This window comes from Pocillopora verrucosa, chromosome 6 (assembly GCF_036669915.1).
Source record: "Pocillopora verrucosa isolate sample1 chromosome 6, ASM3666991v2, whole genome shotgun sequence".
Classification (NCBI taxonomy): Eukaryota; Metazoa; Cnidaria; class Anthozoa; order Scleractinia; family Pocilloporidae; genus Pocillopora; species Pocillopora verrucosa.
Window position 1 is genome coordinate 18,912,154 of NC_089317.1, and position 64,506 is coordinate 18,976,659.

Below are 64,506 nucleotides of genomic sequence, written 5' to 3' on the forward strand. Positions count from 1 at the left end.
AGACTTAGTCTTATTGTTACGTGACAACTGTTTCTATAGAGCATTAAAATCACGGGGCAGACACGCACTAGCTGGTATCGATCGATTATGTAAAGTTGTTGCTCGTGGAAAGAAAGTTTGCTTTAAACACAATTTCTTATGAACTGAGCTGTTGATGAAATGAAGCTGCCGCTCGATTCAGGAATGTTACTCCAAGTTTAAAGTTTAAAACACTTTATAGAGTTTCCCACTGATTGCCTCTTGTTGCCCATATCTTTTTAGTTTGTGTATTTTAGAACATAAACGCAGCGAAGTTGGAAAGTTAAAACTTCCGTTACTACTTCTGAAGAAATCACTGCTTTGACGCACAACTCCTCAACGTGCGCTAGATGATCATCTGGCGCACGTTAGTTAAAACTTTGAATTAACCGATCAACAAATGGATATAATTTTATTAAGGTGACAAAGGAGGTTTGCTGATGTGTCGTGACGTAACGTGACGCCACAACTAACTAACCAGCGGTTTTACATGGTGCATTTGGTTCAAGTCAACGATTTCGCTTTAATTGATGATAATTCGGGACAACGAAGAGGAATTTTCATTCTGAATGGTTAAGAAGAATGCAATTCTTAGGTTGCGCAATACAGAGCAAGAAGAGGCAATTAGTGCAAAAGAAAATAAAACACTTATAAGTTGGCTTTGAACGCTGTCAGCATGCAAACGACTTTAAAAGCGTTTTTAAAATTGTTGTTTGATTGAACGCGGTTGTTTTGACGAAACGCACGACGAAATCTATAGGCGCGCCCTTTGCAGCTGAATAATTATGAAAAGTTCTCTCAAATTTTCCTCATGCACATAATTATCAAGTAATCACACGACCTTTCGCGCAATTTGAAATAAAAAAGCACCCCTACATCTTTGTAAAGAGTGCAACTCACACTTACCCTATGGGCTCATGCAGTAGTATTTTTTTATCATATAAACCACGGTATTATATAAGGATTTCCAGCCCTGAGAAAAGCCGTAACAACACACGTGAAAAATTCGATACTTTTTCAAATGTGTTTGATATCGCCAATCAGCTGCTGACACGTCGCTCCCCTTTCGCGCCACTCGGTCAGGTTGATGAACGACAAAGCCTTCACCACTCTCAATTCATGTTTGCTTGTCGGATCTTTCTCGTATATGGCTGTTAATTAATGAAAAATCCGTCTAGCTTACATACAGTGACATTCAAACTTTCCTAGAAGGGAAAGAAAACCAAATTGTGAAAAAGTTACGTATTCAGTGGCTTTCGTAATGACATTTCTCGCGGCTGAGAACGAAAATCGACAAATAGAAGATTTGCCATGGGCAGACTTTAGCTATGTGGCTGAAAGATTTCTATAATATAATATAGTATAAACTTAATTAAACTTACATCTGTCATAGGTCTAATTTCACATAGTTATTTCATTCTAATGATTACATTCCATCGACTACAATCTGTTACTTCCTAATCCTATCCTTAACTATTTCCGAGTTCAACCTAGCTCAAGGGAAATATCATGGAAAATCTTATTTGAAGATAAAAAAACATCCATCTTATATATTAAAAAATCTAAAAATATTCTCAAAAAAAACAAAAAACAAAACAAAACTAAAACAAAACAAAACAAAAAAAAACAAGAAAAAAACAAAAACAAAAACTATTCTCTAAATCCTGCTGGTTCTTTTTCGATCTCAAAGTTGCAATGTTCAATGTTCAGAGGGACACGCCTAATGTCCCTCTGAATAGTGGTGCATGAACCTCTTAGGCAAAGTAAGGCGGACCTTAGTAGAGCGAAGGACACTTTTGAACGTATCCATGAAATCGTTGTTGTGTAGTTCTCCAAAAAATTAAGCAAAGTTGATAGACAATCTGATAAGGATAATTTTTGACGATTATAGCATTAGTTGTGAAAAGGATGATGACGATGGGAATGAGGAAAAAAAATATCAATCAGTTATGTACAGACTAGACCGTGACTAAAGATGAGTTCTTGTTATTTACGATGATACTTCGATTACAAATGGGTATGATTGTTTGTAAATTTTTTTTTATGTTTCTAAGGGAAAAGTTATCTAATAGCATAGTGATAAAGATTTGGTCTCTAAGTATTGCAAAAGTTTGTATTTGTTGTGTAAAATGTAGTTCTTTCGTTCACATAGGTAAAATGGTTACGGTTGGTATGTTGCGTTCAATGATGGACCATGGATGTTTGAATTTACTGAGCTATAAGATACATTTATGTCAATGAGTTAAATCTTCTATTAATAAACTGATACAATACTAGAGATTATTAGTAGTTATAGAGTAGTTATTGTCACTAATTTTAGACTGTACCAAATACATTGCAATTGTGGAGTAATTTTTTAACATTCAACAAGATTCACAAATTATGTGATAGAATTCGAAACAAACCATTTAACCCTATCACGCCAATTCCTTTTTTTCTGCAATCATATAAGTGCTTAGTTGTCTGTAAATAAGAAATTTCGGCTGATAAGAGGACTTCTTCCAAGAGATGCTATAGTCCGAAATAAATGCATATGCATCCGCATTTTGCAAGGAGCACACAACTGAAAAAGATTCTTAAAGATAATTAAGAACGCAGTTTTGCCAAGCAATGGCTAAATTTGTTTTAACCCTTAAACTCCCAAGATCTGATTGCTACTTCTCCCCTGTAGCTGTTACACATTTCCTTGTAAATTATGTGCAATAATTTGGTGTTAGATCAAGATAACAATCTCTACCTGATAAGTTTGAGTAGTCTCATTACCTGTTTGCTGGATAATGTATGGATATTATTGGGAGAAGTTACATCTGATCACTTCAGGTTGTTAAAGGGTCAATAATCGGCCAATACCTAGAACTTGAAGCAAAAGAGCTCCATCACCGAATTGAATTAAACTGGATTGAGTCAGCGATGGAAATTCATTTGAGGGAGAACATCAGATACATGAACATCACGATGAAGTACCTGAACCATTGCATTTTCAAGACATTGACCGTATGGTATATAGACTATATATACTAACGTAACGTTTAGCTAAGTTACGACGAGTTTCGTTGCTGTTTGTCTGTGGTTATTTGCGGATAAAAAATGGAAATCTTTGTTATTTTAGGAAATCAGTTTCAATAGGGAAAAGTCAGTATTTATCAGCTGTGGGGAAGGGGTCGAGGGATTTTTAATTTTGTGAGGGGGGAACACATGGTTTCCAGGGGCTAAAAGAGTTTAAAGTAGGACTATAGAAAATTGATTATTGATGAGAGGGAGGGGCGCAGTGACAAAATGAGAGCGCACGTTTTGCCACTCGAGTCATTTAAACGTTGAGGACCACGATTCTTCTTCTGCAACTGATAAGCTGACGTGATTTTTTTCCGCGAGAAAACAAATGTTTTCTCCGAGGGCTGGGGGGTTGCCTAAGGAGAAGGCGACAGCGAGAAGCACCACAGCGATAAAAGTGCTACGAGCTTCGTAGCCATCTTACGGCCGCTCAACTTAGTCACTGAATTCACACCTACTTGACGAAGAAGGTTTGACAGAAACTTTCCTGAAAAAGGCAACGTTATCTGTTTTGGTTTGGGCTAGTCGCCGCAAAATGAACACAAGCAAAGCGAATTTTAAAAATGCCGCAATTCTGCTTAGTGTAGTGTTACTATGGAGATATTTTCGTTCCCATTTCTTTGCACGCATAAAACTTAAAGCGAGTTACAAGCATTTCGGCACAGTTCGCCGCTGTGTCAGCACAAGTAGAAAGTGTTGGAAGATCGATAGAAGAAAAACCTGGATCAAGTCTTTATTTGAATTTCACAGTTTGCGATCTTAAGAAACGATTAAGTCTAACCATCTTTGTAAAAGCTTCGTTTACCAATTTTTAAGGGGTAATGATGGGAATTTGTTTCTTCTTCCCAAGTTTAATCACACAATTCCTTAATGAAAAAGTACGCTGCTCAGTACTAAAATTCCTTCCAAGGGAACTTCTGTTCACGTCGTTTGACCCTTTTTATGCTTAAAACTCCATCTCTGATATCTGACCTTCTTACATTATATTTAATCTAAATTCTTAAAAAACAGAATGCTCTTTACGAAATCTTCTAAGAGTAAACGATCACAAGTGTCTTATACCAGATGGTGAAACTAACTTTAAAATTCGGCAAAAAGCTTTCTTACAAGCTGAAAGAACAATATTTGCCTTTAGAATATTCTTGTTGTTCTTCGTTCAAAATAGTAACACGTCAACTATTTGACAAAAGCCCCAAAAAAGGTAAATTGGAAGGAGATTAAAACACATGATAACTTGCTCATATTAAAGGAAATCTATTAAATCATTGAAACTATTATATGTTTGTATACTTTACGATACTATGAGAATATGACTAGACTATGCCTTTTTAACATGAGAGTACGGTCGCCCACCCTCTCTCTTTCTTTCTTGATTAAGACTTTCTCGAGTCTCTTTTACGCTTGCAGGGTCTAAAGAATACCAGAACATAAGGATAGAGATCCTGCAAAGATTTAAAGACCGACTATGCACCAGTCCTACATTCTGTCAACTGCGTAAGAATCGATGTATATCATACACTTCTTGCTTTAACTTTCATGCCTGACGAAGCCACCTTTGGGTTTAGGGCAGGGTAACGGGCTGACAACCCTGTACCGTAACAAAAGATCCTCTGACAGAAAAAGCAACAGAGGAGCCAACTACACCTGTGCGCTTAATTAGGCCTCTCGGAATCATCCAAAATGACACTGGTCTCGATAGAAGTCCTTAGTATCAGCACTGAATAAGACTAAAATAGGTTTCTATAATGTACGAACTAAGTTTGAAACGAGAAAAATTGGCGCGGGTTAGGTCAATCTATTTGCTGCAACAGTCATAAGGGATATCTTAAAACACTCTAAATCACTGTTGCTCCAAAACAGTTTACACTTGAAAAGTAAACACGTTCAAGGTGGTTGCCTAATAACCAGTGTTTACGAAGATGGTGCGGCAGATTCCCGATAGAGATGAAGCAACTTCTCATAACACTCGCTCGCATCTGGTCGATTATCAGGTTTTTCGTCCCAGCAACGCTTCATCAGATCATGCAAACCAGCTGGAGGCTCCTTTGAGCCTTGGACATGCATAGGTCTTACACCCTCAGCCACTTTTTCAAAATACTCAGGCACATTTCCTTCCACATCAAGAAGAGGTCTGCTACCATACCACATCTCCCAGAGCATTATGCCGAAGCTGTAGATGTCTGCTTTGTAATCATACAAATGGGACTTGATCACTTCAGGAGCGAGATACAAAGGAGTTCCCGTCATGGTACCCGTGATCGCTTTGGCTTCTTTAGAAACACCGACATCGGCTAGTTTGGCAATATTTTCTTGCGACAGCTGTGGGAAAATTAGATAAATTCCATGGAAATTGATATATTTTAATACCAAATTAAAAAAATTTCGACTGTTAAAAAATTAAGTCATATTAGAAAAGGGTAGTCGTCAGGAAAGGCCGAATAGAGATGAATCAGACTCTGTTACTAGAAAATGTTTTAAATCTACCACCATTTTAAACTATCTTTGAAACGCATTATAAGCAGTTTTAACTCATAGTTTTAACCTCTCTAAGCTGAGTCAGTTTTGTTCATGTTAGTTTCCGATAAAACGTATAGTGTTGTGACCGCTTGTGATTTCCATTTAAAAAATGTCCTGTAGAAACCGAGGGATTACAATATTGAAGGTTTCTCCAAGTGGAACCCGAAACAGACGAGACCTCTTTAAAGAAGGTAAGACATAGTGAAAACGAGACGCCTGGAGGTGTTAAATTGAGATGCGTTAGTCGTTATCTACAGTCACACTGGTTTTTATATGGAAAATAATGAAGTTAATGTTGAACCTTCAAAGTGCAGGAATTAAATCGAAAACTAAAGACAGCACAGGATATCATGTGCGGTCGCCCATCCAACCTCAACTAATTTCATCGAGAAGCACAAACACGCGGCTAATTTCCATATCTGACTACAACGACACTCAAGCGAATTTATAGCGTGGTCTGCCACAGGTATCCCACGTAGAAAGCAGGAAAACCGGGTGAAAGCGAGCGAATTGGAATTCGATGAAGTGCGAGAGAGTCTCGAAGGACGAAGATGATTATAATTAAAAATTGTCACGATAACCAGTACTCCCAATTTTGAACTCACCAATATATTTTCCAGCTTGAGATCTCTGTGAACGATACCTTGTCTGTGAATGTATTTCAAAGCATTGGCGATGTCTTTTGCCCATCCGATCACATCTCTCGCAGCTGTATCAGTTGATGACCTACCAGGTATATTTCTTTCATGCCGGAAAATGTGCCTCATCAAGTTTTCCTTACAGAGCTCCATCACCAGTATTGCTTTCAGCTGCTCCCCTTCCTTATGCAGTGCTGCACCATAGAACTTTACAATAAAGGGACAATTAAGCTTCCTACAAAAAGAAAACGTAACGTAAACAACCTACACTTATAAAACAGTATTTTTATTACCTATACTTCCATCCAAACATTTTCTGATACTAACAGAAAAATCTTGATCAGTCAAGAGCTTCTTCTGTTGGCAACCATTTCCCTTATTCTCATGATCTTTATGCTTGATTCAGCGCGATAATGTAAGGAGCAATTAAACGCTAGTCCAACTTAAGAGCTCTTAGAGTTATGAATTGTTGAGAAAATGAATGGTGATATGTCTCCCTGTATAGGTTTTTCCTAATTAATATCCCGATGTGCCTTAAAATATACCTAGATCTGTGTGTTCTGAAAGCGTCGGAAAAATATCCTGTGGTTAAAAAATAAATCTTCTCATTACGATGAGCTCCTTGAACAGAAAGGAATTTTACGACTAAGAAAATATCTCATCAGCTACCGTCCAGAATATATTTAGTGCTTTCCTAAGGTTTTAACTAATGGGCTTTTTTTTGTCATAAAACAATACAACATTTCACGATTCCTAAAATAATAAACCAACCTGAGTATCTCTGTTTCCGAAATGAAGCCACCAGCGGTAACTTCATCGAGCTCTTCGTTCCACACTTTCACAGCAACATCTACGGGTTTATTCTCTCCTCGTATCCTCCGTTTTCCTCGATAAACACTAGCGAACGCTCCACTTCCAAGAGGTGCATCGTCTTGCCACTCCAGATCGTCGCAACTGATGTCCATGGTGCGAACTTCTTTGATGCCAAATAGGGCCATCCCATCCCTTATTTGTACACTCTTCTCGAGGAACGGTGTGTAGAAATCTTCTACTTCTTTCTTAGAACGGTTCTCATTACTCAATTGTTGACACAACATTTTGTCCTCTTCTATGAGCTGAGGGATCCGATCTAAAACCTGCTTTAGACAAACCCGAGCTTCTTTGAGCTGTTCCATCACAAACGGCCTCAGATGCTGTTCTTGAACTACTTCATTCAGATATTCTTGGGAAGCTTTCGACATAAAGGCACACTTGTCGTTGTTGTATTGTCTTGTTTTATTCCAGTTTTCTAACTTCCCTTTAACTGCTATGGCGCCAAGTACCGGGACACCGACCACTAGGACAACCAGACCAATTGGAAACCAAAGTGGACTTGTGACCCCGATTATGACTTTTTGGGCAACGCTAAAGTCATTTGATACCGATGGGCCACTTGTTGAGCGGGTAACACCTCCAGCTAGGACAGAACCCTCCAGCGTTCGAAGTTGACCCTCGACGTAGCGGAACCTCTCCTGAAACTTTTGAATCAAAGAGGCGCAAGCATCGGAAAAGACATGGTTCTTTTCTTCCCATTCCTTTATCTTTTCTCGAAGTCGCCTCCTCAGCGCATTTTGGATGTAATTCTGAGTTATTTCCCAGCTTTCTTTAGTCTTTGGAACTTCATCCAATGTCCACGAAGAAAACTGCTGCATAACTTCTGAGGACTTAAGGTATGTGGACAGTGCACTAACAGCTTCGTCTGTTATCTTTTTGAGGTGCAACTGCAGCTGTTTTCCTACCGTATCTTGCTCTCTCTCAATACTTTGAAGGCGGTCAGTGACAAACTTCATTCTATCTATCACTTTTTTACGATCTTCGGACGAATTACGAACGAACGCTGTCGTGTGAAGGGCCATACGTGCAAGAAGATAGTCAAGCCACCTAAGAATAAAGGACATTTTCACTTTTATACTTTGTCACTATATCTACTCATGCAAAGCCAGGCTGAAGAGTTTCTTGGGTTTTTTCGCACTGAGTTAACATTTTGTGCACTGGATTACCTTCGGCTTATGCTTTTTGTTTCCTGATAAATGCATTTCACGCAGCCAATCAGAATGGAGATATTTTTCATTCCTATTATCAGAACTAAAAATACATTTTCAACAGATGCAACTTCTTGAATAATCATTCGTCGCTAAAGATTCAAGACAATTTACCTCCACTGAATCTGAAGTCTTGCTTCAATACTTTTCAAAACCATGGACTTGATACCATTCATTAGTTCAGAAAACTCTTTCGTGACCACTCCAAGATTCTGAGCTTCGATGGCTTCTTTTGCTGACATATAAATGATCTGAGATTCTGGATCTAAAAAAGGCCAGCACTCTTTGAGTTTTGTCACGATATGGTTTTTCACGTCCTCAGTTTCCTTTGACGGCATATGGTCCCACTTGTTGCAGACGAATAGAGCACAGTTTGAGGAAGACTCCCTTTGTTCGTCAAGAGATACCCTTCTTGCGTGTTCGATAAGTTTTCCTAACTGAAGGCAAAGGGACACAATTAGCTATTTGCCGACTTTTTTTTTGGTTAGTTCAGTAGTCGCTTTTTTTGTAACGTTATGCCTTACGTTATCGCTCCTATCGCTTAACTTCCTTCTTCTAGCACATTTGACGAAAAGTTTTGAACAGTTACGTTACTCTAACTCATCTTTAAAATAGAGGTTTCAAAAAATAATACGATTTTTGTAGCACATTTTTCCTTTAATTATTTTTTCAATGAGAATGCATTTCGCGCTTTAAAGTGCCTTACCCTATCTGGTTGTATTCCTCCGGCGTTATCGCTGTTGATGACGTAAATAAATGCGAAAGCCTCTGGAAGGTACTCCTTTACTATGTCATCCATGATGGGAGATTCGCCAATTCCTGGACTGTCGACTATCACGATATTTTCCTAAAAGACACGCAAAATATGAGATGTAACAGGCAAGATATTGAATATAAAAGCGATCTTTGCTTTTATTTTCATTTCAATTTCATTTCTTAATCCGCAGATCGCATACATGATTTTCATATATTCACAGTCACTGAAGCAAAACTTTGACCTTGAGGATCGCTCTCTAGAGTGCGTTTCGATTGTTTGTCATCAGACCAAGCCCAAAGTAATCACAACAGTCAACCAGAACAAAGGAAAGCATCACACAATACAATGAGAACCCAAAGAAAAAATAAGCGAACTACGTCGAATAATTACTGAACTTGCTCATGTCTAACCTTCAACAGATCGTGTGGCCAAAACAACTCAATCTTTTCGTAATCTGAGCCCTTTTCTCTGTTCGTCTTTCGGTGGACGAATTGGGAAATCTGATCGAGGTAACTCTGCTCGGAGGCTTCGGTTGGCTTTTCTAAGTGGACAGTCCTTGAGGTATCCCCTGATCCTTTGTCTTTAAAGTGCACCACCAGCTCTGGTGTATCTCCATATCTTAATTCACAGATGGCGGATGTGGTACTCAGAACGGAGTGAGGAAGAAGCTGCTCTCCAAGGATAAGATTTAGCAAAGTGCTCTTTCCTGAACTTGCTTCACCTGGTAAGTATAAACAGGTGAAAATAGGGGGGGAAGAACGAAAAAAACATCGGTAAGAATGGGTCGATTCTACTTAAGTTACGTCGAACAAGAGAATCTGCTTCCCCGGTCCTTTCCTCCAGAAATCTCTTACAAATCAGCATTTCCCTTCTTCTTCTTATTCGTTTTCATAAAAAAAACTATTCCTTCTGCTGTCCGCCATTATATAGGTTTCACCTGGAGATCACTGAGTTCGAGGTTGGCCATATTATGTGCCACGCTCAAAAGACAGAACTTCGTTAGAGGGACTATCAATACATGTTCATAGTTGGTCTGAACCAGCAGATTCCCACTTTTTCCATTCATTTATTCATAAGAAGTGTATTGTATTTATTATTAACCAGGCTGGCCAAGTTCAGTTGCAACCTGGTTTGATTGTGGGTGGTTGGAATTTAGGTGGAGGGGGGGGGGGGGGGGCTGTGTAATTAAGAGTGGGATGTTTGGGAAAAGGTGTGAGATAAAAGGACTGGTCAGTGGAGCCCCTTGTGACATACAAGAACCAAGTAGCAAACTGGATAATTGAAAAATGGTGAATAAATGAATGAGTGATCTTTAGTCCATCAATAAAAGTTGTAAAATTTAAATGATGTGAGATTCACGATTTCTGTAGAATTCAAAAAGTAATCGTATGACAGTCGAGTTTGACTAGAAGATATTAGTGATAAAGTTCTCACTGTTAATATAGCTTAAGGGAGTATATTCAACGAAAGCATTATTAAGGGAGGATAAAACATACCGAGGGTGATTTGCCCTCAGAAATATGGTTTTATCGTACTTCATGGCTCGATCATTAGCCTATTAATTAGCTAGGGTAGGATTGGTATGATAACTGAATGAAGGCCTTCTTTCCTTTTCCAGGCTTGAATTTAACCCTTTAACTTTCATGATTGACCAAGACAGAATTTCTCCTTACAATATCAGTACAATATCAAGCAGACGAAGGATGAGAATAAATAAAAATATCATATAGAGGATTATAAGTTGATCCAATACCAAATTCTCCAAACTAACATCACAAGAACTGTATGGCTCACAGTAAGGGGAATTATTAAAGAGATCTTGGGAGTTGAAGGATTAAGTCTATTGGGTGAGGAAGTTGGCGAAACTAAAATTTCAAAGAAATGGCGGTCAAATTGTTTACTTATAACAAACCTGCAACAAGAACAATGTACTCTTTTTTCAGCAGATTTCGTTTGTGGGAAGCGATTTTTTCCTTGAGGTTCTTGATGTTCTGTTCCAAAAGGGCATGAACTTTTCCATCCATACTTTGCAAGCAATCATCTGTGCGTTCGTAGAAACCGAGCAAGGTTGCTCGTTTTCTCTCGTCTTCTTTCTTTGCCTCTGTCAACACTGAAAAGGCCTGATAAATGGCACAAAATGAAATAAATGCTAAGCATCAACATTCGTCTTTGTAAATGAAAGATTACTTTTCGGCCTAACTGGTTAATTTAACCTTTTTCACAGTCATTTAAAAAAGAAAAAACCTTGTTAATAATAACATCACTTCTACCGTTCACATTGCTGTTCTGCGCGCAACTTAATTTAAGGAGTAGATTGATCAGTAGCACGCTTGCCACGCGCATATGGAAAATTCACGGATTCGCTCAAATCTTTTAAGAATATCTCGGTGCACAATGATCACATCAGATTGAGACTTTCCAAAACTGTTACACATGTGTTAAAAATGGTTTTGGACTAAACAGAGGTAGAATAAAGTATCTTTGAAAACATTGAGTCGGAGCCGAACTGTGAAGTTAGCGACAAAAACATGGCGTCACGCGGAACACGCGTTGGCTTCACTATTCACTGTCTTTTGCCAACTTGAGTTTCGTTTATAACCGTAAGACTTAACAGATGGTGAAAATGGTTTCTTTCTAAGCAAAGTGGCAAACAAAAGCCTGGGAAAGACAGATCGTTTTCAATTCATTGTGCGAGTCATAATTCCTATGTTAGAAAACAATTTACCTCAAAATGTAATGCTCATAGGTTGTTTTTCATTTGCCTTCCGTTTTTTCGGTGTTTTTATTGGAACATTGTCAAGATTTTAAATTGATTCTGCGTTCTAAACAGTTGGCAAGCGTTGTGGTCTGCTACGTGATCACACTGGTGATTGAATTACCTAATCGTATTGTTTACGACGAGTGAAGCGGAGCGAACCAATGTGTTGACATAGGCAAAATGCACAAATGACAAGCTTTTGGAACGGGCAAGGTTGCTATGTATTGTTTTCATTTGATTTGACGTTGTTGTCAATTTCATTCTCACGATCGAAAATTGAGACTATTCCAATTTCTCATCGAAATAACGTTTTTAGTTATTGTCTGAAACTACTGAATATCTCATGAAAGGTGTTTGTCATCGTAGTTTAAAATGACAGCTGTGTTAATCGTTTGTCTCACGATTTAGTCACATGGACGTGGATCGCGACGTTTCGCCTGCTACACTGAATAACTGTAGAGAAACAACGAGTGCAATTTTCTCCTTTCGAACGGATGAACAGAACGGGCGTCAATCCGTTCGAACGGATGCCGCAGTTCTCCGAATGGACACTTTTAGTTGGCGAACGGATGTCGCAATACTTCGAACGGATGCTAATGTATTTCGAACGGATATGCAAACCGTTCGAACGGTTTGTCGAACGCTTTGAACGGATTTTTTTAGGCGTTCGAACGGATGACGAACGGATAACGAACGGTTTACCTGTTCGAACGGATAACCGTTTGTGTCCGTTTTGCCTTTCACGGTCACAAATATGCATGTATCATGCGAACAAAAGCAAATTTTGATGTTTAGCCATGGCAGGAAAGGTTGCCAACTCTTCGCTGACAATTACGAAGAGTAGAAAAAAAAATCTGTGGCTTCCTTTTACCGTAGAAGAGCATCAGGTCACTCCGGGCTAAGTCCGTGGTCGTTTATTTTACAGAAATTATGCAAGCATTTCTAAGAAAATAAAGAAATGTAAACCTGATACAATCGCCAGTATCTTCCCAAGTAGTAAAAATGTTTCCGAACTACAACCACAGAGCACAAGGAAAAGCCAGGAGTGAAGCAGATTTCACCAAAATTTATCAATCCTCGATGATCTAAGAGCTGTATTTCTCAATTTGAACCCTCGAGACCCGATCGTTGCTCAACCACGCTTGCTAAATTAAGAATATTAGTATGCATGATAACCTCTCACTGTGGAAGCAAAACTTTGCAATTTCTTATTTTGAATCATTTTGCTGACACCCAGTTGTAAGAATCGTTTATGGAAGTATCAATAAGTAATTAGCCGCCTTTTAGATTGCTCTACGTACTGTTAAGTTTGAACTTAGAGAAACATTTGGCGGGTGAACGTATGCTACTATTTCTGTTCATGGAAATAAGGTTTCTTATAGTACTATTCATTTCTGAGATGCCATCATTGAATAGATCGCCATGATGTAAAATCGCAAACGATAGCTAAACTAGAATCGGGAGATTTGTTAAACAACTCGCGACTGAATCTCACGATATGATCAGCCTTTACCATTTATTAAAAGTCACACCCAGATACTTCCGCCATTGTACTGAAAATGTCGTTTATGAATTGAGTTTGCTGGTAGTCCATATTTTAAAAAGATATTGTAGAGTTCTCACCTCCTTTGCCGTCCAACTTGACTTCTTCTCTGACGACTGAAGTGTCTCTTTCACTTTTGCTTTCATTTCGTCCAACGTTTTCAGCCCTTCGGACGGAATTTTTAGTGACACCATTGTGTTTGCCATCTCCACGATGTTTTCGATCTTGTCGATGTCTCGCAATGTACTCATGTTGCAAATCGATAACGTGAACGCATATGATCAAAATTTCACCAGTTTCAAGCTTGAAGAAGCTTTGAGAATTGCGAAAAAGGAAAAACCTAAACCTCTAACGGTCTTGTTTCATTTACCACAGTCTAATTCACGCAGGGGTTCTGATTACAATAGTGCATTGTTACGGATCCCTGCCACTGACGCCATCGTCTGAGCTTGTCTGGTATTCAAAACATGACTAATCCGCCATAAGTAAATTTCGAGAAGAATTGATCAAAAATAGGTCTTGGTACATAGAGAAAGTTACGGGAAATGGCGTTTTGTTGATTGCAATCGATGCTTGTCTTTTTATAATGTTTGTCAAAGAGGAGCAATGTATCCCGGAAATCGCAAGTCCTCAAAAAGAGAGGTTAGACAAATCGATATTTCAAGCCCAAACTCTGATAGGACTCAAACTTTGGATGTCTACTCTCTTTGTCGTTGCTGACTTGTTTTTTGTTTACTTTACTCATTTGTAGTGTCATTTCTTGTACTGATTAGAACCAGCAGAATATACACAGTCTATGTTCTCTTCTTGAAACCCTATACCACGTGGACCGTCAAAAAAGTTTCATGCTCGTGAAGCCCAATGCGTCATTTGGTTTGGTTGTGAGGGTAAGCAAGCCAACCTGAGATCTACCCAGAGTTCTCTGCTGCTCGAAGAATTTGGAGAGAAGAAAGGCAAAGACACATCCTCGTGCGTTTGGCTAGTGTTGGCTTCTCGCCCTCTGAGTGCGTACACTACGCCGGTATCACAGGTCAGGGTTATTTTGTAAGGGAATATTTCGGCAACAGAACCAGGAAGTTCTTTACTGTACTTTTCCTACCGATATTAATGATGACTCCTCAGGTTATCGAGAAGTCAGCTTTGGCAAAGGAAAAAAGAGAGAAAGATTCTGGAAAGAAGGCTTTCACTGATGATATTCCTTTTGAGCACTATTCTCGCAGTGGATTACGTCTTAGGAGTGGACCATACTTGGAGTTAGTCTTAGTATGCAAATAATAAAAATTGCGATATTTACACGTGACTTCAGCTTTAAAAAAAAGCGCGAGGGGTGAAGGGATTAGCAGGAGGCTTTTCGTGATATAATGATTAAATAATTGTTCTTCTCAAAGTAATCGCAACCAAGCTCAGTCATCGCAGAAAAAAGAGCCGAAAAAATATATCCAGTGGCATTGAATCGTTACTTCCAAATGAGCTACAATGCCGTAATTTTCATTGGACCCAGGAAATGTTTTTCTTTTTGCTTTCCTTCCATCACATAGCTTCTAAGCCTAATTGGTAATAGCGCTAAACTAGATTCTGTAAGGCACCAGTGCGGTTTGGTAACAATCGAAACAAGGATTTCTTCAAAATTCTTTCTCGGGGATTACCTTTCTTCTTGTTACGTTGTTAAGAACAATTCGTCTCCTATTGTCCACTTTTTAACACATAATTTATTTCATATAACTATTTACCTGATGGTGCTATATATTGGCGAAGTTTAATCGGCCGGACACGGAAACGGAGTTTGTTTGGATACCATGTAGCTATGGTTTGAACTGAAACTCTTGAAGTTGACATTGAAGGCATGACTCGAACCCATGCATCTTCAAATTGATATATACAAGGGCTCTGAACTCTTCATCTTCTGCTGTTGATCTTTTTTAAGCACACATGAGGTGAAGGCTTGTGATGGTCTACTTCTCCACGCGCGCCTCCTTATAAAACTATAAGACGACTGGCATGGCTTGGAACCAGTCAGGCCAAAACGTATGTAAACGGGTATTGGTCAAATTGAACACGGCATTTTCATATTGATTACAAAAGGGTTTTTATGTTACTGTCATGCAATTTTAAGGTTTCTTTCAAGTTATGATGAGAAGAAATGTATTTTTGGTCGTGCAAACGCCCTCTTAACACCACGACCTTTCAGTATGAAGCGATTTTAAATACGTTTTTACAGAGAAACGCAGGATATTACTCTGGTCTTTTCAACACCTTGAAAAAAATTTTGAAAGATTACTGCCACAACACTAAGTGAAATTTTCTGTCTCCTCCTTTAAGTTGGATACGAAATCACAAAATAAACTCCAATTCCCATGCCCTTAGAGATAAGACAACGCCGTATCTGAGCAAAAAATGGCATAATTATGTAAGGGGTAACTTTAACTTCTGAATGATTTTTAATTAAACTTGCCGAATGTCCTCTACATGCAAATAAGCTCATGATTTACCTTCATCCACAAAACATTTTCTTTAGCTTTTATGGGAAATCATTTTCTGTTTCCATATGGGTTCTTGCTTAGCATCAGTCTACCACGTACTGTACTCCATCATAATGCGCGTTTCCTTGTATTTCTCTCTCTTCTATTAACCATAGCAATCAGAAATAGTTATTATAAGCACCCCAATTACTATTTTTGCCTAACTAGTAATTCTACCTTTAAATCTGAAATACGTTTAAGATGATTGCCTAATAACCAGTGTTCATAGAGGTGGTACGTAAACTTCCTGGGAGAGCACAGCCAATAGCTTGTGACACTGCCGCATCTGGTCGATTGCAGGGTTTTCCATCCCAGCAAAGCAGCATTAGATCTTGCCAGTCAGTTGGAGGCTTGATAACGCCTTGTACATATGAAGGTCTTGCACCCTTAGATTCTTGGTCCGACACATGTTCCTCTTCTTCAAAGAGGACTTTCTTGCCAAACCACATCTCCCAAAGCATTATGCCAAAGCTGTAAATGTCGGCCCCGTGATCGTATTCTTTGCAACGGATCACTTTAAGGGCAAGGTAGGCATCGGTTCCCGTTATCTTGCCTGATGATCTGAACCTCTTCAGAAGAGCGAAAACAAGAGACCTTAACGACATTTGTTCGTGAAAGCTACGAAAAGAGGTTAATAATATGAGCAAAGATGCTATAACAAGAAAATATTTTTGGACGTTTTAGGAGCTTCAAGGCTTCTGCAAAATTGACTTGGCACCGTGAACTATTGATTAAAGAGTACTTGAGCGGATCTTAACAATTATGACATTAAATTTGTAACTCTTAATTATTTGACTAATGTATTAGATAATTAATGATGAACTAACCCTCCAGAGCAGACTGAGATCGAAGCAACTGTAGAAATTAAATTCAGACTTATTTGAAACACACCAAGATTTTCTCTAGCTTGAAGTTGCGATGAACAATACCCTGGTTGTGTATGAACTCTATTGCAGTAACTACGTCCTTTGCCCAGCACAGTACATTTTTCGTGGCGGAGGTTATTCCGGAAAATCTAAGTATATTTTCAGGATTCTGAAAAATATGATTCATCAAGTGTTCCACGCAAAATTCCAATACATGGATCACCCGCAATCGATCGCCGTCCATCAGCAATGCTGTCCCAAAGAACTTGACAATAAAGGGAAAGCCAAGCTTCCTGCATAAGATATAGCAGGTAATTTAGTGTTAACAACTGACTTGAAAACGTAAATTGGCCACTGTAAAGAGTAAAAAAGTTGACGTTTCGAGCCTTAGCCCTTTGTCAGAGCGACTGACGAGGGGCTAACACTCGAAACGTCAGCTTTTTTACTCTTTACGCCAATTTACGTTTTCAACTCAGTTGTTAACACTAAATTACCTGCTATACTCTTTCACCCGACGCAGCTCCACAGTTTCTTTAGAAACTTACCCGTTTATGCATATAATATAGTTCCGTCGAACTCAGGAAATTGTCTGTCTCACAAAACATGGAGCTACCTTCTCTTTGCTCAACATCTAGAGGCGTACTTAATGCTCGGGTTATAATGAACATGCTTGCGATGCGATAATTTTTGCCTAATGCTGGAAACTGAAGAATCAATCTCTAAAATTGATAGTCATCACATTTTGCAATAGGCGTCCGAGCTGTGATCGCGTAATTAAATGGGGTTCTGGTAATTTGAGCTCACAAGCACGCTGGTAAACACATGGTTAGTGTAACATGACGAGCTTTTCTCAAGAAAAAATTCTCAGCAGGGAGGCGTAAAATGATCCATAGGCTTGTTAACAATCAAAATGTAAACAGGCGCGAGGATTCGCACGGCTTGCGCGTTAGGAGTGCTACGTAAATTTAGGACTCTTTCGCACAATTTTCTTTTTGGAAATAACTACGCAATCATAGCATGAATGGCAATATTCATAATTGGAGAATGATTCAGCGACAAGAACGGCTTAGCTAAGCCGTAATGTGTCATAACATTTGAGGATAGCCTGTTTATACTGCGTGACATGACTATCAAGTAACAGTTGTTGTAGTCTGCATTTTCTGTCCGCAATCTACAGATTGATTGGTCTTTGACACAAAGAGCGATTATCTGTTCTGTCACGAAAACACCAAGATTAAGAGAGTGTCTCTGTAAGAGCGGTCCGGTCGATTTTGCTTGAGACACGGATTTCGCTCGTTTCTTGTGTGTTGTAAGACATTCATGTACCTATACTAAAACAACAATCAGTTTGATCGGATCTCTTTATTTTTCAGAGTTTTACGGAAATTAAATTTCACTCGAGCAAAGGCTTGTCGTGACACTTTTCAAGACTTTAATTTCATACAACTTTGGAGGACAATTTACAAAAAACTACGGAACTCAGAAAAAAACAAATATCACAGCCATGTATATTAACTCTATCTTATCTATCGAGGCGACTTTCGTAAACATCACGTTTCAATCAAGGAAACAGGAAGACTTGAATGACACCTTATCGGTTCGCCTAAATCACACACGCCAAAACCGATCAAATTCAAGGTAAATTTTTGAAAAAGTGAGGCGTTCTTAACTGATCCAACTAACATAGCTAGGAAGTAAGTGCCATAGAAAAGGTAACTGCAAAAAAAAAATTTGCGGCCCGACCTTTACAAGAACTTTATAACTCCGTGAACTTACCTAATTTTTGGCAATCTCCAAGTTTGGACGCCATTTTGAGGGACTTGTCAACATTAAGCGTAACCGATATAAATCAAGCAGGTAGATCTAAAACCGTCAAAAATACATACGAAAGCAATTCAAATGAACTTTACTTTCAATTCAAGCTGCAAAATTTGAAACTGTTCGTTAAACTTACCAACCCCATGCGACCATTTCTTCCAACAATTCAAACACTACAACTAGTCGGTTAAGAATATATGAAAGTCATATATTTGAACTGCGGATAAAGACGTGAATGAAAGTGATCCTCGTAGTGATGTGCACTACTTAGGCAGTAGTGAAAATAAGGCCTGAAAAAAATTCAGGCCTGTACGGGATTTGAACCCATGACCTCTGCGATACCGGTGCAGCGCTCTACCAACTGAGCTAACAAGCCAACTGGGGGCTGGTCATGATGGTGGTTCTAAAGAGGTCATGGGTTGAAATCTTCTTCTTGCGACAGCTGTGGGAAAATTCGATAAGTTCCATGGAAATTGATATATATTTTAATACCAAAGTCAAAAAATTTCGAGTGTTAAAAAAACTAGACGCATATTTGCGTTCACCCGGGCTTTCTGTTGGAAATAAACTTTGTGTTTTGTGCTTGCATTTGCCTAAGTTTTTTTTTTCATGCAATTATTGGTTTATCCTGTAATTGTTTTTTTTCTTGGTATGCTTGAGATGTAGGTTTCTCACATATGTATACCGAGCTGAAAATAGTATTTGTTATGTAGTGTGAAGAGACCCTTTTCTGGGGTGGGGTGGGGGAGGTAGTGTCATACATAATTGGCTACTATTTCAATACTTATTACTAGACACTATTTTTCCGAGTATTGACTTGATAATCGTGATGAACTTTAATAAAGCTGATTTCCAATATTCATTATTTGTATAAGATCATTTGCAGAGCTGATCCCCTGTGTCTTATTGCAACTCATTGCAACACATTGTTGTCCTGCATTCTGTCCAAAAACTAACTTGTTACCTTGACTTTATGGAGTTACTATTGTTTTGTTAGGGCCAACATATGTTAGAGGGCCAGGATTTTTTATGTCTCCACTTAATTTATAGTTGCAATAATTTGCTACACGAGCCTCATTATTGCAAGAACACACCAGTTTGTTACAAGAAAACAATTTTAAATATCGACTGGCACGCTATTTTACCTTTCTTATACTTTGACGAATTTTTTCACAACAGTTTAACCTAAACGTCCTTTTATTTGATAGTTTTTTATAGTATTGATATAACAGTGCAAAGTAGATGACATGGGGATACATGAGAGAATACGTGCATAGACAAATTTTTTAACCTTTCTGCTCTTGTCCCTTAACCTTTTCAAACTTCGTATTGGTATTCTGCTTTGTTCACGATCACATATACATAGACGATGAGATTTGCGTCTGTGCTTCTCTCGATCAACATTAGATAGCTCAGTTGAAGGCCGAATTGAGATGAATCAGGCTCTGTTATTAAATTTGTTTTTAAATCTGTCGCTATTTTCAAAATATACTTGAAACGCATTGTAAGAAGTTCTAATACAGAGTTTTAACCTCTCTAAGTTGAGTCAGTTTTGTTCATGTTAGTTTCCGATAAAACGTTAAGTATTGTAACCGCTTGTGATTTCCCTTAAAAATTGTCCTATAGAAACCGAGGGATTACAATATTAAAGGTTTCCCCAAGTGGAATCCGAAAAAGACGAGACCTCTTAAAAGAAGGTAAGACATAGTGAAAACGAGACGCCTGGAGGTGTTAACTTGAGATGCGTTAGTCTTTATCTACAGTCACACTGGTTTTACGTGGAAAATTATGAATTTAATGCTGAGCCTTCAAAGTACAGGAATTCAATCGAAAACTAAAGACAACATAGGTGCGTGAAAGCGAGCGAATGAGAACTCGATGAAGTGCGAGATGAGTTTGGAAGGACGAAGATGATAAGCAGGTGTTGGAGGTAAACCTTTGAATTGGCTGTCATAAACGTTTCATTTACCAGTGCCTAAACCGTTCCACTTTCGTATGCAAATGTGCGCGTCTCAGTTTTGAAACTCAGCTCCCTAGATCCCTGAGCGTTTTTCTACCCACATCATTTTTACCTTTAGAAACTTACGCTGTTTTACTCATATAGAAAGTTCTCGTACGCAAAAAAACTGTGGTAATGATGCAATCATTATATCTGTGGTCCAGAAAAAAACGTCACTAATAGCCGTAAATGTTGAGAACAATACTAATAATACTACTACTACTTTACATTGATAAGAAAAGTTGAAGTGCCAAAGAGAAAAGAAATTGTTGGTTTTTTTATGTTTTTCCTATTTTTTTTCCTGATTGTTATGACAGTCTTCAAACACAGATTCACCTTTATGCAGAGAACATTTTCGTTAGCTTTTATGCGAAATCATTTTCGGATGCCTTTACAAATGAGTTCTTGCCCGGCATCAGTCCACCAGGTACTATAGTGTATCATAATACATGTTTCCTTGTATGTCACTCTTTTCTACCTACTATAGCAATCAGAACGAGTTTGTTATCAGACTGGCAATTGCTATTGTTGCACAGTAATTCTATCTTTAAATAGGAAATACGTTTAAGATGATTACCTAATAACTAATGTTCATAGAGGTGGTGCGTAAACTTCCTGGGAGAAGGCAATCAGCAGCTTGTGACACTCTGCCGCATCTGGTCGATTGTGGGGTTTTCCATCCCAACAACGCTGCATTAGATCTTGCCAGCCAGTTGGAGGCTTGATAGCGCCTTTTTCATATGGAGGTCTTACACCCTTAGCCTCTTGGTCCGACACATGTTCCGCTTTTTCAATTGTGGCTCTCTTACCATACCACATCTCCCAAAGCATTATACCAAAGCTGTATATGTCAGTCTTGTTATCGTATTCTTTGCAACGAATCACTTCCGGGGCAAGGTAGGCATCGCTTCCCGTCATGGTGTCTGCGATGATCTTAGCCTCTTCAGAAAGGCGAAAACCAGAGACCTTAATGACATTTCTGTGTGAAAGCTTTGAAAAGAGGTGAATGATATAAGCGCAGTTGCTATGACCAAAAATATTTTCGGGTCTTTTAAGAGCTACAAGGCCCTTTCTGCAAAATTTACCAATAGCATTTACAGTTCGTCACTTGACACCGTGAACTATTGATTAAAAAGTATTTGAGCGGATCTTAACAATTATTACATTTAATTTGTAACTCTTAATTATTTGACTAACGTATTAGATAATTAATGACGAACTGACCCTCACAAGCAAACTGATATTGAAGCAAATGTAAAAATTCAGACATATTTGAAACTCACCAAGATTTTCTCCAGCTTGAAGTTGCGGTGAACAATACCCTGGTTGTGTATAAACTCTAGAGCAGCAGCTACGTCCTTTGCCCAGCACAGCACATTATTCTTGGCGGAGGTTTTTCCAGACGATTCAGGAATGTTTTCAGGATTCTGAAAAATGTGATTCATCAAGTTTTCCTTGCACAATTCCAAAACATGTATCACGCGCAATTGATCGCCTTCCTTCAGCAATGCTGTTCCATAGAACTTGACAATAAAGGGAAAGCAAAGCTTCCTGCAAAAGATATAGTTGCATCGACCTTTATTCAAGTTCGTTTGGGTTCAAAGTACCCGAATATTTCGGCGTTTTTCAACTGCTATGTTAACATACCGATCTAACTAAAGTATCTAATTTTCTATAATAGTCACATCACGTTAAATTCTTATTTAGACAGCCCTCTTTTATTTATTAAATTCAACTATATTTATCAATTGTCATTTGAAAAAAATTTTAAATGTAACTAACCTCAGTGTTTCTGTCTTAGAAAGGACGCCAATCGCGCTGTATTCGTTTAGTTCTTTACTCCACAATTTCACAGCCACCTGTAATGGTTCGCTCTGTCCTGGTAACCTGAATGTTCCTCGATAAACTAAAGCGGATGCTCCATTTCCAAGAAGTGAAGCTGGATCGTCTTGATCCCACTCCAAGTCATTACGACTTATTTCCATGCTCTGTAATTCTTTAATGGAAAAGAGGGCCATCTTTTCCTTTTCTCTCACACTCATCTCTCTTAAACGGCCATAGCATTTTTTAATTTCATCTCTAGAGCGGGTCTCATCTCTGAGCTGCTGACATAGTATTTTGTCGGCGGCTAAGAGCTCGTGCAAACGAGATGAAACTTTTGTAAGGTAAACATGAACATCTTTGAGCTGCTCTTTCACGATCAGCGAAAGCTGTTGCTCTTGAACCACTTTGCAAAGGTATTTATGGGAGGCTCCCACGATGAATCTACGTTTGTCTTTTCCATATTTTCTTGAACGTTTCAAATTTTTTACTTTCTCTTTAAGTGTCATGACACCAACAACTGGAACACTGCTAGCTAAAGCTGCTAGGACAAATGGAACCCAAATTGGACTTGTCAGCCCCATCATAACTATTTGGGCCGCCCCGAAGTCATTTGAAGACTTGCAAGTATTTGATCCACTAGCAGCAGCAGCGTCCGTAATGACGAGGTTCTCTAGATATCGGTACGGGAGTAGATTCTTACATTCATCAAATCGCTGGTCGGACAATTGGACCAGAGAGCTGCGAGTGTTGAATAAAATTTGGTTTTTTTCTTCCCACGCGGTAATCGTGTTCTCAAGTCGCGACCTAAATGCTTTTTGAATATGATCTTCGGTTACCTCCCAACTTTCTCCAGCGTGTGGAATATCTTCAAGCGTCCAAGAGGTAAATTTTTCCATAACTTCACAAGACTGGAGGTGTTTGGAAAGTTCCCTAACGGTATCGTCTGCCAGTTTGCTGAAATGCTCATTCAACTCGTCTTCAACTGAGCGCAGCCGCTTCTCAACGTAACGAAGGCGTTCAGAATGTAAATCAACGTAACGAAGGCGTTCAGAAAGTAAATCAGAGACGTCTGTACGATCGGTGAGCGGGCAAAGAAGATCCATGACCATTTTCATGTGGTGGGTCATACGTGAAATGGCCAGGTCAAGCCACCTGAGAGATGAAAATATGCAAATGTCAAGTTCATTTTTCACCAAAATGTTTATTGAATTTATTCTTTATCATTCCAAGTGGGTGAAACTTTAAGATATAAACTAGTCGAATTACAAACTAGGAAGAAATTCATTGTTATTTTGGCGAATTTGAGTGTATCTAGGCTATATGGGTTTTAGCAAAGTTTCTAAATAAGCACTTTGCAATAGCCATCTAATTTTCACTGTGCAAATGAATGAATCTCATTAGATCATGACACGAGGGCAACATAACCTGGTCTTCCTAAAAGGAGTCAATAATAAGATAGGAATTGGATGCAAAAGAGTACATCACTTAGCCAAGAAAAATGCTAACTCCAGCTAGGTTAAGATGTAAATTAGGACCATAATACCCTCACCGACTTTTTTAAGACCCTCTACAGAACCTACCTCCACTGCATTTGCAGCGTTGCTTTACTGTTTTGCAAGGCGGTGGATTTAATAGCATCCATCAGTGACGCAAACTCCGCGACAACTGTTTCATCGTTTGTGGCGTAAGGCGATGAAATGTAAATGATTTGAGAATCTGGGTCTATTTCAGGCCAGAATTCTCTGAATTCACCCTTGACGTGATTTTTGATGGAATCAGCTTCTTCTTGAGATACTTGATCCCAATTGTTACATAGGAAAAGAGGAAAAATTGACGAGGATTCTGGATGGTCAAGACATACTTTTCGGAATTGTTTGATTGGTTCCATCATCTATGAGGACGAACGTACACATGGAGTTAAAAGTTCCTTCGAGGGTAGTAATACTAATAATCATAATAATAATCATAAAAATGATAACAACAATAATAACAACATATTAAAAACACTCAAGCAAAAGCTGTTATAAATGATTGCTCTGGGCAATAATAATAATGATGACAAAAGTAATAAGTAATCAGCAGGTGCAGTGCAGGTAGAGCACTGCACCGGTATCACAGAGGTCATGCGTTCAACTCCCATACAGGCCTGAATTTTTTTTTAGGTCTTATTTTCACTACTGCTCAAGCAGTTTTCATTATTGCGAATATTGCTTTCATATTCACGTCTTTATGCGCAGTTCACGTATATAATTTTCATATATTTACAGTCATTTATTCATCACTTCACGGGTTTACATTGAACCAACATAACGATCAACTCCCAGTTGGCCTGTTAGCTCAATTGGTAGAGCACTGCACCGGTATCGCAAAGGTCATGAATTCAAGTCCCGTACAAGCCTGATTCTTTTTTTTTTTTTTTCAGGCCTTATTTTCAATACTGCTCAAGTAGTGTTCATTACTGCGAAGATCGCTTTCATATTCCCGTCTTTATCCGCAGTTCAATATGTGATTTTTATATATTCACAGTCAATTATACCGCAGAGTTAAATAAATATATGTTAAGTAAATAAATGCCCTGCCATGGCAAACGCTGCGGGTACATTAACTTCACCTGTCCATGCAGCTTACCCTTCGTTGCTGCGCTGAGCTGTCAATGACGCAGATAACTGCGAAAGCTTCAGAAAGGTACGCTTTCACTTTCTCGTCCATGATGGGTGATTTACCAAATCCTGGACTGTCAACCACAAAGATTCTTTCCTAGAGGAGAAAACGATGAGAGATGAGTGAATCTTAAAACAGGTCAAACGACTTTTTTTGAAATAAGTTTTTTTGTAAATGTTGTTGTTGAAACATCCCTGACTCTTTATCTGATCAAGAAATCAAGTTGCAACTGTGCTCCCGAAGGATTAGATTACGTACGAAAACGATGCATGTCAGGTGTCAAAGATAATCTGTCAATCAAAAATATATTGCAAGACCTAAATTTGCCAAGAATAATGCTAGCTTTTACAGTAAACTTAATGGTAGCTTTTAGCAATCCTCAAGTCACAATTTACAATTTATACCCTCAGCTTGCTAATCACCAACCTTAAGCAGGTTGTTTGGCCAAAAGATCTCAATCTTATCAAAAACTGAACCTTGCAGATCTTCATTTTGGAAAAACCAGGAGATTTTTTGAAGAAAGATTTGTTGAGAGTTCACAGCCATCTCCCCAGGCTGGATAGTCTTTGAAGGAAGGCCTGTTTCAGGATCTGCGTCTTTATAGTGCGCTACCAGCTTGTGGGTTTCTCCATATCTTAATTCGCGGACAACGGAAGAGATGCCAAAGAAGGAGTCAGGGAGGAGTTGCTCCCCAAGAATCAGACTCAACAACATGCTCTTTTTCGAATCTCTTTCACCTGTCAAGAACAAACACTAGTTTAAAGAAAAATGTGGAATTAATGGTGTTTAACTTTCCAGATCCATTCTCTTTGACGAGTCCTGCGGATTAGGTTTAAACTGCTAATTTCTCATAAACATGCAAAAAAAGGTCCTTATCAAAAATATAAGTCAGTCTCACGACCACGAATGACAGGAATCTAGCCGTTAAAAGGAAACTGAAACAAAAGAAACGTTATTAGGACAAAACAGTGAAAAATATATAGTTTGCTGAAGCGAATAGTCTTGAAAACCTGGCAGACACTTAGACTTATCTCCCGCATAGAGAAAGGGATGAAACATGCAATGAAAACTGTTCGTCGTGGGTCTTTATTAGTTTAAGAAATCGCAGTACATACATTTCTGAAAGAGAACACGTTTTGTGATCAAGATGAGTCAATTCAATTGAAACAAGAAAGCAACAAAAACCAAAACAACAACAAAAAATATGCAATGTTTCTGTCTTTCGAGTTTTTAGCGTCGGCGTTGCAACTATACGTCATCAGGACGTTTAAAGTTATGACCAGAGGCAAAGGATTTGACTTCTCAGTGAAAAAAGTCTGAAAGTTGTTCGCTCGGTCATGCGCGTTAAGCAAACCTCATGACAAAGGAGGGAACGAGTATGGAAAAGCTGCGTGACGTCTGTCAACATGAGCTGGTACGCGGTCCCTGTTAACTATTTACATGCAAAAAGTGAGCTTCACACGACTTACTGCAGGACGAGTATCGATTCGACGTAAGCCAAGGAAATTCATTCCAGAGATTAAACGTGATTAAGTTCAAAAGATTGGCCATGACGGACACGAAGGCATAGTTAAAACGGAGAATGTATTGCATAAAAAGTGAAGTCTGGTAGACATTGGCATGAAACTGTGCGAGACATGTAGTGTCTGTCAAGTATCTCGTGTAAGCAAGTGGCGTAGTCCTGCGGCGGAGAGTTTGCCTGAGCAAATGGAGCAGTTGGCAGTAAACTTAAGTTACGACACGCGCACATGCGTCAACTTACACGTAATTATGAACTTTCAAAACTTTTTCAGCAACCAACCTGACAAAAGCACGACGTATTCCACTCTCTCTAATCTCTGTATGTGATAGGCCAATTGGTTCTTGAGATTTTTGACTCCCAGCTCCAGAAGAGCGTAGTCCTTGTCACTCATCATATTTAGACAGGCCTCTGTGCTCACGCATAATTCTAGCAAGTGCTTTTGTCTTCTCTCGACTTCTTCCCTGGCCTCTGTCAACGCTAAAAAGGCCTGATAAGTGGAGCATGGATTGATTAAATTTCTTTGCAAAAATATCAGTATGACACTAAAACTTACTAGACTTGCTATACTATTTTACTGTGTCGGTCACTCAATATTAAATAAAAATTACTTCAATGAGGTGGTTTCTTTGGAAACAGCTCATTTCGGTGTGTTGACTGATTAAGCTGGCGTAGGCACGGGCACTTTTCCTTGCATGCACATTTCATTCTACAGTCGAACCTGTATTTAGAGGTCACTCATGAAGAATGGCGGGGTAACCGTTTAATACAGGCTGACCAGAAAATGACTTGCAAGATGCTCGTGCGTGATATTTTTCCTAAAAGTCCGAAGAAGAAAGATAATTTTAACGTTACAGTATTTAAGGAGAATTTACAACCGCTTAATACAGGATGATCATTTAATACGGTGCAGCTTAATGACCTTAATACAAGTTTGACTGTACTGACATACTTGAGCTTAGATTCGAGTTCGACTTTGATTTGGAATTAATTGTTATTCTGGCCGTAAACTTGCCAGAATTATTCTTATTCTTGGCCGTAAACAGGCTAGAATCAGAAATTCGGTTTGGGTTTTCCTCCGTAGGAAAATGCACAATAGGCGCTTCGTGGCATTTTTTTAATTGGCATAAACCAATGTGGTGGCCATAGCTTGGAAATGAGGTTAAGTTTTGGCATCGAGTGTACTCAGACTTGAAGTGCTGGGCCGCGCATAAACGTTAACCAAGCTTTCTTCAGTTTATACTTATCTTTCGAGTCTTTAAAATATCTATTTAAATTAACGCACAAACCATTACTGTGAATTGGTTGAATTGTTAACGCACTGATAAAAAATAGGCAGTAAAGACTGCATATGGCTACAGATATAGCACAATTTTTTGAAGCATCGAAAAGAACCAGGGGCTGTATGATGATAAGGTAGCGTTAAAGAAGATTTGTCACGTATGCTAAACGGAAACCTGCCACATTCCACATATTTATGAGAGCCCTGTTCCACAATAGAAAGTTGATTCACCAATGTAGTAAATAATTGACACTCAACTACAAATGAAATGGTAACAAGTTATCATATTATTAATAAAATAATAATTATTATAATCATGATGATAATGATAACAAAAGTTATAGTAATAATAATTTATAGGGGCTAGTTCAAGTACCTCACCTTTCCTCTGAGGGTCTATCCCTAAGCTCCTATTATGGCTAAACTAGCGTTCTTTTAATATTCAGATTTGCCTGTTGATTATAAATAATTTTCTCATTTCATTGCAATTCCATTTTTGTGAGATTTTTGTTTCACACAACAAGGCATTCCGCGTTGTAGAATATTCCGCCATTCCACCACTCCATCATTCCATTGAATGGCGCAACCCTGTTGAACTTAACGTATCGTATTTCGGACCTTGCTCGCTTCGCAAATTTAGGGCCTGTTTACATGGAGGTGGGGGACCCCAGGTAGGTGAGGTAACCCGCCTTTCCATATGATCTCTTATTAAATCTTGATCACGTTTACATGATAGGTGGGGTAACCCGCCAAGGCGGGTTGCCCGGTCTGCCAGGTAGGGTAAACCTGTCAGCCGGAGTGAGAATTTCCCATGTAAACGTCTCAAGGTGGGGTAACCCGCCTAACTGGGGTCGTATTCATGGCAAAAAGCTCAAAAGTTAAACACGTGTGTTTTAAAACTTTGTACATTTCCTAACCGTCTGGCGAAAATCACCAGAAACCGCAAGGGACATACAAGGGGTGTTCACATTTCGGAATATTTAGCGTTGTAAATCGACCATATTTCGTTTCACAAACTAATCCTTATAACGTATTAAGCCTACGATTCGCGTAACTTAACACCGCGTAACACAACGCGTGACGCTTTCATGAACAAACACAAATGTGTCCGAGAATTGATCTTTCGTCTTTCTCGAGATGTGAGCTTGGGACGCCTATGCTGAAACTCCCTAATTGCAAGCGCAACAACAACCTAAAGAAACCTCACCCCAGCACCCCGGGGTTGTAAGATTACATGTAAACGCGTTTTATTTTTCGACCACGGCAAGGCGGGTTACCTCACCCACCTGGAGTCCCCCACCTCCATGTAAACAGGCCCTGAGCCGCTCTTTTGAGCATTTGTCGCTGATTGAAAAGATAAAATGATCTCTTTTCGAATAAATCTTCTCCACATTATTATATTAGTTGCATGACAAGCGTGACACAAATTCAAAGATCAATCAACCTCCGAATTACGAAGAGATGGGTTTTTTTTCCTCTCTTTTCATATCTATAAAAACCTTTCAAGAATTGCTGTATTCAGAAAACTAAAATGTCCAGATCCATCAATGTTTCCTTTGCCGGCGGAAGTCAAAGAATGTTTACAAAAGTCAATTCGATTGACAAACTACACACCGTTTAACCAATTGAACCGTTGTATAAGCGTCTCATCTTACATGCTAACAAGGAGATTTGCTGTTCATTTAAGAGAGAATTTTTCTGGAGACCGCGTGAAATCAAAAAAATGTGGCACATGCCTAGAAAAAGCCCAACCTTCATACTTCGCTCAAAGATACCTTAGGGTAAGTCTATAAACGTGGTATAATTTTTTTGTTCAGAACTGTTTTTATTTTCTAGAAAATCACCAAACACTGTATCGAGCCCCAACCGCCATAACAGTGGCCGAAATGAAGCCGACGAGTAGGGCAACAAAAACGTTATTCTTCAAAAGCGCAAAAGAAAGCAAATCTTTCCGAATATTATCTATTTGTATATGAGGTATTAACAAATGATTTGAACCTAATAACGGGATTATTTATATAACTATGAATTATTGGCGAATATTTGAAAATCGCCAAAATTTGATTGATTAAAATTTCATTTTGGAGCAGTTTTTCAATAAAAATTCTTCCTACTCGGTATAACTCGGAATCACTTGAGATGAGCATTTCTGAAAATTGGAAACGATGTTCTTTTCAAGGATATAAAAATTAATTTGGGGCTCTTAAATACTGCGACGAAATAGCCCGATCTATTTCGTGCAAATCGCAACGCCGCCGTGTAAACAACCGCAGATAATCCAATTATTTTTTTATTATCGAAGCCATAATTTCTGCAAAATCTTACCGCTTTGAGCTGTGCTTTATCAGAAACTCAATATGTTACCCTTACCTTCTGAAACCAGTGATTAAGGAATGATGTTTCCATTATTTTTGTTTCAAATCGCCATGTTCACTTGAAAAGTGTTTACAACGTCCGGCTTGACCATTTACAATACTCGAAGCTGTTCATAAATCATCGCAGACCATCGCACCTCTTGACTTATTTCTGCTTCCATACAACTCCAGTATATACAAAAGTCTTTTTTGCACGATAAACCAAGATGCTTTGATTGCTTACAGTTTCAGTTAAGAAACGTTTGGCTCCCCAAATGGCACAACGATGTTCACCAACGAAGTCGTGTGTCATCACTCATGTTTGTCGCGCAATCACGCTAAACGTGCACAGGACACCCAGACAGGTATTCGTCTGCAGACATCGCTGTACCGAGCGCAGGGCCAACTAGTGTTATGCTTTAAACAAAAACCTGCGCGAATTCACTTAAAAAACGCTGTAGATCTCTTTTGAGTGCTTTGAATCAGTGCCATTCTGAAAAACTACTTTTTGACGTTTTCGTAAATTTAGTCACCCCCTGGTACTGACTATACATGCGTTGTTATCGACTCTATTTCCACGACTTCGCGCTTGCAAAGATTATATTTATCAAAAGGCACTTTAAGTATGACGTTTAACGGCAAACGGCAAACGCAAGCTTGCCTTTCATTTGGTTACCTATTTATGGAATTCTTAAAAAAATCCTGCACAAAAAATAAAATAAAATAAAATAACACATTCACGACAAACACAAACCTACTTAATTCTGTGTACACACGCCTAAAGACAGACGACAGAAATTGAATTTTTGACGTTCGCGGGAAAAACAAACGTCATGCGTAACCTCTCAAATGACGAACTTCCCAGTTAACTAAAACAACTGGAAGTTAATTATCTAGTGCTCCGTGATTATATACATCACCTACGTGTCCCTAGTGGATCGATAAGGTCTACCACGACTTTCAGTGGCAGGCAGACAGGTTCCACGGTGAGGCGTTCTTTTCTAATGACACTGGAAAAATTCTACCGACTATGTAAACAGAACAACAGACTAACAATTTCGTGCTTTATCTAAGCACTTTGAACGTTAAACTTCACTAAAAACGTAAATCTTCGAGTCACAAAGTCGGCCGCTTGTATCAGGCCGCGAGACAGTACGTGTTATTTGATATCGCCTGACTGTAGGTCATGACAATTACATTTTTTAAAGCTTTGGACTTACACAATCTCTGTTTTTTGTTTTTGTTGTTGTTGTTGTTTTTTTTAATTTTCCTTACGATAGCGTGCTCATCAATTTAAACCTTTCGATTTTGTACCTTGATTGCTACGATGATAATGGCCATCGCTAGAAACTTGACAGTTTTCTCAACTCGAACTCGGAAAAAGTTGTTTCCCGTCCCTTAATCAAACAATTAATCGGCCATTCTTTGAGATCCCGAATTCTCGACAAGACAGAGGTGGCGTACCCTCGGAGATTCAAGAAATCAGGAAGTTCCTCCATACCAGCTAACAAAATGGGTTTTATAAAGCAAAAAAAGAAAGAAAGAAAGAAAGAAAGGAAAAGAATACAGTGTCATATACTTTAGGTGTTTTCCTGGTCAATGAAACCAATATTCAAGCTACATGTAGTTCGTCACTGCTGACAGGTACAGCTAAAACAAAGGGCTTCGATCTTGCTCATGTAAGGCTGCTTACGATGAACGGAGATATCGCTGATATCAATGCTAAAAAATAAGCAAATATCCTTCGGCAATGAAATGGAAAAGCTCTTTAACTTGGACTTTGCTGCCATTTCACAAAGATTGTACGCATTATATGTGATAGGGCGTCTAAGCGCCAGTTCCTTTAAAGCCGCATTCGACAGCTCTTGGATTCTTGCTTCACTTGCAGCGGCCTCCAAGTCGTCATCAGACAGTTCCTCGTCATCCTGGAGGGTCTTTTTCGCAGCCAGTCGGGAAAAGAAGGCAGCTATTTGATTTGCTGTAAGGAAATCGTCGCTTGTAAACAGGCGGTTACCACTCGCATCTTTGGCGCTTACCATCGCACGTGCAACTGATGCAGGGTCTGCTTTCTGTCCTGATTGTTCCCCCAGTTTAAATTTGGCAGTAAGATAGGCCTTCTGGCTGGAAATAAATCTCTTTCGTGGGGCACCAGCCCTTAGTGCCCAGCCCATTGGTACTTTTCTGCACGAGTCTGGTATGATGTCAAGTCTACTGTTTGCAATAACCTCTGGTACTGAAGGGGTCTCTCCCTCCAGTTTCTCTCCATACACCTTAACAGCTCTGTCTGTTAAGGTCTCGCGCTCTAAAGCTCGCTCGTGTTTACCACAATCTAAGTGTCGCTGCATTGAAGATTACCTTAGGAATATCCGTGTGTGGTATCGCGCTTAAAAAATGCAAACAACGGTAATTTTAAATTCTGGATTTAAAACTTTTTCCCGGAAATAAAAAATAGGGGATAAGAAGGAAAGTAAATAAGAGCGTATTGGTAACCGAGCTTCCTTTCGAGTGACATGTTATTGCGTGACACCATCGCAAAAAAACGAACGTCAATGATTCACTTCATCTGTCAGGATGCTCTGGCTCGTTCTATAAAAAACAAACTTCCATTCTTATTGCGAAAGGAAGACTTGTAAAATGTGAGTGTTCCAAGCTCAAATATGTCCAGCAATGCGACGTTTCCGGCAGGAACCTTCGTGAGATGTTTTCACTGTGATTTGGTATACACCGCCTGTAGTGCTGTACTATCGAAGCTGTTGTCAAGTCTCTTTATAACAAGATTGAGGCAAGGAACCAATCTTAGAAAGGTGTTTTTCGCCAGGTGAGCTTAATAAATCCAGTTTACAATCTAGTATAGGTCAAAGCGATAAGATTTTGTTGGAATTATGGCTTCGACAATAAAAAGCCTAATTGGATTATCTGCGGTTGTTTACATGGCAGCATTGCGATTTGCACGAAATAGACCGGGCTACTTCTTCGCAGTAATTAAGTGCCCCAAATTAATTTTTATATCCATGGAAAGAACATTCTTTCCACTTTGTAAAAATGCTCATCTCAAGTGATTCCGAGTTATACCAGGTAGGAAAATTTTTTATTGAAAAACTGCTCCAAAATGTCATTTTTAATCAATCAAATTTTGGCTATTTTCAAATATTCGCCAATAATTCATAGTTAAGTCAACAAGCCCGTTATTAGATTCAAATCATTTTTTAATACCTCGTATACAAATAGGTAAAATTCAGAAAGACTTGCTTTCTTTTGCGCTTTTGAGGAATAAAGGTTTTGTTGCCCTACTCGTCGACTTCATTTCGGCCATTTTATGGCGGTTGGGGCTCGATACAGTGTTTGGTGATTTTCTAGAAAATAAAAACAGCTCTGAACAAAAAAATTATACCACGTTTATAGAATTTCCCTAAGGTATCTCTGAGCGAAATATGAGGATAGTGATTTTTCCGATCATGTGCCACCTCCTACGCGGTGATAAAAAAATTCGCTCTTAAATCGTTCGCTTGTAGGACTTTTGGGTATAGTTATCGAGAAGACCGACGTTGCATATCTCAGGTCGGTCCCTTGCGTAGTTGTATAAAAGACATTTTAAGTTACCTGCGGAGATGGTAGGGTTAAGTCGATTCCAAATGCCTATTTGGCAAGCGTGTTCCACAGATAGTACGCAAGACGTCTGGAAAATTCATATAACCTGGCTACTTACCACCTTGTGCAAAATTACGCGTCCCGTCAGACTTAGGTCTCGATCGGGAGTTGGTAAATAGGCTACCAAAAATCTAGAGAGAGGCGGAGTTTTCTATACTAATGTCTGAGCACTTTGTAGGCTTCCCGCAGTCTGGCGGGACGCGTAATTAAGCACACAGTGGTAAAGGGCCCTTCCGCAGCAGCTACAAGACGCTGACAAAAATTTTTCCTTGCTAAATTTCAAGTGTGCTGCACGTATCAGCACCCCCCAGGGAACCCCTATACACAAGAGAGCGAGGATGCGCGCCGGGAGTTTCGAAAACGACCCCTATAAAATTATAAAAGGTACCTGACTCATCCGTGTGAGAGTGGCAACAACTGATATCTACCCCTAAAAAGTACCAATTTAAACACAAAAAAATTAAAAAATCCCAAAAATAAGAACTCCTTTATCGTATGCTCCAGAGGCTCAAGTCAGATCATTAAAATCGTCCTAGTAATGCTTATTTCAGGCATTTTATTGAGCGAAAAACACCCGAAAAGGTACCAGTTGGGTATCTGGTAGTCCACTAAAGTTTGAGACACTGTAAAAGGTACCAGATCACTGATTTTGACCACTGAAAGGTACGACAAGTATCCTCACCCATTTCCGATCGCCTCCTTCCCCCCCCCCTCCCCCACCAACCCTGTCAGCACCTAAAAACAAAAGATGTGATTTGCCAACTACGAGCTGTCAGTCTCACCTCGTAAAATTCATGCCGACAAAATCTGTCCTGTTTCGAGGCAGGACGGCTGTACTTTTTTTTGTTTTGTTCGTCTTGACATAATTTGGTAGGGATTAAAATAACTGTACGTCTGCATTTGTTAAACAGACTATTCAAGTGCATCCAGAACTCGATGCGTGCACTTCTAGTGCCAATCACTCCTTTTAGGACATTTCCGCAAGGTAAGCTTTTTTTTCTCACTCACCATTCTGAAATGATTGTGACGAAACGAACAAAAGCCAAAAGCGAGGAATATCGGGTAAAACCCGGCAGATATCGTTGTGTCGATAAATTAATTCCATTGTCTTAGGTAAACATTGCCGATGGGATAGATTAGTAGATTACTAAAGCGAAAAAAACCCATACTTTTCTGGGGAATTTGGCTCGTGCAGGCAGAGAAAGATTTCAATCGCAGCGTTAAAATTTGATGAATTTTGCAACCGGAAATTTGATAAGGAGTCTATTTGGCACTGGTTTTCTATAACGCCTGAGGTATGCGTTTATTATTCTGCGGAGTTCGATGGTTACCATCACTCTGGATTTCTCCGTGACTCAACCTAAGTCACAAAGTGACTTATTCCTTTTCTGTTGACTTTACGCTAGTTCCCGCATTTCAAGTAGCGATTTCAGTATTTCCAATTTGTAATGGCATCAACTTGTTCCAAAGTCATGATCTCCATAACTCTCCATGTTAAGTAAACAATGAAAAGCACTTAATAGCGATTTTCCTAAAAACCGCACGGCCTTCGATTCGTTCCCTCTGAACGGCAAATTCGGCCAGAATATAGGCTCCGTGTAACCTCTTGTTCAAGTCAAACGTTAACATACGATTAAAAATCCTCTCGGAAGTGAATTTTTCAAACAATATAGATTCTGCCTTTCAACAGGAAAGGACAACACAAAGGAAACTGTTATCTTTATCACGCAAGATAACCCATCAGTGCTTAACTGTCAGAAGATATCGATGGGCCATCGGCTTTTCATAGAATATCAACCTCCACCCAGAGAAACATTGCGGTTCTTTCCATTAAAAGAGCGGAAACTATCAGAGGAATTTACTTGTTCGAGTAGGGCTGTAAGTGCCAATATACAGCGATAAATAACGCGGATGAGAGTCGTGATAAATTTGTCTACAGCCTATCATCATAGCTCTAAATCGGGGTTTGAGCCCAAATCCATCCGGTACCCATTGAAGAAGTTCTTCTTTACAGATTTGACGAGGGAGGACAAACAACATGCAGCTTGACATTCTAAACATATTCGCTTTCTTCGGCACGAGCTCAGAATAGAATTTAGGGAAAGTTCATTGAATTATGCTACACTGATTATCAAGTTTCGCCCCCCTAGGTTATTCCGCTATGTGATTTACGCTTGAAATAACGAAATGATAAATGTTGAACAAAGAGCTTTAGTAGTATAATTAATAAGCTCTAAATGTGGAGTATACGTTTGGTTTGACAATCAGTCAACAACTAATAAAGTTATTGGTGTCCATTGGTTTCGCTTTGAATTGCTGTAACGTACGGTGTCTCTGAATAAACCAATTTTTAACCTAAACATATAAATTGCCGGCCACAAGACAGTTGGTCGACAATTTCGGCCGATAACTTCAGCGTTTCTTTTTACCGTAGGCCCGGTATTTAAGGTCATCGGTTCTTGATAATTCTGCGACAGTATGGCAATATCAGTGTACCTTGAGTTTGAATCGATACGCAGCCAAAGATGTTTCATTCTTACCTTCTCTGATATTCTGAGAGCCTTTTTCGCCCTCTGTTTCATCTGGTCTAATGTCTGCAGTCCTCCTAACGATAGACCTCGACACCTCATTACCTCGGACATGCGCTCAATATCGTCGATTTCATCAATGCCTATCGACGTACCCATGTTGCGTACGCTTTTTTAAGATGTCTTGAACAATAAACAGTTACCTTTTACGTTACGTACAATTGGGCTGTTAATCACATACGGGGTTTTATATTTACTCTATTGCCTTACTTCGGACATAGGTTGTCACGGTTGAGTAGAAGCGGTGTTATTGTTAAACCCTCTGAACTGTTCACTAGTTGGAAACAAATCCATTTAAAAGAAATCACACCGCAGTATTGATATGGATTGATTGACTGACTTCCGATCACTGATTCCCATCGTGGATCTTACTTTTCCACAGCTCTCAAAACTGTGTTATTTCTTTGTATATGCTAGATGAATCTGTCAGCAACAGCTATAGACGAGATCGACGGCATTGCAGTAATGTTTCAAACACTGGCGTGCTTAGGAGTTTTGCATGAAGACTTGAAAACATTGGACGATATTAAAAGCGTGGTGAAACAGAAACTTACGATGTTGCCGAAAAAATCCAGTTTCAAGGCAAGAGAGGTAAGGAAGACAAGTAATGCGAGGTTAATTCATCTAAGTGTCAAGGATCAGGAAATAACTCAGATAAAATTATGTAGACATCAACACCAGATTAAGTCTTCCAGTTACGTGACAGCTGTTTCCACAAAGCATTAAAATCACGGGGCACACAGTAATGTTCTTGGCTGGTATCGATCGATTGTGTAAAGTTGTTGCTCTAGGGAAGAAAAGGTTGAGCAGAGCTGTTGATGAAATGAAACTGCCGCTCAATTCAGGAATGTTACTCCAAGTTTAGAGTTTAAAACACTTAACGGAGTTTTCCACTGATTGCCCCCTGCTGCCTTTATCATTTTAGTTTGTGTATTTTAGAACATGAACGCAGCGAAGTATCACATGATCTTTTCGAGCAATTTGAAACAAATAAGCACCCGTACATCTTTGTAAAGAGTGCAACTCCCTTTTATTTATTTATTTATTTATTTATTTTTTTACGGTTATTAGTCTGTTTTGGATCAGAGTTGAGAGGTACTATAAAACCCTTGATGACCCGTCCGACGGATAATAATGAGTTCTGTTTCCCCAAAACTCGCTGTATCCCTCGGTGCCAGTCATGATGAATTGCTTACTGATTTTCATGTATTAAGAGATCGTGCTTTTGAAAAAGGCTAAGGTAGAGGACAAACGTAAACGAGCGACCTAACATAAATTCCTTAAGGACCTGGAGACTTGTTTAATCAAGCACCAAGATGAAAGACAAACTTCGTGCCCTCTTAGCGCCAAACGTTGGACACCTTGACGACAAAATTTCCTCTCACAAACGGAGTCCGGAGAGAAAAGAATACACAAAATTTTCGTCCACAACAATTCTTTATGTTCCCAAAGTTTGTGAGTCAGGAAGCTGATTTAAATGTATGATTAAACGAGAAACGACATTTTCTCTCGTTTTGTAATGTGATAAGTACAACTGGGATGTTGAAAGAAAACAGAAAACCTTTCAAGTCCGCGAGCCGTTAAATCGAGTGATTTGTAACTTTTGGGGGCTTCTATGGACAACCAAAGTACTTTTATAACTAGGCCATAGTCTCGTACCCAGGCCCTTTAAGGCTACAGTTACACGGTAGAATCTGGGTACGAGATTACATACAGCTTTTAATAGGTTTTGTTTCTAGAAATTGGATAGACTAATCAGATTTCACGTAGTTTGTACAGCTATACTACAGCTTAGAAAAGCTCTAGGACAGCCCTGACAGTTCTAAGCATCACATTTTCTCGCAGCTCAAACCATGATAAGCTAATTTAGAGGAGCTAAACAGGCTAAAAAATAGCTTTTCATTTTAGGTGAGACCAGTTCAGGAAAAATTAACTTGTCGAGTCTAATTCTTGGGGAGCAGCTCCTTCCTAGCTAGATACACTCAAGATGGTTGCACACCTTAAAGACAGGAATCAGGAGACAAAACGGTCTGTCTTGACAAGTTAGCTAAGATCTCTAGCCATGCAGATCTCACCCTTTGTGCACTCAAAGAAATTTCGAGAAAGGGGCTCGGATTACAAGAAAATTGAATTGTTTTGGTCACACAGCCTGCTGAAGGTCAGTGATCGATTAATTAGGGTGCAATGTATTATAATAATTTTTATATTAAGGACAACTTTTGGTGTTGAATTGAGAAAGCGTCAAAGTGTTCTTGATGAAGAAGTTGCAAAGATGTTGTACCAACAAGTAGATAATTATATATTTGACGTCATAAACATACTCCGGCTTAAGTTTCTAACCATTCAAGGACTTCCACAATTCTCGCCTTAACAACAATTGTACAACAAAAGCAAAAGATTACCTACCGCATATACTGATGACCGAGGTCTTGGGTAATAGTTGCTAGGGATAATTTAGAAAGCGAGCTTTTATGTCAATATCAATTGATAAACGAACTATCATAATGATAATTTTTGATGAATTTCCAGTCTTCTGTTAACAATGCTCTACTGAAGATCTTTTGCGCTGTCACCTCACTGTCCAAGTACCTCACGTCTCCAGATGTTGTGCAAAAATTCACTTCGTGGACGTTGGTTGATACTCTACGGGCGATGGAGATTTTATTTTAAAATAGTCCAAATTTTATCATATTTCAGAGTGGCATATGATAAAAACAGCCCAAACATTCTCTAGCTATTACATTTATACTGCATTGAAGCGAGAACCGCCGCAGACTTAGCAGAAAAGAAGTACAAATGAAGCTTTCCAGTAAGCTTAAAAGAGTCTTCTGCTTCTGTCTTTTGCTATATGCATTATTTCACAGCTGAAACATGAAGTTGATGTCAGGGTCACTAATGTCAATGTTTCTAGCGAAGCCAAGATGACCACAGGAACATAAAGGAAACTTTTTACATTGCCTCAGAAGTGATCAGATTAGGGTTTTACGATAGCAAGGCTGATATCTACAGCTTTGGTATAATGCCCTAGCAGATGTGGTATGGGAAGAGAGCCCTTACAGATAAAGAGGGAGACGCTAGAGTGGTTAGTGGTCAGGATGCTGAACGTAACAGGCCAATGCAAGTCGACTAAGACAGGAAGAAACCCCCGCCTGAATGGCAAGATCTATTGCAGGTTTGCTTGGATGAAGAAGTAGACAAACGACCAGATGCCCTAGCATGTCATCAGAAGTTGGCCATGCTCTACCGGGACACAGCTCCACCCATTTGAACTCTGATAATTTGAAGAGAATCTCTGAACGATTTTGAGAATAATAGTAATGAATGTATATATATATTATACCAAGGAGAATTTTGAAGTCTCTCTAGAATTACAGCAGACAAAATTACATAAAATATATTCTCCTTACCCTATAAAAATAAACACCATTAGTCTCGTTAGCTTCTGAAGGGGGCTTACGGAGTTGTACAATGAAGATGCAGTGAGTAGAGGCAGTCAAATAAATAAAGAAGTGAACTTTTTCCACATGATTTCAGTGGGTGGGTTTAGATCAAGATTATGTTACTTGGGATTTACAAGTGCAAAGACAGACCTCGCAGACCTCATCGTGTTGTGTGGTTCTCCAAAAATTAAGCAAAGTCTGTAAACAATCAGATCGTGATGATTTTGACGATTATTGCGATAAGGTAGATGACGATGGGGATGAGAAAGAAAAATATCAATCAGTTATGTATAGAATTGTCGGTGATTTAAGATGAGTTCTTGTTCATTACGATGATACTAGGTATACGACTGTTTTGTAACTTTTTTGTTTCTAAGGGAAATGTTCTCTAAAAACAAAGTGATTAAGGCTTTCCGTTGTGCGCAATGGAAACTTGAAGACTTGATCTCTTAGAATTGCAAAAGTTTGTATTTGTTGTCTGAAATATGTTTTTTCGTTCACTTTTTAAATAAAATGGTTATTAAAGGGATATTGCGTTCAATGATAGCCGGAATAGATTTTTGAGAACAGGCTATAAGATACATTTATGTCAATGATTTAAATCTTCCATTAATCAATAAACTGATACAATACTAGAGGTATGAATATATTATATGTAATGATAACTGCAGTCATTGTCATTAAATTCAGACGGTACGACATACATTGCAATTGTACAATAAGCTTTCAAAAAAGATTCACAAACTATGAGAACTCGTTGTGGATATAATTCTAAGCAAAATATTTAACCATGTCAAGCCAATTTAATTTTTTTTCCGCATTCATATAAGAGCTCAGATGCATATGCATCCACATTTTGCAAAGATCGCAGAGCTGAAAAAGATTCTAAAAGATAATCCACAACGCGGTTTTGCTAAGCAACGGCTAAAATTTGCTTTCACCCTTTAACTCCCAAAATCTGATTGTTAATTCTCCTCTTTAGCTGCTACACATTTCCATGTGAATTAATTGCAAGAAATTGGTGTTAGATCAAGTAAAAAACTTCTACCTGATAAGTTTGAGTATTCTCATTACCTCATTGCTGGATAATGTATGGATATTATTGGGAGAAGTTACATCTGATCTCGAAGCAAAAGAGCTCCATCACCTTACGAACTGAATTGAACTGGATTGAGCGATGAAAATTCATTTGAGGGAGAACAGCAAACACATGAGCATCACAATGAAGTACCTGAACCATTACTTATTCAAGACATTGACGGTATGGTATATAGTCTATACATACTGACGAAACGTTGAGCTAAATTACGACGAGTTTCGTAGCAGTTTGTCCATGATTATTTGCAGATGAAAAAATGAAAATCTTTGTTATCTTAGGAAATCAGTTTCATTAAGGAAAAAGTCATTATTTATCACCTGTGGGGAAGGGTAGAGGGATTTTATTTTGTTGGGGGGGAAACACATGGTTTTCAGGGGCAAGGGGAGGGACCAGTCGCGTCTAAAAGAGCTTAAAGTGGGACAATATAAAATCGACTATTTATGAGGGGGAGGGACACAGTGGCAAAATGAGAGCGCAAGTTTTGCTACTCGAGCCATACGCGCTCATTTCGCCACTGCGTCAGGATATGTAGAAAGTGTTGGAAGATCGATGGCAGGAAAACCTGGATCCAGTCTTTATTTGACCTTCACAGTTTGCGATCTTAAGAAACAATTAATTCTAATCATCTTTGTAAATGCTTCGTTTACTAATTTTTGAGGGGAAATGATGAGACTTTGTTTTCTCTTCCCGTGTTTGATGACACAATTCCGTCAAGAAAATGTACGCTGCTCACTAATGAAAGTTCTTCCAAGGGAACTTCTTTTCACGTTATTTGATCCTTCTTGTGCTTACAACTCCATCTCTGTGATTTCTTTAGACGTAGATATGTGATATCTGACTTTCCTGCATTATATTTAATATTAATACTTTAAAAAAAGAATGCTCTATACGAAATCTTAACGATCACAAGTGTCTTCCACCAGAAAATGAAACTACTCTAAAATCCGGCAAAAAGCTTTCATACAACTAAGTCAAATATTTGACAAAAGCCCCAAAAAAATAAGTTTTAAGAAGATTGATACACACAATGACCAGCTCTTATTACAAGAAATCTACAAAATTATTGAAACTATTGTATGTCTGGACCAGTTAATGATACTATGATAATATGACTGGACTATGCCTTTTTAACATGAGAGTACGGTCGCCTATCTCTCCCTCTCTCTCTTTCTTGATTAAGACTTTCTCGAGTCTCTTTTTCGCTTGCAGGGCCTTAAGAATACCAGGACATAAGAATAGTATACATATTACAACAATCATCCTGCAGAGACTTAAAGACCTACCATACACCACTCCTACATTCCGTCAACTCACTGCGTAAGTATCTACGTATTGCATACACTTCTTGCTTTAATTTTCATGCCTTACGAAGCCATTTTTAGGTTTAGGGCAGGGCAGTGGGCTGACAACCCTGTACCGTGACAAAAGATCCTCTGACAGAAAAAGCAACAGAGGAACCACCTACACCTGTGCGCTTAGTTAAGCCCTTCAGAATCATCCAAAATGCCACTGGTCTCGATAGAAGTCCTTAGCATCAGCACTGACTAAGGCCAAAATAGGTTTCTACGATGTACGAACTAAGTTTGAAACGAGAAAATTGGCGCGGGTGAGGCTAATCTGTTTTTTTTAACAGTCATAAGGGATATCTTACAATACTCCAAATCCCTGCTGCACCTAAACAGTCTACACTTAAAAAGTAAACAAGTTCAAGGTGGTTGCCTAATAACCAGTGTTTACGAAGATGGTGCGCCGAACTCCTGATAGAGCTGAGCCAACTTCTCGTAACACTCGCTCGCGTCTGGTCGATTATCAGGTTTTTCGTCCCAGCAACGTTGCATCAAATCCTGCAAACCAGGTGGAGGCTTTTTTGAGCCTCGGACATGCGTAGGTCTTACACCTTCAAGCTCTTTTTCGAAAAACTTCTGCACATTTCCTTCCACATTACGAAGGGCTCTGTTACCATACCACATCTCCCAGAGCATTACACCGAAGCTGTAGATGTCTGCTTTGTAATCGTACAAACTGGTCTTGATCACTTCTGGAGCGAGATACAAAGGAGTTCCCGCCATGGTACCCGTGATCGCTTTGGCTTCTTTAGAAACACCGATATCGGCTATTTTGGCGATATTTTCTTGCGACAGCTGTGGGAGAATTAGAAATTGATACATTTTTAATTCCAAAGCCCAAAAATTTCGACCGTTACAAAATTTAAGTCATATTATAAAAGGGTTGTCGTCAGGAAAGGCCGAATAGAGATAAATCAGGCTCTGTTATTAAATATTAAATCTGTCGCTATTTCCAAAATATCTTTGAAACGCATTATAAGCAGTTTTAGTACAAAGTTTTAACCTCCTTAAGTTCAGTCATTTTTGTTCATGTTAGTTTTCCACAAAACGTTATGTATTGTAACCGCTTGTGGTTTCCATTACAAAAATTGTCCTGTAGAAACCGTGGGATTGCAATCCCGAAACAGAAGAGACCTCTTAAAACTAGGCAAGGCGTAATGAAAATGAGACGCCTGGAGGTGTTAACTCGAGGTGCGTTGGTTTGACGTGGAAAATAATAAATCTGATGCTGACCCTTCAAAGTACAGGAATTAGATCGAAAACTAATGACAACACAGGATGTTACTGTTCGCCCATCCAGGTGGCAACCCCAACCAATTTCAGTGAGAAACACAAACACGCGGCTAATATCCATATCCGAATACAACGACACTCAAGCGAGTTGATAGCGTGGTCTGCCAGAGGTATCCCACGTAGCAGGAAAAGCAGGAAAACTGGATGGAAGCGAGCGAATTAAAATTCGATGAAGTTCGAGATGAGTCTCAAAAGACGAAGATGATTATAATTACAAATAGTCATTATAACCAGTATTACCAATTTTTAACTCACCAATATATTTTCCAGCTTGAGATCCCTGTGAACGTTACCGTGTCTGTGAATGTATTCCAAAGCATCGGCGATGTCTTTTGCCCATCCGATCACATTTCGCGCAGCTGTAGCAGTTGATGACTTTCCAGGTTTATTATTTTCATCCCAGAAAATGTGTCTCATCAAGTTTTCCTTGCAGAGCTCCATCACCAGTATTGCTTTCAGCTGCTCCCCTTCCTTGCGCAGTGCTGCACCATAGAACTTTACAATAGAGGGACAACTCAGTTTCCTACATAAAGAAAACGTAGCGTAAACAACCTACACTCATAAAACAGTATACATATTCTCTATACTGTTATCCAAACATTTTCTGATACTGAGTTGATGACGTAAATTAACCACCGTAAAGAGTTTAAAAGCTGATCTTTCGAGCGTGTTAGCCCTTTCTCAATCGCTCTGACGAAGGGCTAACAATTTAGGGTAGCCAATTTACGTCATCAACTCTCCCACCGACCTTGCACCACAGGTTTTTTTAGAAACTCACCCCATTTATTCATTTTCTAACACTGAAAGGAAAATTTTGATCATCAATAAAGAACTTCTTCTGTTGTCGATCATTTCACTTATTCTCATGACCTTCATGCTTGATTCAAGGAGCAATCAGGTGCTAGTTCAACTTGAGAGTTCGAAGGGGAATAAATTGTTGCAAAATGAATGGTAATATGTCTCACTGTAAAGGTTTTTCCTAATTAATATCCCAATGTTCCTTAAAATATACCTAGATTCTGGGTGTTCTGAAAGCGTCAGAAAAATATCCTGCAATTGAAAAATAAATCTTCTTATTACGATGAGCTTCTTGAACAGAAAAGAATTTTACGACTAAGAAAATATCTCATTGGCTACCGGCCAGATTATGTTTAGTGCTTCCCCAAGGTTTTAGGAAGGTTGGGCCTTGTTTCATGATTAATGTAACATTTCAAGATCCATAAAATAACAAAACCAACCTGAGTATCTCTACTTCAGAAAGGAAGCCACTAGCAGTACTTTCGTTGAGCTCCTCGTTCCACACTTTCACAGCAACATCTACGGGTTTATCCTCTCCTCGTATCTTTAATTTTCCTCGATAAACAGCTGCGAACGCTCCCCTTCCAAGAGGTGCATGGTCTTGCCACTCCAGATCGTCGCAGCTGATGTCCATGGTGCAAACCTCTTTGATGCCAAACAGGGCCATCTCATCCCTTATTTGTACACTCCTCTTGTGTAACGGCTTGTAAAAATCTTCTACTTCTTTCTTAGAACGGTTCTCATCTCTCAATTGTTGACACAACATTTTGTCCTCTTCTATGAGCCGAGGGATCCGATCTAGGACCTGCTGAAGACAAACCTGAGCTTCTTTAAGCTGTTCCATCACGAACAACTGTAGATGCTCTTCTTTAGCTGCTTCATTTAGATATTCTTGGGAAGCTTTCGCCATAAAGGCACACTTGTCTTGGTTGTACTGTCTTGTTTTATTCCAGTTTTCCAACTTCTCTTTAACTGCTATGGCACCAACTACCGGGACACTGACCACTAGGACAACCAGACCAACTGGAACCCAAATTGGACTTGTGACCCCAATGATGACTTTTTCGGCGACGCTAAAGTCATCCGATGCCAGCGGGTCACTTTCTGAGCTGGCAGCATCTCCGGCTAGGACAGAGCCCTCTAGCGTTTTAAGTTGACCTTCGAAGTAGCTGAACTTCTCGTGAAAGTATCGAATCAGACAGGCGCGAACATCGGAAAAGACATGGTTCTTTCCTTCCCATTTCTCTATCATCTCTTGAAGTCGCTTCATCAGCGCCTTTTGGATGTAATTCTTAGTCCGTTCCCAGCTTTCTTCAGTATGTGGAACGTCATCTAACGTCCACGAAGAAAACTGCTGCATAACTTCTGGAGACTTAAGGTATGTGGACAGTGCAGTCACAGCGTGGCCTGTCTTGTTTTCGAGGTGCGACTGCAGCCCTTTGCTTATCGTATCTTGCTGCCTCTCAATACTCAGAAGGCGGTCAGTGATAGTCATCATTCTCTTTGTCACATTTTTACGATCTTCGGACGAATTACGAATGAACGCGTCCGTGTGAAGGGCCATACGTGCAAGAAGATAGTTAAGCCACCTGAGAATAAACGACATTGCCTTTTATACTTCGTCACTATATTTACTCATGCAAAGCCAGGCTGAAGAGTTTCTTGGCTTTTTTTTGCACTGAGTTAACAGTTTATGGACTGTATTACCTTCGGCTAATGCTTTTTTGTTTCTTGAAAAACACATTTCGCGCAGCCAATAAAAAAAAGGATATTTTTCATTCCTGTACCCAGTACTAAAACAAAATTTTAAACTGCGATGCAACTTCTTGAATAATCATTTTGTCACTAAAGATTCAAGGCAATTTACCTCCACTGAATCTGTACTCTCGTTTCAATACTTTTCAAAACCATGGACTTGATACCACTCATTAGTTCAAAAAAGTCTTCCGTGACAGCTCCAAGATTCTGAACTTTAGTGGCTTCTTTTGCTGACATATAAATGATCTGAGATTCTGGATCTAAAGAAGGCCAGCACTCTGTGAGTTTTGTCACGACATGGTTCTTCACGTCACCAGTTTCTTTTAACGGCACCTGGTCCCACTTGTTGCAAACGAATAGAGCACAATTTGAGGAAGATTCCCTTCCTTTGTCAAGAGATACCTTTCTGGCGTGTTCGATAAGTTTTTCCAACTGAAGATAAAGATACAAATTTAGCTATTTGTCGACTTTTTTCGGCTAGTTCAGTAGTTGCCTTTTTTGTGACGTTATGCCTTACGTTGTCGCTCTCCAGGAACAACACGTGTTCGTAAAGTTCCTTCTTCTAGCACATTTGACGAAAAGTTTTGAACAGTTAAGTTACTCTTACACATGTTAAAAAGAGAGGTTTCAAAAAATGATACGATTTTTGTAGCAAATTTTTCCTTTAATTATTTATGTAAAGAGAATGCATTTCGCACCTCAAAGTGCCTTACCCTATCTCGCTGTATTCCTCCGGCGTTTCCGCTGTTGATGACGTAAATAAATGCGAAAGCCTCTGGAAGGTACTCCTTTACTATGTTATCCATGATGGTAGATTCGCCAATTCCTGGACTGTCGACTATTACGATATTTTCCTAAAAGACACATAAAATATGAGATGTAACAAGCAACATATTAAATATAAAAGCGATCTTTGCTTTCATTTTCATTTCTTAATCCGCAGATCACATACATTATTTTTCATATATTTACAGTCATTGAGGCAAAATATTGTCCTTGAGGATCGCTCTCTAGAGTGCATTTCGATTGTTTGTCATCAGACAAAACTCAAAGTAATCACACAGGTCAATCAGAGCTAAGGAAGACATCACACAATACAATGAGAACCCCCCAAAAAAATAAGCGACCAACTACGTCAGATAGTTACTGAGTTTGCTAATGTCTAACCTTCAACAGATTATGTGGCCAAAACAATTCAATCTTTTCGTAATCTGAACCCTTTTCTCTGTTCGTCTTTTGGTGGACGAATTCGGAAATCTGTTGAAGGTAACTCTGCTCGGAGGCTTCCGATGGCTTGTCTAAGAAGACAGTCTTTGTAGTATCCCTTGATCCTTTGTCATTAAAGTGCGCCACCAGCTTTGGTGTATCTCCATATCTTAGTTCACAGATGGTGGATGTGGTACTCAGAAGGGAGTAAGGAAGAAGCTGCTCTCCAAGGATAAGATTTAATAAAGTGCTCTTTCCTGAACTTGTTTCGCCTAATAAGTATAAACAGGTGAAAATAAGGAGGGAAGAAAGACAAAAAAAAAGTTAAGAATGTGTCGATTCCACTAAGTTACGTCGAACAAGAGAATCTGCTTCCCCGGTCGTCTCCACCAGAAATCCCAAACAAAACACCGTTTCCCTTCTTCTTCTTATTCGTTTTCATACAAAACTATTCCTTCTGCTGTCCGCCACTGAGTTCGAGGTTGGCCATATGATGTGCCACGCTCAAAAGACAGACTTCCGTTAGAGGGACTATCAATAAATTCTGGTTAGTCTGGACCAGCAGATTCCCTCTTACTGTATTCTATTTATTTATTAACCAGGCTAACCAAGCTCAGCTACATCCTGGTTTGAATGAAGGGTGGGGTTGGGATGTTTGGGAAAATTGTGAGATAAAAGGACAGGTCACTGGAGCCCCTTTTGACATGCTTGAACCAAACAGCAAATTGGATAATTGAAAAATGTTGAATAAACGAATGAGTGATCTTTATTCCATCAATAAAAGTTATATAATTTAAACGATGTGAGATTCAGAGTTCCTGTAGAATTAAAAAAGTACTCGTATGACTGGCAAGTTTGATTAGAAGATATTAGCGATAAAGTTCCCTCTGTTGATATAACTTAAGGAAGTATATTCAACGTAAGAATAATTAACGGAGGATAAAATATACTGAGTGTAATTCGCTCTCAGATATATATAGTTTTATTGTACTCCATGGCTCGATCATTAGCCTACTAATTATTTAAGGTTGGATTGGCATAATAACTGAATGAGGCTTTCTTTCCTTTTCCAGTCTTGGATTTAACCCTTTAACTCCTATGAGTGACTAAGACAGAATTTCTCCTTACAATATCAATACAATATCAAGCAGACAAGGGATGATAATAGAGAAAAATATCACATAGGGGATTATAAGTTGATCCAATACCAAATTCTCCCAACTAACATCACAAGACTTGTAGGGCAGACAGTAAGGAGAATTACTAATTAGATCTTGGGAGTTAAAGGATTAAGTCTATTGGGTGAGGAAGTTGGCGAAACTAAAATTTCAAAACAATGGCGGTCAAATTGTTCATTTATAACAAACCTGCAACAAGAACAATGTACTCTTTTTTCAGCAGATTTTGTTTGTGGGAAGCTATTTTTTCCTTGAGGTTCCTGATGTTCTGTTCCAAAAGGGTATGAACTTTTTCATCCATTCTGCCCAAGCAAACTTCCGTGCGTTCATAGAACTTGAGCAAGGTTGCTCGTTTCTTTTCGTCTTCTTTCTTTGCCTCTGTCAACACTGAAAAGGCCTGAAAAATTACAGGGTACAGGATGAAACAAATGCTGTGCGTCAACAGTCACCTGTGTAAATTAAAGATTACTTTTCGGCCTAATTGGTCGATTTAACCGTTTTACAGTCATTTTTAGAAAAAACCTTGTTACTTATAACATCACTTTTACATTCACATCGCTGTTCTGCGCGCAGCTTAATTTAAGAAGTAGATTGATTAGTAGCACGCTTGTCACGCGCCCCTGGAAAATTAACTGATTTGCTCGAATCTTTTAAGAATTTCTCGGCGCACAACAATCAGATCTGATTGAGACTTTCCAAAACTGCGACACATTTGTTGGAGACGGTTTTGGACTAAACAGAGGTAGAATAAAGTGCCTTTGAAAACATTAAATCGGAACCGAACTGTGAAGTTAGGGACAAAAACATCGCGTCGCGCGGAACACGCGTTAGCCTCACTATTCACTGTCTTTTGCCAACTTAAGTTTCGTTTATGACCGTAAGACTTAACAGATGGTGAAAATGACTCCTTTTTAAGCAAACTGGTAGACAAAATCCTGAAAATCGGTGCTAAATCGTTCCTAAAATCAACGAAAGTGTTCACCATATCAGGCGTCACGCTTTAAAGCCTAGGTGAGACAGATCGTTTTCAATTCATTGTGCGAGTCATAATTCCTAAATTAAAGAACAACGTAACCTCAAAATGTAATGCTCATAAGTTGTTTTTCACTTTCCTTCCTTTTTTTTGTGTTTTTATAGGAACGTTGTCGAGATTTTAATTTTTTTCTGCGTTATAAACAGTTGGCAAACGGTATGATCTGCCGCGCGATCATACTGGTCATTGAATTTCGTAATCGTATTGTTTACGATGAGTGCACTGGAGCAACGCTTAAATGACCAGCTAAATTTTGATACCAAAATCGATCGAATCCGTGAAAGGCCGACGAAGATATTGGCAATACATTTTGTCCTAAACATAAGGTCGACGATTTTAATTCCGAGGAAGGTAAGCGATCGAATTTGAAGCAAAAAAAACGCGACGCTCGGGCCATTTTGACGGATTCTTTTACTTCCAAATCACCCTAGATTCTACAGAATCAATAAGCACTGTTTGGGGTATCGATGGTCTTTGCGAGCATTTGCGAGAACTTGCGAGCATGCGAGCAGTGGTCAAATTTTTCTTGCGAGCAGCGAGCACTCTAGAAAATACAAATAGCGAGGAGCGAATACTACGAGTATTTCGTAAATTTTCGGCTAGCCGAATAGGGTACGTTGTTTTGCGCCAAGTAATAGCTAATAAACAAACACCTCCTAAATAGAACAATAGGTGCAAAGCCAGGGGAGTTCAACAAGTCCCAGCATATTACAGCCAATTGTGCCCTGCTTCCTGCCAAATTACATCACGTAGCTTCACGTTATCCATGATTACTTATGTAAATATGCATGTATTATGCGAACAAAGCAAATTTTTATGTTCAGCCGAAGCAGCAAGGGACTCCAACTCTTCGCAGAGAGTAACGAATGATAGAAAAAAATCTGTGGCTCTCCTTGACCGTAGAAGAACATCAAGTCACTCCGGGCTAAGTCCGTGGTCGTTTATGTTACAGAAATTATGCAAGCATTTCTAAGAAAATAAAGAAATGCAAACCTGATAAAATCACCAACATCTTCCCAAATATTTCTTCCGAGCTAAAACGACAAACTTTTCCGAACTTCAACCGCAAAGCACAAGGAAAAGCCAGAAGTCAAGCATATATCACCAAAATTTATCAATCCTCGATGTTCTAAGTGCCATATTTTTCAATTTGAGCCTTCGAGGCTCGATCATTGCTCAACCAAGCTCAGTTGCTAAATTAAGAACATCAGTATGCATGATAACCTCTCATTGTGGAATAACAACTTTGCAGTTTCTTCTTTGGGACCATTTTGCTGACACCCAGTTGTAAGAATCGTTAACGAAAGTATCAAGAAGTAATTAGCCGCCTTTCAAACTGCTTTACGTACTGTTAAGTTTGAACTTAGAGAAATATTTGGCGGGTGAATGCATGCTACTATTTCTGTTCGTGGGAATAAGGTTTCTTCTTGTACTACTCATTTCTAAGATGCCATCATTGAATAGATCGCCATGGCATAAAATTACAAACGATGGCTAACCTGGAATCAAGAGAGCTGTTAAACAATTCGTTACTGAATTTCACGATATGATCTGCATCTACCATTTATTAAGGGTCACATCTAGATACTTCCACCATTGAACCGAAAATGTCGTTTATATATTAAGTTTGCTGGTTTTCCATATTTTAAAAAGATATTGTAGGGTTCTCACCTCCTTTGCCGTCCAACTTGACTTGTTCTTTGACGACCGGAGTGTCTCTTTCACTTTTGCTTTCATTTCGTCCAACGTCTTCAGCCCTTCGGACGGAATTTTTAGTGACACCAATGTGTTTACCATCTCCACGATGTTGTCGATCTTGTCGATCTTGTCGATGTTTGGTGATGCACTCATGTTGCAAATCGATAACTGGAACGCTTATGATCAAAATTTCGTCAGGGAAAAATTTCCGCATACTTCATTATGCATGCACATCTTATTGGTGATACAATGAATAATAAAGCCCCATGGACGGATGCCTAATGAAGTATGGGGCTGTGCGGAAATTTTGCCTTTCGTCAGTTTCAAGGTTAAAAAAAAAACCCTTTGAGAACTGCGAAAAAGAAACTAAATCCTAAAAAGTCCTTTAAGTTTCTTTTCATTTATCACAGTCCAATTCACACAGCAGGGAGTCTAATTACGGCAGTGCATTGTCACACATCCCTGCCACTAACGCCATTGTCTGAGCTTGTCTGTCAGTCATAGCCTGACTAGTCACGCAGTAAGTAAATTTCGAGAAGAATTATTCAAATATAGATATAGGTACATAGAGAAAGTTACGGGAAATGACGTTTTGTTGATTACAATCAATACTAGTCTTTTTTGTAATGTTTGTCAAAGAGGAGCGATGTATCCCAAAAATCGCAAGTCCTCAAAAATTGAGGTTAGGCAAATCGTTGTTTCAAGCCCAAACTCCAATAGGACTCAAATGTTGGTTGCATTTTTCTTTGTCATTGCTGACTTTTTCTATTTTTCTTTTATTCTACTCATTCGCAGTATCATTTCTTTTACTGATCAGATCCAGCAGAATATAAACAGTGGAACCTATACCGCGTGGATCGTCAAAAAAGTTTCATGCTTGTGAAGCCCAATGCATCATCTGGTTTAGTTGCCACGGTAAGCAAGCCAATATGAGTTCTACCCAGAATTCTCTACAGCTCAAAAAATTTGAAGAGAAGAGAGGCAAAGACGCCTCTTCGTGCCCTTGGCTAGTGTTGGCCTACGTTCTCAGGTCAGGCTTATTTTGCAAGGGAATGTTTCGGCAAAAGAACCAGGAAGTTGTTTACTGTATTTTCCCTCCCTCAATGATGACTCCTCAGGTTATCGAGAAGTCAGCTTTAGCAAAGGAAAAAAGAGAAAAAGTTCCAGGATGAGGGCTGTCACTGACGATATTCCTTCTGAGTAATAAATAGATTTAGCCAAGCCTAAAAGCAGAGCTTTTGTTCGTTTATTTTCTAGCCCCTCATTATAATAAAAAGCTGTAATAAACCGCTTGAGCACTGGCTGTGGAAGAGTTTCGTCAAGGGGGAATTGGGGACCAGTCCGGGGGTGGGGATGGAAGGGAAGAATTGACGAGGTAACTTGCAAAGTGATCAACACGCATGCTAGTCATCGGTAACTTCAAGCGACTGAGGACCTTCGTTTTTCCTGATGTTATGAGCAAATTTTCGAAGATGGGGATTCTTTTCTTCTTCAGATGAAGTGTGCAATGTCAGCATCAGTTGAAATTATATTCTTTTGAGTGTGACTGATAATTTTGGTTTGGGAAAATCAACCAAAATTGAAAGAAACGAGGCAAAGTTTCCGCACAGCCCCATACTTCATTATGCGCACAGTCCTTTGTTAGAATAAAACAATAGCGCAAACAATAGATTACCTTTCAAGAAGTTGAATTTTTTGAAAGTCTTTTTCAAACCTTCAAAAAATCGCCGTTTTTAATTCAAAATTGCGGTTAATTGAGTGCTGATTTAAAATATTTTAACAGTCAAATATAAATTACTATACTTTAAAAAATCTATAAATTAAAACAGCTTAAATTCCGCCTCATATTAGCTTCAAGATTGTTTTTTTTGAAAGCAAACATTTGTAAAACAATAAAAATAAAATCGATGCTCACCTTTAGAGTTGTTCGTTGTCATTGTTGTTTTTCCTTTTCCCTTTACAAGTAGAGTTGCTTATTTTTCTTTCTTCATTAAATGTCTATTTTCATCCGCGGTGGTTGCGTAGACAGGCACAAACACACATACAGAGGCACAAGGAGCTTAGTTTTTATGACGTCTTTCGAACATCACATACTTCGGCGATATGCTCGACTATATTTCCAAGAGGATCTTCTTCATATTGCTTACGCCACAAGCACTCCTGTAGATAGCTACTAAAGAGATCTTTGGATATTCCTGTAAGAGGCATACTTCGTTTGATTCCCTACCATGTATGTTCGATGCGCTGAGTATGAGCGCCTGTGTCTGGGTCTACGAAGTTTAGGCTGTGGTTCACTGTGAGATGATTGTAGCCCTCGCCCTGTAGGCAATCATAAGCTTTCCACATGTCGCTCATCACGCATGTTCCCGGCAGTATTTGATTGCGTGTAATGGGTATGAGTGTACCTTTATCCCTGCGCTCTACCAGTACAAGGAAGCAGGCCTTGGTTTCACGGTAAATGCCACCAAAGACCCACTTTCCTTCGACGTAGCGACCGCGGTGATACTTCATCTTGCCAAACTTGGACTAATAAATCTCAGCAGTACTACCACGTCCATCTATTGGCCCCTTATGATGTTGCATTATTCTTTCGGCACGAACCTCACGGCAGTAGTGATACCAATCTACCACCGTTTCTGTGGAAGTTTGTTCGTCGCCCAGTGAGGTTTCGTGCACTTCTTGTGAAGTAGTAAAATTATTTGCCCAAGCGTATGTTAGGGCTAATATTTTTTCAATTGAAAGCTTACTACCAGAAAACCAAGAATTCTAGCGTATTGATGCCATTCCATTGCAATTTTCTTGGAGCATCGCCATTCGTACCCGTCTCGCAATGAACTTCGTCGAGTCCAACGTTGTGCATTGCAGCATGTACTCTTAGGGCATGGAAACGACGACGCGAGCAGGTTGTGATCCTTGCACCACTGTATGCACCTGTCGTGGTCCAATAATATTTTTATTAATTTAAAAGGGTTAATTTCACAAGGAGGTGGAAAAGACGACGACGACGAAGCAGCAGACGACGAAGACGTGATACGATGACAAAGAAACAAACACGTACGAACGGACGAAGGACCAACAGCAGAAGAAATATGAAGAACGATTCAATAACGGGAGATGAGAAAACAAGATAAATTGAGGAAAATAAACTTATGAAGATTACGAAGATTACGAAAAGATAATTTTTTAAGAAGCCACTGATCAGCAATGAAATTTATTAGAAAGGCTGCACTTTTATATTTCGATTAAACAATGATTAACATTTCATTTCTTCGTGCAAAATCCAACATGTTTTAAAAGTGAGGAAAATGATTTCAATGTTGATTTTTGGAATTTGAATAAGGTATTAGAAATATAATTTTCAAAGTTATCATTTATAGGCAACAAGCACATGTTGAGACACACGAAGAAGATAGAGGATTGAGAGTTCGAACTCTACAGGTAATTAAAAAAAATATATAAAAAATAGACTGAGAGGGGCCTTGGAGGAAGGACAGACAGTAGGAAGTGCCTGCCAGAGAAATGGGGAAGAGAAAGAGGGAAAATGGGAGAGAATGAGAGAGAGGGAAAAACAACGCAGAAAAACGCCGTGAAAATAATTCCACTTTTATTAATGTAGTATTAATAAGTGGAGGTGCGGTGGCCTCGTGGTTAGTGCACTCGACTCCGGATCGGGTGGTCCGGGTTTGAGCCCTGGCGGGGGTCACTGTGTTGTGTTCTTAGGCAAGACACTTTACTCTCACAGTGCTTCTCTTCACTCAGGTGTGCAAATGGGTACCAGCAAATGTGCTGGGGGTAACCCTGCGATGGACTAGCATCCCATCCAGGGGAGAGTGGCAATACTCCTAGCCGCTTCATGCTAAGAAAACCGGAGTTAAGCACCGACCCCATGGGCCACTTGGGCCCGTATAAAGGCTTTATTTTTTATTTTAAAGTAATAATTAGAGATGTATATATTCAATTACCAAGGGAATTGTCTATTGTATTCAAAGACAAAGAGTAGAATGCATAATTAATAAGATGTGCATGCACAGTGAAGTAAGGGGGTTGTGCGGAAATTTTTCTTACAGTTGTTCCTTAACGTTTCAACGAATTAAAAAAAGGAAAGTCATTTTCAACTCGTGTTTGAACCTGTAATTTTTTAAAACTTTTCCTCTTTTGGCTATTATTGTTCAATGATTGTCCTCTGGCTGGAAACACACTGCGTCTTTTTGAGATTTTCGGTTATTTGATTCGGTGACCTCTGCTGTGACTACTTATAATGTAGGTGTCTTCAAGCCAGCTGCCCATGATCTAAGCAACTCTAGCTAATAAAATACCACAGGACGAAATTGCAAGAATCCGTAAACGTAAACGTGGCAGAAACATGTTAAACCGTTCTGGAAACACGATGGATAACCTGTGTTTCCGTTACCGGTTTCGTGACGTTTTCTCGCGTTTCCGTTGCTGCGTATACAACGGAACCGGACCACTTTTTGTACATGTTAAACATAACGGAAACATGGAGTTGCATGTTTCCGCCACGTTTCAGAAATACGAAAACATGTGATTTCGTCCTGTGTACGAAATTTGTCTGGCATGTGTCTTGCGCTACAAAAGTTTGGTTTAAAAGGAGACAAGCTAGAACTAAAATGTCATAATTAAAATTTGATGACGAAGAGAGACTTAGGATACGATCATGAAAACATTTGTGGAAAACTTGAGATAATACCTGGATTTCATTTTTACATCACAGCGATGAATTTCAAACAGCAATCAAGTTTCCTCTTTAGTTGCAAAGTTGAGTTGATGTGGTTATTGGCTTTATTAAATGGGTTGAAATGTTTTAGATTGTATTTTCTCATGTTTGCAAATAGTTGAATTTACTGGAAGGTAGTATTGTTGCATCATGTTAACATGAAACACAATAATAAATGTTATTGGTATGTAAAACTTTTCATTTGACTATCTGCTAGCAAGTCGTTGTATTATAATTAAATAATTATATTATAAAATTAAAATAATTAGTCAGGGAAACATACACCATGTTTGAAATGTCATTTCCATTGTGAGTGAACCGGATTGAGTAGGGTGTATGTGGGAATAGGCTATCTTGTCCGTATCATTAATTTGCTAATCGCTCCTGTTGCCAATGTTTTGATGAGGGTGGGCTGTCAAGGTAAAGGAACTGACGATTTTAGTAGGTAGTGACTTTTTCAAACCTGGAAACTATCATTGTGAAAGCCATACTTGTGCCTGGTAACTCATTCTTATTCTGATAAACTAGTTTTAAGAAGGATACAATATTTTATTACAAAAATTTGATACTGTGAGGCTGTGAACAAAACTTTAATTTGACTGCGGCCCATACCAATTCCTATGCATGATGAAATGTTAGTAGGATCAGTGGAAAAAACAATGTACCAAATATCAGCAAGATTTCTTGTGATTATTTTAATTACATGAACATTAACTGATATTAGGAGATCTAAGAATATTCAAAAGAATTGTAAAATTTGTTTGAAAAAAAAAACTCAGCATAGGCCAAATAAACAAGATTCTTAGAAAAAGAAATGTGTACTAATGAAAAAAGTTAAGCAACCTTTTCAAAACACCTGGCTGAGCCCACACAGCACGCAGTAAAGTCATTCGAAGTAGTCATAATCCCGGTTTTAAATGTTGAAAACACACACATGCAGATTTCTCATAAACGAGTAGTTCAAGCCTGCCATGACTTCAAAATTTTGATGCACACCTCAAAAGGAGAAGAAATAAATTGTATTCAGTTTATAGGTTACTGAGTTAAAATTGAGTCAAACATTCATTCAACGACAGGTTTAAGAAATTTTCACAACTAATTTATTAGGTTACCTGGAACAACCAACTTCATGTACAAATAAGACGAGGCATGTAGTGATAATGCACAAAATAACTATCTGTGGTAAGAAGGCAGGCTATCCCTTCTTCATTTAAAAAAATACTGAGGTTATCATCTATCCACAAGCTCAATGGAAAGTGAGAGTGAGAGAGACTGATAGTGACTATGTTATTTGAGTAAATATCTAGAGAAGGATAAAAGGCAAGATATGGTCTGCACAACTTTCTTATTTTAATTTTATAACCTATTAAGCTAACTCATTTGTATTATTGCTTTGTGTATTATGCGGATGCCAATTAATTTAACTTTCATGCAGGTCAAAGTAAAAACATGAATTAAAATAGCACAGCCCACTTTAATTTCAGTCCTCTTTAAAGGGGAATCCTTGCTTTTTCAGTTCCCACCCTTTAGAACTCACATATCTTGTGACCAATTCCTTATATCAATGTTTAGTTTAGGTATGAGTATTGGTGAGAAACACCATGCATTAATGAAAGCTTGAGCAAGAGTATTTAATGCAATTCAAATATTACATTACACGTTACAATGTGGCAACTTACACAGCAAAATTATATAATCACAAAATTCCAAACAAAGAAAGTCAGGTAATTGACTAACCTGCTTCAACTTTTGAGGGCTTGAGGTACAAAGAAATAGATATGGTAAACAGTTACAATTAATACAAAGTTGAAAGTTTAAAAGCTAAGAGATGTACATTACAATCATCAGACCCTATGCCTCCTAGTAAAAAAGGGTCAGTTACCTCTATAGCTTCTCCCAAACATTCATACTTACAGGAAATCATTAATTTTTGTCACTAGGTGGTACTGTACTCACAATAGTTCTACTGACACAAATGCATTTTTCTACAGTTACCTCATAGCTTATGACTGTAAAGGTCATGTGGAGGATTCCTGCTTTGGAACTGACATTTCAGTTACCTCGGCAAACTGTAATCATCAAATTTGCAAGCCAAGGTGTATTTACCAAACGTTCAAGTTTCCAAAATAGTCACCTAATTGTCACAGTCGAGTTCACTCCTTTTTTAGGCCATCTTCAGCTTGATCATCCTGTTACATGTTAAAACATCAAATTTTACTCTCATATTCAGACACTTGCTTTAATCAAAAGTTGTAATTTTTTTAAGAACATGCTTCCTTTAACCCTTTAATCCCTTAGAGTGATTAGAATCTAGTTTCCCCTTTCAATATCACCCTTGAATCAAACATTAAGGTTATGAGAATAAAGGAAGGAATAATAAACTGAAGAACCTTTTGACCCTTGCGAACTGAATTCCCAGTTTTCTGGGAATTCCTAGGAATTCCAAGGAATTCCTAGGAATTCTCAAAAATTCCCAATTATGCAAATGACCCTTGCAAACTGAATTCCCAGTTTTCTGGGAATTTCTGGGAATTTCTGGGAATTTCTGGGAATTCCTAGGAATTCTCAAAAATTCCCACTTATGCAAATTAACTCTGATTTAAAAAGCTTGGAATTACTGGGAATTTCTGGGAAAGGAAGACTCCAGTTTTGTGAGGACTTGGAATCCCTAGGAATTCCTAGGAATTCTCAGCTTTACAAACTGCCTATAATTTAAGAAGTGTGGAACTCTTGGGAATTTCTGGGAATTGAATTTGAGGCAATTTTAATACCCTGAGGTCCACATAAATTCTAAGAATTTCTCAATACCTTGAATGTGAAGGTTTTAAGAAAAAGAGTAATTTCAGAGGCTTAAAACTTTGGCTCAATAAAAGGTATGCTATACAAAACTTACCAAGAGATATACATACATGTACATGTTTATTACTTAAAGATCATGAAATTTATTACTCAAACTAAGTTTTAGTAAATCTTTACATTCATATGGATTTTCTCATGAACCAGCTGTCAGTTATGTTAAATGGAAATTGCCAACTTCCACAATAATTAACAATAATTACATTGTTATCTTAACTTTATTAGTTATGAACGTATTAGTTACTTCCCTAACCTACCTTACTGGTTGCCTTTGTTAGAAAACCTTGGAACAGTCAAGCTCAGTTGCCTCAAACGCTGTCAGAGACTTTTTGTTGACAATACTTTTAGTAGAAATTTCATGCCTTAGACAAACAAATTCAACACCTAATTAATCTTTCTTTTTTCATGATTGTTGTTGCTGCTTTTTTTCAGTTTTTTGCTCTATTTTCATGACTAATTGCTGTAATTTGGTTTGCTGTTTTTATTCTTACAAAACATTTTTGTAAGAGTTCCAATACTTGTGGATCATCCACACACTTTGCAAACATTTGGCATGCAGACAAGACAGAGGTAGTCAATGTACCCTTTGAGGAAAAACACCTTTTATATGACGTCTTCAATTTACTTTATTTGAAACTCTGATCTGAAAATATTTGTCAACAAGACTTGTTAGTAGTGAGAAGTACCAACCAAGTTTCCTTTCATAACTTAATTTCTTAAATGTCCCAATCACTGGATCTCCCAAAAAAATATTACATCTTTTTATTTTTGGTGCAAATTACAAGTCCTTCTTTATATAAAAATGAAAAGTGCTAGTCATACTTCAATAATAACAGCTCTTAAGTTTACTTGTTGTTCTTCTCTGTCTGTCAGCTATCAACAAAATTGTTTTATACTTCGGGCAGTGCATAACTATTTGTGGACCAGAGTTCCAACGCACCTCTGTAATCGCATATAGCTACTCCTGTCTCTTGTACAAATGTTTCTCCTTTGTAAGATGCACTCTACTCTGTTGTCAATACTGCTTTAAGTTCAGTGGAAACGACTGACTGAGGAATCGAGATGGCGGTGTTGGAACGTGTTGCTGAACGCTTGCTACGGTCAAGCTTTGTAGATTTAGGTACTGGTACACTGGGATCATCTATGTATCTCTTACACTTCCGAATGTGGTATCCTTCTTTTATAAATATGAGGGTAAAAGACGATTTGTAGTCGCATTCAAAACTGTGATTGGCTTGTGTTATTTCTCACCTTTGCCATTAACACAACTCAAGTGAGTTTCGAGTCTTTGTTTCCTCGACAACTTTCGGCCACAAATCGTGCATTTGTAATACGATCGATTCTTGTCGATTATTTCTACATAGAGTGAGCTCACATCTTTATTTATATCACCAAGCTATCCATCTTCTAGAAGCAGAAAACCGGTCGGAGAAGTCAGAATAAAGTTAGGCGCTTCTCTCAACACTGCAATCGGCAAGCCAGCGGATTCACTTTGCTAGCCAATGACAAGTCCTAAAAGATCCACGTGATCATGCCCGTGATCGGAAACAAAGAAGACTCCATTTGGCGCTCATCTTTGAATGTACTTTTCATCGGTTGATCGCTTTTCTCAACTGTTTTGCTTAATATAACATTTCTAAAGATAGCTTTTATTGTGGTTCAATGGGAAAACGAGAATAGCGTGAGTGTTGTAAAAGAGAAGAAAGTCGTTGGCGCCGTGGAGTTAAAAGAAGGGACAACAGTTGACATATGGACCGGTACAAACAAGGGTCGAGTGGCCATCTGTAAAGCTACGATTTTGAAAGTTTGTGGTGAGTAAAAATTGCGATATTCGTTGTGATCAAAATCTTATAAAAGAATAGATGTAGCGGGTTGAATTAAGCTTACATAACGCTCGGCGCAACTGAAACTAGAATAATTCTGAGAATCGAATCGGTCACTTGCATGCCGCAGTTTCTTAAGCTTATGCTTTACAATGAAATAAACCTATCAGTAAGGTTTCAAGATTCCTCTAGTCACGTTTGGGAACATTCAAGATTCATAACAAACCTTAGTATATAAAGAAGCCCTCCTTGGTAAAAACAAAATAATGTATTCAGCCCTTTTTTAGTAAAATCCATGAGAAAGATGTACTAACTCCAAAACAGAGATTTCTCAATTTGAGAATCCAATGAATGCCCTTTTCCTCATAGCCATCTTAAAAGCCTGGTCTGAGCTTTAAACATACATATTTTAATATATTATTTTTTTTCAAATTCAGATGTCAAGGAATCCAGATACAAAATGGTCAAGGTTCTTGTTGACAACCTCATTCAAGGCCAACTCATTGTGAGCCCAGGAAAAAAAATACAAACAGTACAAACAGCAGCTAAGTTTGCAGTTTAGGATAACTTCATTCTAATTTATTGTTACAGTTACAACAAGATTTTAATAAAAAAATCAGTTTTATTTGTCTGTAATTAGCCCCTTCACTCCCAAGAATATAACTGTATAAATATAACTTAAGATATTGTATTTTATGGAAAAGAATCAACAGATTTTATTCACAATTTGTGTCAAACCAAATTTAATGATTGATTAGAACTATTTTATATGAATAGCTGTAATTGAGGATTAATCCGTATGAAGTTTTCAAGTAAAGAAAAATAAATCAAATTCCATCCTAATATTACCACACATTGATGTTAATAATTAATCAAAAATATTTGACATGTAAGCCTTAATTAAGCTTCTAAATAAATTTCATTGAATACTTGAATTTTAGCTGGGTTTTTTTAATTTTAAGTATTTATTTTATATCATTAGCCTCAAATTTTTGCTTAAAATTCCCAGTAATTCTTAAACATTCCTAAAAATTCCCAAAAATTCCCAGAAATTCCCAGAAATTCCTAGGAATTTTTTAGATTTACAGCTTTTCAGGGAAAGTCATTGGTTCTCTGAGTTGGAATTCCTAGGAATTCCTAGGAATTCCAAGTCCTGTTGGCTATAAACTTGGAATTTATGGGAATTTATGGGAATTTCTGGGAATTTCTAGGAATTTCTAGGTTTTTAGAACCAGAGTTGTTATGGTTGGAAATTCCTAGGAATTCCTAGGAATTCCCAGTCCGAATTTACCGTGAAAATTCACACCTTTATTCCTAGGAATTCCTAGGATTTTCCTAGGAATTCCTAGGAATTCCAAAAGCCATTTCGCAAGGGGATGGTTAAACAAATTCTCCCTGTCAGCACATTAGGAAATGTATAGAGAACAGTATGGAGAATATGCATACTGATGTTAGGGTGTAAAGGGTTGATAGTGCTCCAGAAATAGTAAATAGTATTGGAGAGAAAGAAAGAAAGTTCTTGAAACATTTTATGTGAAATGAAACTTTGTTATGAATGTTAGTTGCAACAGCAATGAAAACATCTGTGCAGCTATAATAACAATTGCCTGTCCGTGTAAACAAACCATAATGAAGTATGATATTAACAAATTTAATCTCACCCAGTTTGAATGTAGAACCCGAAATCTAATTAACTTACTAGTGAATAGGAAAAAGCTCAATGTATTTTTCCTCCTTCTTTTATTCTAAATATCACAAATCAATCACACCACCACCTCAGTGTGATTTTTTTGAAGGCATGTACTTTTTCTTATGGTCATCTATTTTTAGTATCTATCCATCTATTTACTTTCCTAACAATCTTAACTATTGTCGCCAACAAATGCAAGGAGCATATAAGATGCGTACAGTTATTAACACTTTAATACCTGAGAGTGACTAGCATCTAATTTCTCCTCTCAATATCACCCCTAAATCAAGCATTAATGTCATGAGAATAAAGAAAATGATAATCACTGAAGAACCTCTTGACTGTTAAACAAATTCTCCTTGCCAGCACACTAGGAAATGTATAGAGAACAGTATGGAGAATATGCATACTGGTGTTAGGGTGTAAAGGGTTAAAGATGTCATGTAATCAGTTTTAAATATGTGGAGTATTGCTTGAATATATGATTGCAGCGAGTATAAGTGCCTAGTAAACATCAGTCTATGGTCTTCTACTCTTCCACCTTGGAGGGTGCCTTGTGAACATAAAAATTGAAGTTCAGTGCCTTTACCAGCTTTTTCGGCTACAAAGATCAACAAAGAACAACAGCCACACCAAAAAATATTTTTCATGAAAGACACCTTTACAATGGTAGGTACACACAACTGACACGTTTGGGTGAAGCAGGTCAAGCATTAAGGTATGATTGTCAGTTTGCTTTTCATTACTTGCATACAGCTTATTTCTATCAGCTTTGAAAACTTCTAGCTGTGTCTTAGCTTTCCAAGAAAAGCATTTCCCATGAACATTTAAACATTAAAGACATAAGCTACTAGTGACAGGTTTTTCCATTCCAAATTAAATCCCCCATTTTAACCCCATTAGTCTCACTAGTGACCTAGACAGAATTTCTCCTTACACTATCAGTACAATATCAAGCATACAAGAAATGAGAATAAAGAAAAACACCAATTAGGGGATTATTGGTTGATCCAATTCCAAATTCTCCAAACCAATATCACATAACTTGTATGGCAGACAGTAAGGGGAATTACTAATGAAATCTTGAGAGTTAAAGGGTTATGTAATCATATGTACCAGAAAGACAGTGAATAAATGTACCATACTCCACTAAAGTGTTCTTAGGTACAGTGAAGTTTCAAACTCATTAAAATTAAGTTGACTTCAAGATTCAGATGTTATTTTAAGAAATGTGTAATATCTTTTCACATGGATGAATAGAGAATGCCATTTATAAATTTTAAAAAATAGCAAATGCAAAAAACTTAAGGATGGAATTGAAAAAAAAACTACTAAAATATGGCATATCTACCCACTGAGATTTTAATCATTGGCTGGCACACACAAATATAAAAGAAGCTTTGTGAATAAAAACCTGGGCAATAAAATCAAAGATTCGGGAGAAGCATATGACATCAACAAGTTTACTGATGTTCTCACCTGAATTCAGTCAGGAAAGAGAACTCTGCAACACTTCTGTTTTATCTTCTCACTCGAATTCAAACATGAAATTTAATTATTTGCGGGAAGGTTAAGGAGGTAATTAAAGGAATGGATATATGTTACATGATAAGAAACCCCTTACAATTAAAATAAAGCAGACGGATATTACCTAGGTGTCTTTGCTTCTGAATACTGCTATAATAGGTATTTTTAAGCAACTATCTACATATGTAAACCGGGTGCAATATACGGTCGTAAAAGCAATTTTATTCTAACTTTCCTCCTTGAAGGGTGCCTTGTGTATCAAACATATCAAGTTCAGTACCTCCAGAGTCATAAGCCGGGCTTTTGGGGCTACAAAATAATCAAGTAATCAACCCGATAGGGCAGGTCAATTTATCGAGAATCAATTTAGTATAGTTTCCTAAAATCGTGTAGAAAGTTTAAAATATGCTTCACTTGTGCATAGTTAGTAGAGGAGACTGGTTATGAAAGTCGGCGAGCTTCAAAGACTGATGTCTTTGTTTTGATTTTTGCCTTGTCACGTGATCGCGACAGTGCACATTTATCAAACGATCATGGCGTCCGTCGTGTAGTTTCTTGTTAGTTTTGCGATATGTGTTAGGTTTC

At 38.5% G+C, this 64,506-nt stretch overlaps 5 protein-coding genes across 5 annotated transcripts in view; 1 reads left to right on the forward strand and 4 right to left on the reverse strand.

Moving 5' to 3' along the window:
• Positions 1–3,794: 3,794 nt before the first annotated feature.
• On the reverse strand, positions 3,795–13,723 carry LOC131777572 (uncharacterized). The gene is made up of 8 exons (XM_066167883.1): positions 13,444–13,723; positions 10,975–11,182; positions 9,473–9,783; positions 9,012–9,152; positions 8,420–8,742; positions 6,996–8,144; positions 6,192–6,459; positions 3,795–5,388 (listed from the first exon to the last, which is right to left on the reverse strand). Exons 1-8 carry the CDS (start codon positions 13,612–13,614, stop codon positions 4,981–4,983), a joined length of 2,979 nt encoding a protein of 992 aa, XP_066023980.1. The 5' UTR covers positions 13,615–13,723; the 3' UTR covers positions 3,795–4,980.
• A 2,579-nt stretch (positions 13,724–16,302) lies between these two features.
• LOC136281928 (uncharacterized) lies at positions 16,303–17,055 on the reverse strand (the record flags this gene model as incomplete). The annotated part of the gene is given in 4 exon segments (XM_066168966.1): positions 16,303–16,340; positions 16,343–16,437; positions 16,439–16,500; positions 16,774–17,055. Coding segments are annotated over 4 exon segments (477 nt in total), but the record flags the coding sequence as incomplete, so codon positions are not given.
• A 2,710-nt stretch (positions 17,056–19,765) lies between these two features.
• LOC131777564 (uncharacterized) lies at positions 19,766–36,960 on the reverse strand. Its single transcript, XM_059093871.2, has 8 exons — positions 36,394–36,960; positions 26,852–27,059; positions 25,477–25,787; positions 25,018–25,146; positions 23,970–24,280; positions 22,348–23,541; positions 21,849–22,116; positions 19,766–21,555 (listed from the first exon to the last, which is right to left on the reverse strand). The coding sequence occupies exons 1-8, from the start codon at positions 36,538–36,540 to the stop codon at positions 21,157–21,159; spliced, it is 2,967 nt and encodes a 988-aa protein (XP_058949854.2). The 5' UTR covers positions 36,541–36,960; the 3' UTR covers positions 19,766–21,156.
• A 4,572-nt stretch (positions 36,961–41,532) lies between these two features.
• On the reverse strand, positions 41,533–51,484 carry LOC131777566 (uncharacterized). The gene is made up of 8 exons (XM_066168536.1): positions 51,264–51,484; positions 48,749–48,956; positions 47,343–47,653; positions 46,889–47,029; positions 46,285–46,607; positions 44,858–46,006; positions 43,875–44,142; positions 41,533–43,121 (listed from the first exon to the last, which is right to left on the reverse strand). Exons 1-8 carry the CDS (start codon positions 51,441–51,443, stop codon positions 42,714–42,716), a joined length of 2,988 nt encoding a protein of 995 aa, XP_066024633.1. The 5' UTR covers positions 51,444–51,484; the 3' UTR covers positions 41,533–42,713.
• Positions 51,485–64,462: 12,978 nt separating this feature from the next.
• LOC136281990 (uncharacterized) overlaps positions 64,463–64,506 on the forward strand; it is a 2,847-nt gene continuing 2,803 nt past the window's right edge. Inside the window, exon 1 of the mRNA XM_066169025.1 lies at positions 64,463–64,506. This exon is cut by the window's right edge and continues 284 nt beyond it. The gene's annotated coding sequence lies outside the window, so the exon portion shown is untranslated.

What these genes read in the sequence shown, in the direction of transcription:
- LOC131777572 (XM_066167883.1), bottom strand. Translation starts at nt 13,614, where the DNA reads ATGAGTACATTGCGAGACATCGACAAGATCGAAAACATCGTGGAGATG. An exon ending in GTACATTGTTCTTGTTGCAG is followed by an intron (nt 9,784 to 10,974) that starts GTTTGTTATAAG and finishes TATACTTACCAG; the next exon opens with GTGAAGCAAGTTCAGGAAAG. An exon ending in TCGGAAACAGAGATACTCAG is followed by an intron (nt 6,460 to 6,995) that starts GTTGGTTTATTA and finishes TTCTTTTTGTAG; the next exon opens with GAAGCTTAATTGTCCCTTTA.
- LOC131777564 (XM_059093871.2), bottom strand. Translation starts at nt 36,540, where the DNA reads ATGGGTACGTCGATAGGCATTGATGAAATCGACGATATTGAGCGCATG. An exon ending in CTCTCAGAATATCAGAGAAG is followed by an intron (nt 27,060 to 36,393) that starts GTAAGAATGAAA and finishes TCCACTTATCAG; the next exon opens with GCCTTTTTAGCGTTGACAGA. An exon ending in TCAAGCTGGAGAAAATCTTG is followed by an intron (nt 21,556 to 21,848) that starts GTGAGTTTCAAA and finishes CTCTTTTCAAAG; the next exon opens with CTTTCACACAGAAATGTCAT.
- LOC131777566 (XM_066168536.1), bottom strand. Translation starts at nt 51,443, where the DNA reads ATGAGTGCATCACCAAACATCGACAAGATCGACAAGATCGACAACATC. An exon ending in TCTGAAGTAGAGATACTCAG is followed by an intron (nt 44,143 to 44,857) that starts GTTGGTTTTGTT and finishes TTCTTTATGTAG; the next exon opens with GAAACTGAGTTGTCCCTCTA. An exon ending in TCAAGCTGGAAAATATATTG is followed by an intron (nt 43,122 to 43,874) that starts GTGAGTTAAAAA and finishes ATTCTCCCACAG; the next exon opens with CTGTCGCAAGAAAATATCGC.